General features: G+C 43.4%; 3 protein-coding genes across 4 annotated transcripts; 1 reads left to right on the forward strand and 2 right to left on the reverse strand.

The window, feature by feature from the left end:
• Positions 1-16,762: 16,762 nt before the first annotated feature.
• On the reverse strand, positions 16,763-25,015 carry LOC116316258 (nesprin-1-like). Of its 2 annotated transcripts, XR_005615039.1 has the most exons (5): positions 24,811-25,015; positions 24,679-24,737; positions 24,282-24,374; positions 17,467-17,649; positions 16,763-17,389 (listed from the first exon to the last, which is right to left on the reverse strand). XR_005615039.1 is itself a non-coding variant. In XM_039620464.1 (4 exons), the coding sequence occupies exons 2-4, from the start codon at positions 18,442-18,444 to the stop codon at positions 17,237-17,239; spliced, it is 423 nt and encodes a 140-aa protein (XP_039476398.1). In that variant the 5' UTR covers positions 18,445-18,504; positions 19,385-19,957; the 3' UTR covers positions 16,763-17,236. The 2 variants fall into 2 exon arrangements, 1 of the variants encoding a protein (XP_039476398.1); XM_039620464.1 differs by lacking the exons at positions 24,282-24,374; positions 24,679-24,737; positions 24,811-25,015 and adding exons at positions 18,358-18,504; positions 19,385-19,957.
• A 3,870-nt stretch (positions 25,016-28,885) lies between these two features.
• ntng2a (netrin g2a) lies at positions 28,886-46,909 on the reverse strand. Its single transcript, XM_039620805.1, has 13 exons — positions 46,697-46,909; positions 39,289-39,547; positions 38,866-39,011; positions 38,520-38,758; positions 37,588-37,760; positions 37,480-37,503; positions 34,179-35,468; positions 33,048-33,131; positions 32,785-32,859; positions 32,261-32,428; positions 30,682-30,825; positions 29,403-29,492; positions 28,886-29,318 (listed from the first exon to the last, which is right to left on the reverse strand). Exons 1-13 carry the CDS (start codon positions 46,907-46,909, stop codon positions 29,188-29,190), a joined length of 3,036 nt encoding a protein of 1,011 aa, XP_039476739.1. The 3' UTR covers positions 28,886-29,187.
• A 5,545-nt stretch (positions 46,910-52,454) lies between these two features.
• Positions 52,455-59,453, forward strand: med27 (mediator complex subunit 27). The gene is made up of 8 exons (XM_031734789.2): positions 52,455-52,707; positions 56,780-56,924; positions 58,350-58,480; positions 58,595-58,688; positions 58,778-58,885; positions 58,964-59,005; positions 59,081-59,158; positions 59,243-59,453. The coding sequence occupies exons 1-8, from the start codon at positions 52,505-52,507 to the stop codon at positions 59,375-59,377; spliced, it is 936 nt and encodes a 311-aa protein (XP_031590649.1). The 5' UTR covers positions 52,455-52,504; the 3' UTR covers positions 59,378-59,453.
• Positions 59,454-71,932: the final 12,479 nt, after the last annotated feature.

The raw sequence follows: 71,932 nt of genomic DNA on the forward strand, positions 1-71,932 counted from the left end.
GTTTTTGAAACTTAACTACTTCCTCATACTTTCACCTAGAACAACCATTTAAACTTTAAAATGTTCACAAATTATTGGGCTATTCCTGTCTGATTCAGCTTTTTCATATCTGTTACCATTTTCATCTTATCCCTCTTTAAGTTCTGAGATTCATTTTTCTGATTTTTCAGAAAATACATGCGTTGTTATGGTTGCTATGCAGTTGGTTCTAAGTGAGCCACTCTTCCTTTTTCAATCTTCTCTTCATGTCCGAACAACTTCTTGCTACTCGCTCAATTTTCACTCAACCCACACAAATTATACATCAAAACGTAGGTATTTTTGCTGGCTTTCAGAAAATGTCACTATCATTGTTGTGGGATTTATAGAACTTTGGCAAATCTCCTCAGAGCAACACAAAGTCCCAAAATCCCCATAGAAAGTCAATGGAGAGTTCGTTTAAAATCACCGCTTGATTTCTGTAATGATAGGCATTTTCGAATCGTCATATCTCCCGAACGAAGCGAAGTTAAGACATGAGGCTTGTGCCAATATATCTTCAGACACTCCTGACGCTCACAATTCAAGAATTTTTTTCATCTATTACCATTTGGCCATGAATTGGGTTTGTTTGAGGGTAGGAAATTTGTCCCTCGCTCAGATTTCTTCAGATTTCAAACTCTAGAAATGAGGCACTTTTTCTCTCGTCATATCTTTTTGATAGATTTCCACAGAGACCTGAAAATTTCCATGACTGTTCACCAAAGCCTGCTGTCACTTACGGTGAAAGAATGATATCTATACTCCAAATAGATTTAGAGTTAGAAAGCGTTGTTTGAGGGCAAGTCAAGGCAGTTTTCGCTTTGCCTCTACTCAGTTATGGTGCATTAGAAGTCAAATATCTTCAATAATTCATATTTTAATGATAAATTGTCCACACTGTAAGATTCCCCCATCTCTTCTGAACAAAACGGTGTAAGAATGACTGTTCTAGCCCCTACGGTTAGGAAATTATAGCCATTTGTTTGAGGGGAATCCTGACTATGAAAAATAGACAGCACAAATCCTTTCTCTGTGCTGCGTGTGTGTAAAAACAGGTGCACCTGTTTTGGCTGGAAAAAGTACACAGCCTCTCTGATTGGTGGATTCAAATTTAGCAGCTCCCAGGCTGCTTGACTGACCTAGAAACTTGATTTTCTCTCCCTGTTTGTGTGTGTGTGTGTGTGTGTGTGTGTGTGTGTGTGTGTGTGTGTGTGTGTGTGACAGAGAGAGAGAGAAAGAGAGGGCGAGAGAGAGTTTTTATGGGAGCATCTTATTGTGTGATTTAAATTCAATATATTTAGACTGGTTGACTGAATTTGATCCTGTGTGTCTCTCTGTGCTTGTGTGTTTCCATATGTGTCCATATTTGTGATTGTGGGACTTTTTTCAGCTGTTCATTTTGCTTTTCCAATTTATTACTATTGTGCTAAGTCATAGCATTTCTGCTGCTTTTCAGTATTTGTGCTAAATACAGCATTTCTGCTAAATCATACTATTTCTGCTATTTTATAAGATTTGTGCTAAATACAGCATTTGTGCTAAATCATACTATTTCTGCTATTTTATAGGATTTGTACTTAATATAATATTTCTGCTTAATTATAGTATTTCTGCCATTTTATAGTATTTGTGCTAAAACATAGTATTTCTACTAAATGCAGTATTTCTGGGTAATCATTGTATTTCTATATATTTCTGCCAGGTCCCCAGGGAGTCAGTCCTCTGTAAGGACTGTAATATTAAAATTTGCACATTGGGACCTTCGTGGCTTTAGAGCTGGGCGATAAAACGATAACGATATGTATTGCGAAATAACTTTTTCTCAATAGAAAAATTAAACTATTGCGATAGGCCTCATCTCTCTTGTCCTCTTAAAAAAAGAAAAAAAAGAACAGCCAATCCAAATTAAGTAGCGCAGAGCCGAACCAATCACCGCCTCAGCGTCACTTCAGGTGAGTTGTTATGTACAGCACAAGCCTCAAGGCGCACATGTGTATTTGTTTTTGCAGCCGTGCAGCCCAGGTAATGAAGGAAAGGAGTTTGCCGACTAGAGAAAAATCAACCGAGAGCCTGAGCGAAGGTTACCGAAGAAAAAACAGATGATGGTTCCAATCCCAGAGAGCTTGTCAAACGGAAGGGCCACAGAAGTTCCGTAGTGTGAAGGTATTTCGGCTATTTCAAGTCTGACAAAAAACAGAGTAGCGCGCACTGTAAATTGTGCCGAAAGCAAGTCTGGAAATACAATAAAGCGGTGCATGCTCAATCTCTGACTGAAAGCGCTAATTCGTCATGTGGCTTTTGTCAGACTAAAGTAACTGTTAAAACTGTTTGAAAAGCTAAGCTATACAACAAGGAGAGATTGAGAATTTCCTTTTAGTTCTCAGTTTATTTGATATTGACAAAAGTTAGTCAATTTTGTCTGTTCTTCTGTAGAACGACCTAAGATTTATTTTTAGAATTAATATTTTGTTTCTAAGTGGAATTGACAATTTAGTGGTATTGACAATTTAGTGGTCTGTTTTGTTTGTTCTATTTTGAAACTTAAACGCTTTAGGGCTGCCCTTTGTGTAGTTTGCAATATTTGCCTTTATTTATCTGAAACTGAAGTCTCATGTTCCTTAAGTACATCTGCCCTGTTGAACTTATTATGGGAAATAAATTTTAATTAAAACAAGCTGCTAATTATTTCACATTTTACTTGTGAGCAACGGCACATTTAAATCTTACAAATATAGTTATTTGGCTTATATCGTGATATATATCGTTATCGCCTGAAATGAAAAAAACATATCGTGATATGAAAAAATCTTATATCGCCCAGCTCTACGTGGCTTCTAAGCCAACCAATCATCTATGTCATATAGCTCTAATATTTCATATTTTTATTTTAAATGGTCAACATTTCAAGATTCCCCCATGTCTTCTGAACAAAACGGTGTAAGAATGACCGTTCTAGCCCCTACGGTTAGGAAATTATGGCTGTTTGTTTGAGGGGAGTCCTCACTATGGAAAATAGAAAGCACAATTCCTGTCTCTCTCTGTGCTGTGTGTGTGTAAGCAGGTGCACCAGTTTTGGCGGAAAAAGTACACAGCCCTCTGATTGGTGGATTTAAATTTAGCAGCTCCCAGGCTGCTTGACTGAGCTAGAAACTTGATTTTCTCTCCCTCTGTGTGTGTGTGTGTGTGTGTGTGTGTGTGTGTGAGAGAGAGAGAGAGAGAGAGAGAGAGACACATACATACACACACAAAGACCTTTTTTAGGGCAGTATCTCATTGGTGGATAAAAATATAATATATTCAGACTGGTTGACTGGCATAGACCCTGTGTGTTTGTCTCTCTCTGTACATTTGTGTATCCATATTTGATTTTCTGTGTATTTGGTGATTTGTGTATCCATATTTGATTTTGTGTATCTGTTGGCTGTTCTTATTTTTTTTTCTAAATGTATTTTTATTTTATTTTTTCACAGATGAACAAAAATTAGTTTTGAGCGAACTTAACCATGTTCCTTTTTATTCAGCTTATCATTTTACCGTTCCAATATTTTCACTTAAGTTATTACTATTCTACTCAATCATATTATCTGTTCTAAATCATTGTTATTAAGCTATATTGTAGGATTTCTGCTAAATCATAGTATTTCTACTATATTATATTTTTCTTTCTAAATATAGCATTTTGCTATAGAATAGTGTTTCTGCTATATTATAATATTTGTGCTAAACTGGAGTATTTTTGCTAAAACATAGTATTTATATAAAATTACAATATTCATAGTATATTACAGTGTCTCTGGTAAATCACAGCATTTCTGCTATGTTGTACTGTTTTTCTAAATCATAGTATTTCTGTAATGTTTAAGAATGTTTGGCTAAATATATTCTTTCTGTTATCTTATACTATTTCTCCTAAATTCCTGTATTTTTGAGAAGTTATCATGTTTCTGGTAAGTTACAATGTTTCTGCTAAGTTCTGCTATGCTATTTTATTTCTGCCAAGTATTATGTTTCCTCTAAGATATTACAGTTCTGCTAAGTTACTACATTTTAGCAAAGTTCCTTTGCTTCTGCAAAGTTTTTACAATTTCTGCAACTTTTCAGCTTTTTCAGCTAGTTTCAGCAGACAGCTTCAGCGTTCCAGCATCCACACTGCATTTTCGCAGGAAATGCAAATTTTTCTAGTTATTATTATTATTCTCCAGTTTCCGCCTGAAATTTTGCAGCGAATCTCGCCCCACAGTTTTGAGACAAGCTTCATATATGTTACCTCATTTTGTTGCGGCCGGATCTGGAATGGTGTGCTATGACTTTTGGTGTTTATGAATTGTATAGTTTTTTAAATATTAATATTTTAGTGAAAATTTTCCCGCGCTCCTCTGCCAAACAGTTTTGACATTAGGGTTACATATGTTAGATCATTTTGTGCGGCTGGAGCTGGACTATTATGTTATGACTTTTGGTGTTTATAACTTTTATAGTTTTTTAAATATTAATATTTTAGTGCAAATTTAGGCCAATTCATCTTTTGGCGCCAAATAAACAGACTTCATTTGTGGTGTCTTGGCTCTCTCTAGTGGTATACGGGAGTAGTACAGCCGAAAAGATTTATCCTTGTGTTGAAAACTCCATATCCCACAATTCATAGCACGCCTCTACAGAGTGAACAATGGCGGCCACCACTTCATTTTATATGTCTTTTATTCGTGTTTCTAGGTCACAAAATAAGCTTTTAAGATATTTTCAGGCGAGAATGTAGGTGTGTAAACTTCAAATATCTGCTTGTTTTATCAAGACATCCCATATTTAGCGACAGTGCTCTGACTACGTCGGTCCTGCCTGACAGCTAGTCGGCTACCTAGCTAGCTGCCGCGACTTGGCTGCAAATGGACAGCGAGGGACTCTCTCTGTCGTTTCAGCTCCCGGTCTCGCAAATGCTCGCATAGAATCGGAGTTACAGCTGGATGTGGAAAAAATAACTGAGTTGTTTGGTGGTGCTATAACGCGGAGCTACAACAGTGGGCAGCTATCCACCGGTGTATGACAGAAAGGACATGCCGCGAATGAGACATACGAGGCAGGCGATCGTGTTTGCTAACGCGGAGGTCAATCGTGGATCAGGGAAAGCGAAGGCAGGAGCGTGAGGTGAACTGAATTTCAGGTAAGAAGTTATGAACTGCACTCTATTTCGGTCAGATATAAACCGAGTTTAGGTGGAGTTTATTTTCGCCAGTTGACTTTTTCAATCACTTACAATAACTCGTACTGCGTTCTAGCTAGCACGACGGAGTTTCTATACAGCTGTGTGCGCATGTTGAACTTTATGACAGCCTCCCTGTCATTCTCTCGCCTGTTGAAACTTCAGTCATGAAACTGATCAATGATCGGCGTTTTCTCTTGTTTGTTTATCGCGCAAAACAACAGCAGCACGTTTAAGCTTGATCAGCTGTTGTTAGAATTCATTTGCTTTTAATTTCTGGTATCAGCTGATGTTTGCTGGAGCCACAGCTGTAAAAACGGCAGATGTCCTTACTGAATCATCAGAGCTGAACTGGTGATGGAGAAACAGGTTTACTCTTTAGGTGACATGAATAAGTTGAAGGAAGTTATGAACTATTTTTGAGAGACAAATACAGGGAGTGCAGAATTATTAGGCAAGTTGTATTTTTGAGGAATAATTTTATTATTGAACAACAACCATGTTCTCAATGAACCCAAAAACTCATTAATATCAAAGCTGAAAGTTTTGGAAGTAGTTTTTAGTTTTAGCTATTTTAGGGGGATATCTGTGTGTGCAGGTGACTATTACTGTGCATAATTATTAGGCAACTTAACAAAAACAAATATATACCCATTTCAATTATTTATTTTACCAGTGAAACCAATATAACATCTCCACATTCACAAATATACATTTCTGACATTCAAAAAAAAAAAAAAACAATCAGCGACCAATATAGCCACCTTTCTTTGCAAGGACACTCAAAAGCCTGCCATCCATGGATTCTGTCAGTGTTTTGATCTGTTCACCATCAACATTGCGTGCAGCAGCAACCACAGCCTCCCAGACACTCTTCAGAGAGGTGTACTGTTTTCCTCCTTGTAAATCTCACATTTGATGATGGACCACAGGTTCTCAATGGGGTTCAGATCAGGTGAACAAGGAGGCCATGTCATTAGTTTTTCTTCTTTTATACCCTTTCTTGCCAGCCACGCTGTGGAGTACTTGGACGCATGTGATGGAGCATTGTCCTGCATGAAAATCATGTTTTTCTTGAAGGATGCAGACTTCTTCCTGTACCACTGCTTGAAGGTGTCTTCCAGAAACTGGCAGTAGGACTGGGAGTTGAGCTTGACTCCATCCTCAACCCGAAAAGGCCCCACAAGCTCATCTTTGATGATACCAGCCCAAACCAGTACTCCACCTCCAACTTGCTGGCGCCTGAGTCGGACTGGAGCTCTCTGCCCTTTACCAATCCAGCCACGGGCCCATCCATCTGGCCCATCAAGACTCACTCTCATTTCATCAGTCCATAAAACCTTAGAAAAATCAGTCTTGAGATATTTCTTGGCCCAGTCTTGACGTTTCAGCTTGTGTGTCTTGTTCAGTGGTGGTCGTCTTTCAGCCTTTCTTACCTTGGCCATGTCTCTGAGTATTGCACACCTTGTGCTTTTGGGCACTCCAGTGATGTTGCAGCTCTGAAATATGGCCAAACTGGTGGCAAGTGGCATCTTGGCAGCTGCACGCTTGACTTTTCTCAGTTCATGGGCAGTTATTTTGCGCCTTGGTTTTTCCACACGCTTCTTGCGACCCTGTTGACTATTTTGAATGAAACGCTTGATTGTTCGGTGATCACGCTTCAGAAGCTTTGCAATTTTAAGACTGCTGCATCCCTCTGCAAGATATCTCACTATTTTTGACTTTTCTGAGCCTGTCAAGTCCTTCTTTTGACCCATTTTGCCAAAGGAAAGGAAGTTGCCTAATAGTTATGCACACCTGATATAGGGTGTTGATGTCATTAGACCACACCCCTTCTCATTACAGAGATGCACATCACCTAATATGCTTAATTGGTAGTAGGCTTTCGAGCCTATACAGCTTGGAGTAAGACAACATGCATGAAGAGGATGATGTGGACAAAATACTCATTTGCCTAATAATTCTGCACCCCTGTAAACACCAAGCTCCTTTTTTGTGTAGCTGACAGCTGGTAACTGTGCAGGGGCGGATCTAGCAAAGCTTTTGCCAGGGGCCAGGTAGGGCATTAACAGAGAAAGGTGGACATAAAGATATACTTTTCTTTCTTACTCTCATATAAAATATTTAGCTTTTATTAAATGCTTATCCGAATCTTACAACCAAAGTTTGTATAATAATACACAAGATTGGCTGTAGACCATTGTTCATCATTCAGAACACTGTGTAAAAATAACAAAAAACAAAAAGTGAATGCAAAAGTGCATATATATTTATTTTATGTGTTTGATGTGTGTGTCGGGGTGTGGTCTGCAGTGCCGCTGCAGGGGAGGTGGACCCACGGGTGTAAAGTCTGTGCTCTCTTGGCTGTTTTTTGGGTGTGTGTTGGGCTATGAGTTGAAAAGCTACAGCTGCCTGTGTGGGTACACCAACCATGTGTGAAAAGTGGTCCATAACATAATGCTTCAAAGCGTGTTCATGCAAACATTGTTGGGTCTGCCGTGGTACAATGGGACTTCTGCTCATGAACCTGTGTGCACAGCGTCTGCAAATCGGGGCTGTCATCTGTGAGGCGCGAGCGGTGTTTGTTTTTATCATAATTCATGGTGGAGAATGGCTGCTCTGCTGAGTTTTGCTCTCTGTAGCTGTATGAATGGCAAACTACACTGATTACCAGCGGCATAGACACACATAAAATTTCTTCTGAAATTTTCCCTTTCTAGTTAGTTGTTGCCGTTTCTTTCTCTCTTTTCTTTTTTTAAAAATAACCGAAGTCTCTGAGGCGCGAATTCCGACAGTGAGAGGAACGGCCGGATACAGGAGACGGGAAGAAACAAGCCGATTATGTTCGCGTTAATTAAGTGGTTGGAAGATGTAAAATTCTCAATTCTGCCAACTGAACATATACGAGATTTTAATGAGGAATAATAAGCCGGCATGGAGGAAACGGACCTTTATTTGGTGGAGTGGCGACAAGAAGCCACAAGGCGGGTGGCCGGTCTACGAAGCCTCCATCATCAAGCTAGCAGGTGCCTTTTCTCATATATATTATTACATTATTCTCGTTTATTTGGCACGAAAACGTAGAGCTGCCACCCAGGCAAAAGAGAAATATAAGTACATCACGTTATAACGTGAAAAGTTTGTTCTAACAATATACTATCATGTTTATACAATATACTTTTCACGTTTGAACAATATAATATCACGTTATTACAATATACATAATTATCACATTCGTACAAGCATAATGTTAGAACAGTAAACTTTTGACGTTATAACGTGATATAGCTCTATTTTTTTCAATTCAATTTTATTTATATAGCACCAAATCACAACAACAGTCACCTCAAGGCGCTTTATATTGTACAGTAGATCGCACAATAATAAATACAGAGAAAAACCCAACAATCATATGACCCCCTATGAGCAAGCACTTTGGCGACAGTGGGAAGGAAAAACTCCCTTTTAACAGGAAGAAACCTCCAGCAGAACCAGGCTCAGGGAGGGGCGGGGCCATCTGCCATGACTGGTTGGGGTGAGAGAAGGAAAACAGGATAAAGACATGCTGTGGAAGAGAGACAGAGATTAATAACAGATATGATTCGATGCAGAGAGGTCTGTTAACACATAGTGAGTGAGAAAGGTGACTGGAAAGGAAAAACTCAATGCATCATGGCAATCTCCGGCAGCCTACACCTATTGCAGCATAACTAAGGGAGGATTCAGGGTCACCTGGTCCAGCCCTAACTATATGCTTTAGCAAAAAGGAAAGTTTGAAGCCTAATCTTGAAAGTAGAGATAGTGTCTGTCTCCTGAATCCAAACTGGAAGCTGGTTCCACAGAAGAGGGGCCTGAAAACTGAAGGCTCTGCCTCCCATTCTACTTTTAAATACTCTAGGAACAACAAGTAGGCCTGCAGTGTGAGAGCAAAGTGCTCTAATAGGGTGATATGGTACTACAAGGTCATTAAGATAAGATGGGGCCTGATTATTTAAGACCTTGTATGTGAGGAGCAGGATTTTGAATTCAATTCTGGATTTAACAGGAAGCCAATGAAGGAAGCCAAAACAGGAGAAATCTGCTCTCTCTTTCTAGTCCCTGTCAGGACTCTTGCTGCAGCATTTTGGATCAGCTGAAGGCTTTTCAGGGAGTTTTAGGACATCCTGATAATAAAGAATTACAGTAGTCCAGCCTGGAAGTAATAAATGCATGAACTAGTTTTTCAGCATCACTCTGAGACAGGATATTTCTAATTTTAGAGATGTTGCGCAAATGGAAGAAAGCAGTCTTACATATTTGTTTAATATGTGCATTGAAGGACATGTCCTGGTCAAAAATGACTCCAAGGTTCCTCACAGTGTTACTGGAGGCCAAGGTAATGCCATCCAGAGTAAGAATCTGGTTAGATACCATATTTCTAAGATTTTCAGGGCCGAGTACAATAACCTCAGTTTGATCTGAATTAAGAAGCAGAAAGTTAGCGGCCATCCAGGTCTTTATGTCTTTAAGACATTCCTGCAGTTTAACTAATTGGTGTGTGTTACCTGGCTTCATGGATAGATAGAGCTGCGTGTCATCTGCATAGCAGTGAAAATTTATGCTATGTCTTCTAATGATGCTGCCTAAGGGAAGCATGTATAATGTAAACAGAATTTTTCTCTTTTGCCTGGGTGGCAGCTTCACGCTTCCATAATTTGGTAATCGAAATATGTAACTTAATTATATTGTGACGTACTTTAGCCTTTTCTTATTATTCTGCCTTCTCAGAAAGGGAAAAAAAAAAAAAATTACAAATAAAACGGTTTACACTTGTTATATACAATAACTATCAAAACCTATTCACATTTAATTTGACTTTCACAGAAATCCCACCTCTCCTGGCTACAGACCACTTACCAAGGTTAGAAACAAAGCACAGTTATGCTTTATTAATATTCACTAATTACAATGTTCCAGATTTCCTTGCCTTTTTAGTAATTTTTAGGCTTTTTAGAGTTTTTTTGGTTGTTTAGCAGTAATGTTTCTATTTATTTCAGCCCATGAAATCAAATGCAGATCTTCCTGACATGAGATTTACATAAATCTAAGTACTTTTGTTTGTCATTATCATTAATGTTGTTGCTGTTGTTGTTTTTGTTCAGTTTACAATCATATAAACAGCTAGATTGATCACTACGGCCGTCTTCTTCTGTTTGTCTACCACCGCCGGTTGGTTAGCCACCACCATTTTGTCCGTCTGTATCTGGAAGTCCCACAGGATCTTACCTGGGTCATTCTCCACCAGCCTAGGGGGCGTCTCCCATTTTGACCTCGGGACTTCCAGGTTATACTCGGCACAGATGTTCCTGTATACTACACCGGCCACTTGGTTATGGCATTCCATGTATGCCTTGCCTGCTAGCATCTTGCACCCTGCTGTTATGTGCTGGATTGTCTCAGGGGCATCTTTACACAGCCTGCACCTGGGGTCTTGCCTGGTGTGATAGACCCCAGCCACAGACGCTGTGTTAAATCTGCCGGGCTTCCAACTTCACTGGGCGGACCGCGAAACGGAGCTTTCAGGGAAAACAAAGGGTGGTGGAGTCTGCTTCTACATTAACGAAGGTTGGTGTACTGATGTCACAGTGTTACAGAAGTACTGCAGCCCAAACCTGGTTACTTTTTTCATCAACTGCAAACCATTTTATTCACCGCGGGAGTTTTCTTCCTTCATGCTGGTCGGTCTTTACATCCCTCCTCAGGCCAACGCGAACAACGCAGTGTGCGAGCTGGCTGACCAGATTACCACCCTGGAAAGGAAATTCCCAGATTCCTTTACAATTATCCTTGGGGATTTTAACAGAGCAAACCTAAACCACGAACTTCCTAAATACAGACAGCATATAGACTGCCCCACCAGGGACAACATTACACTGGATCACTGTTACACCACTTTAAAAGATGCCTGTCTGCATCTGCCTATCTGCATAACTGCACTGATTGGACTGTTTTTGAAGCTGCATCTGAGAACCTGGATGAGCTGACAGACAGTGTGACATCATACATCAGTTTTTGTGAAGACGTGTGTGCCAACAAAGACCTTTTGCACATACAACAACAATAAACCATGGTTCACTCCTAAACTCCAACATCTTCGTAAGGCCAAGGAGGACGGCTACAGAAGTGGTGACAGGGCCCTGTACAAGCAGGCCAGGAACACACTGACCAAGGAGATCACAGCAGCTAAAAGGATCTACTCCCAGAAGCTGGAAGAACGGCTCTCAGCCAACGACCCTGCGTCAGTGTGGAGGGGCCTGCAGGAAATCACCAGCTACAGACGCCCCCCACCCACTGTTGAAGCAAACAAAGACCTGGCCAACGAGTTAAACACTTTCTACTGCAGGTTTGAGATGGACAGGCTCCCACGCCTCACCCTCCCCTCCCCAGAGACATTGTTTCAGACATTGACTCCCAACACACCGCTCCCCCCTCCCCCATCCAGACTCGATGACCTCCATCACACCTCTCACCCCCCTTTCCTCCTCCCTAAAACTCAGAATACACACTGAGGATGTGAGCCGACTATTTCAGAAACAGAAGCCCAGGAAAGCCCCCGGACCAGACAGTGTTTCACCCTCCTGCCTCAAAACCTGTGCTGAACAGCTGGCTCCCATCTTTACCCGCATCTTCAACAGATGCCTGGAGCTGTGTGAAGTCCCCTCCTGCTTCAAATGCTCCACCATCATCCCGGTCCCCAAGAAACCCACCATTACAGAACTGAATGATTACAGACCTGTCACCTTGACATCTGTGGTCATGAAATCCTTCGAACGACTGGTGTTAGCCCATCTGAAGGACATTACAGGCCACCAGTTGGACCCCCTGCAGTTTGCCTACCAGGCAAACAGGTCGGTGGATGATGCAGTGAACATGGGGCTGCACTACATCCTGCAACACCTCGACCGCCCGGGAACTTATGCCAGGGTCCTGTTTGTGGACTTTAGTCCGGCTTTTAACACCATCGTGCCTGAACGTCTCTCCTCCAAACTCTCCCAGCTCTGCATGTCACCAGCTACCTGTGAGTGGATCACCAGCTTCCTGAGAGACAGGAAGCAACAAGTGAGGCTGGGGGAGATCACCTCTGAAACTCGGTCCCTCAGTACTGGTGCCCCTCAAGGATGTGTCCTCTCACCACTACTGTTCTCCCTCTACACCAGGGGTCGGCAACCCGCGGCTCTTTAGTTCTTATTTTGCGGCTCCGGGTGGTTTGAGAAAATAGAAGTAGTATTTAGCTGAAGTGCATTTTATTTGTGTTTAGTTTTTTTTTTTTTAACTTGTAGTTCTAAATTGGAAGATTATAATTTTATTTTTATATTTCAAAATCACATCTTATTTTTTTTTTCCATCGCTCAAAACAAGCATCAGACTGGCAAAAGCCGGTGTACCCGCCAAAACGCCGTGCATTTATCGAGACTTTCAACCCCAGATAGGCCAATTATGGATCTTCGGATCCACATTATGTCAGCAGCTGTTCTCCACCGTGAACTATGTTAAAGACAAACACCGCTCCCGCCTCACAGATGACAGCTTACAGTCCTGCGTAAAGATGAAAGCCCCGATTTGCAGACGCTGTGCGCAGAGGTTCGGGACCAGAAGTCTCATTGTAAACACATCACGGCAGACCCGACGATGTTTGCATGAACGCGCTTTTCAGCATCTCTTTATTGACCACTTTTCTCACACGGTTGCTGTACGCATACAGCCGGCTGTAGCTTTGCAGCTCACAGCCTGACAACACAACAGCAGAGAGAGCACAGACTTTAAGGCGGCGAGGCGCGATTGCGAGTGCCGCTCAGGTGCGTCCGACTCCCCTGCAGCGACACTGCAGACCACGCCCCGCCACACACATTAACAATTTTGCAAATATCTTTTTTTTTTTTTTTTTTTTTAGCAGCATAGAGCTTTTTTTCCAATTACTTTTTAAAAGTCAGGTCAAGGCTCCAACAGCCCAAAGGCGATATAAGGGTGGCGGCTCACAGTTTTTGTTTGCTACATGGGTCATTTTAGTTCAGCTGGGTGTCTTTCCTTTTGTTATATTTCTTTAAGAGTTCAAAATGTGTTAATTACATAAATAAAATGTAATTTTCTCTGTAGCACTTCATGGATTTCATAAGCAACACACCTTAGTTTCTCTGTGGATTCTTTTAAAAAGCAGTTAAAAACTTTTCTGTTCAAACAAGCCTTTTGTTGATCTACGTATTTTATATTCTTTACATTATTTACATTTGATCTTTTACATTGTGTATAATGTCTATTGATTGTATTGTTTATTTTAATATTTGTGTACAGCGCTTTGTGACTGCCTGTCTGTGAAAAGCGCTTAATAAATAAACTTTACTTACGTTGTTCACACAAAGCATAAAGGTAAAAACAATATATACAGTGTTATCTTCATTTTAGATTTCAAAAAGTATTTGCAGCTCCCAGTGTTTTCTTTTGCGTGGAAACCGGGTCCAAGTGGCTCTTTGGGTGTTAAAGGTTGCAGACCCCTGCTCTACACTAATGACTGCACCTCCAAGCATTCGGCTGTTAAACTCCTAAAGTTTGCAGATGACACCACCGTCATTGGCCTCATTCAGGATGGTGATGAGTCTGCATAGTGGTAGGAAGTTGAGCGGCTGGTACTCTGGTGCAGTCAGCACAATCTGGAGCTGAACATGCTTAAGACTGTAGAAATGACAGTGGACTTCAGGAGACATCCCTCAACTCTGCCACCCCTCATCATATCAGACAGCCCTGTGTCGACTGTGGAGATCTTCAAGTTGCTGGGTACCACCATCTCCCAGGACCTGAAGTGGGAGACCAACATCAACTCCATCAAAAAGACCCAGCAGAGGATGTACTTCCTGAGACAACTGGGGAAGTACAGTCTTCCACAGGAGCTGCTGATCCAGTTCTACACTGCAGTCATTGAGTCTGTCCTGCGCTCCTCCATCACAGTCTGGTATGGTGCAGCCACTAAACAGGACAGGAGCAGACTGCAGCGGACTGTACGGGCAGCAGAAAGGATCATCGGCGCCCCCCTGCCCTCCATCCAGGATCTGTACCTCTCAAGAACCAGGAAACGGGCACGAATCATCACAGACCCCTCACACCCTGGACACAGACTCTTTGACCTGCTGCCCTCTGGCAGACGGTACAGAAGCCTGCAGACCAGGACCACCCGACACAGGAACAGTTTCTTTCCCCTCGCCATCTCCCTTCTAAACAGTTGAACTGTCACACTGCTCCCACTGCCAGACTGCAACTGCACCTTATGTACATTCTGTGGTATTCATTTCACTTCATTTCATTTCTGTCATCCTGTATTTTATGTATATAAGATTTAGATTGGTTATTTATGGTTGGTTTACACAGCTTTGTGTAGGTTTGTGTATGTATGTGTATGCATGTGTAGCTGTATATATCCACACGTGTGTGTGGGTTAATTGTGCTGCTTACATTGTTGAGATATACATTACTGTGCTTGAGAGTCACCAACTACCAGAACCAAATTCCTTGTATGTCTGTGCATATACATGGCCAATAAACACGATTCTGATCTGTTCTGATCTCTATGGATCTTGTACTCAGAGCTTGTTCCTGTGCTGCCATGATTAGTGCCTCTGTACTGTCTTTCAGTCCAGCTTTGTCCAGCCACTGGTAGGATTTCTGGATATCAGCCACCTCCTCTATCTGCCGGTGGTACATACCGTGCAGGGGCCTGTCCTTCCATGATGGTTCCTCGTCTCCCTCCTCTTTCTTGGGTTTCTGCTGCCTGAGGTATTCACTGAGCACTCGGTCAGTTGGGGCCATCTTACTGATGTATTCGTGGATGTTTGTTGTCTCATCCTGGACTGTGGTGCTGACACCCACCAGTCCCCGGCCTCCTTCCTTCCTCTTAGCGTACAGCCTCAGGGTGCTGGACTTGGGGTGAAACCCTCCATGCATGGTCGGGGGCTTCCTGGTCTTGATGTCAGTGGCTTCTCTCCCGTCCTTTGGCTAGCTTATTATCCCAGCAGGATACCTGATCACGGGCAGGATGTAGGTGTTGATAGCCCAGATCTTCCTCTTACCGTTCAGCTGACTCAGGACTTGCCTGACCCTCTGCAGGTACTTGGTGGTTGCAGCTTTCCCAGCAGCCTCTTCATGGTTCCCATTTACCTGTGTGATTCCCAGGTACTTGTAGCTGTCCTCTATGTCTGCAATGTTGCCTTCTGGTAGTTCAATCCCCTCAGTTCTGACTACCTTCCCTCTCTTTGTTACCATCCGACTACACTTCTCCAGTCCGAACGACATTCCAATGTCATTGCTGTAGATCCTGGTAGTGTGCATCAGTAACTCGACGTCTTGTTCACTCTTGGCATACAGCTTGATGTCATCCATGTACAGGAGGTGGCTGACAACTGCTCCATTCCGTAGTCGGTATCCGTAGCCAGTCTTGTTAATGATCTCACTGAGGGGGTTCAGGCAGCAGTGGGGACAGAGCATCTCCTTGGTAGATCCCGCACTTGATGGTGTGTGTACACACACACACACACACACACACACACACACACACACACACACACACACACACACACACACACACACACACACACACACACACACACACACACACACACACACACACACACACACACACACACACACACACACACACACACACACACACACACACACACACACACACACACACACACACGAGGAGTGGGCTACTAGAACAAGAAGGCGTTGGTGGGCAAGAGATGAAAAATAGGCCGTTGTTGGTATGCTACTACGCAAGTAACCCTGGCAGAAGGGGTTACATGAATAGGATGAGGGACCTATGGATGCTTTGATACCCAACATCCACAGTGACGGTGAAACAACTAGTAGCTCAGTGTTCCAACATTCGAAAGAAGGGGCTGCTCTCACAGCTAGAGAATGACAAGGTACAACATAAATGCTACGGCAAGGGGGAGCCAGGGCGCCAGGTCATAAACCCAAGAAAGAGGAGGAAGGTGAGGAACCATCATGGAAGAACAGAACACGGTACACTCAGAAAAATAAAGGTGCCAACTGGAACCAAAAGTGGTTCTTTAGACTGATGCCATAGAACAGGGGTGCCCAATCCTAGTCCTCAAGAGCTACTGTCCTGCAGCTTTTAGATGCATCCCTACTCCAACACAGCTGAATCAAATGGTTTGATGACCTCTTCAGCATGTCATCAAGTTTGGCAAAGGCCTGATAACAAGACATTCATTTGATTCAGGTGTGTTGGAACAAGGATAATCTAAAAGCTGCAGGACAGTAGCTCTCGAGGACTAGGATTGGGCACCCCTGCCATAGAAGAACCTTTTTTGGTGCCACAAAGAACCTTTCAAACTATGGTTCTTTAAAGAACCATTTTTAAAAAGGTCCTTCAAATGGTTCTTTACAAAAAAACAAAACACCCCATTTTAAAGAACTTTTTTTGGTTGGTTCTTTAAACCATTTTAAATCTTTTAAAATAAAATGTATCATAAATTGAATAGGAGTAGGGTAAAAATAAACACGAGCACAGCATAGACATTAATGGTTTGTCATTTCATAATATACCAAAAGACAAAAAGGCATTTTAACCCTCAGCACAACATCACAACTAATACATGTCACATATTAGTCATTTAAACACTAATAATTAAATATATTTGCTATACTATAAATAAATATATATAAATACTATATCTATAGATAACACAATTAATACATGTATTGTTCAATAAAACATCAGAAAGTGATAAAAACACATTAGAAATAGCAGTAGCTTCATAACAGACCAATAAATCAACACATTTTCATCAGCAGATGTTTGCATGTTCAGTAAAAATATTTCAGCAACAAGTTTTTGATTAAAATTATCAATGAACTTCAGCCTTACGTTATGTAAAGTAAGTTTCATGTTGGACTCATGGTCCTTTGTTAGTCCAGTTTAGGATAATGTCTCTGACGTGTGTATCATATCAAATATATGTCATATCAAAACAACCCCACACCTGCAGTTGTTTCAGTTTTTCCACAGGTGTTTCCTGTCAGCTGGTCAACCTCACTCAGGTGGACATCCATAACAGCCAACCAAATGACAAGCTCCTCCCTTTGTGCTTCAAACCCCTCCCACTCTGAGACAAGGAGCTGAGAGAGAGAGAAAAAAGTCAATTATAAAGAACAGAGAAAAGTGAAACCCTCCTCAGAAGGTCTGACTCGCATACCTGCAGTCGACCTGTGATGGACTCCTGTTTGGCGTTCACGTCATCCCAGCCGCGGCCGCACTCTCTCGCCAATGCCAGCAGCCGAGTCTGCAGGGTGCCCTGGAAGACCCGAGTTAATGTTCGGCTCCTCCTGGTCAGGCTGTCCAGCTGGATGAGCCGAGGTCTCCCCTCTCGCCGCCGCCTCTGAACACACAAACACAAATTGCATGTGAAGCAGGAGGTGCAGATTATTTTGCTATTCTTTTCTAAATCCAGACTTGATCACGTGGAGTATTTGGAAAACTTTTTTGGCCAGCGGACGACTGTTGTCTTGCAGAAAGTCAAATCAAATGTATGCGATACACAATCAATTCACAAGAACACATAAAAATCAAGTCCAGTTCTTGCCTGATTTCAAGTGAATTCTGCATCAAAACAGGGAAAACAGAATTAAAACGAATGTTAGCAGCAAATGTGAGCACAAAGCCTCACTTTGTACAAGCCTGCTATTAAAGTTCTCCTCTATGCAGACAACTTTCCCGTTTTCAAGGCACAACTTGGATCTGCTGTACAAATCTTATGGATACACACTAAATGAAACAGTAGTGTGCACGACTCCAGATTCTGATCCCTCGTCCTAATATGGTCCCAAAGGCTCACAAAAACCGACATAGAAATAGCAATAAAGCAAATGTTGAGTCCATAAACCAATGGCTGACATGGGTTTTATCATAAGGGCGATAAATATACAGATTTGAGTCTGAGAGATTTGAGGTTCATTTACCTGCAGGTGCACTATACGTGCCTGCTCTGTGGTTTTCCGCAATGTTTTGCACATCACTATTTAATACAGGAAGTAGGTGAACTAAAACAAGTCATCTTTCTTTGTGAGAGGACAAATTAATGAAAAACCTCAATGACATCATAGAGATCCCTAAAGATGCTCCTGCTGCTTTTCTTCCTCCTCATCCTAAGCTTCCTCCTCCTTGTCCTCGACATCCATCCAATCGTAATTCAGTCTAATTGTGTTTCTCCCTCCTCGTCCTCATTTTGTTGGAGCTGTGAACAGAATTAGTGTGAATCTGGATTAATTTGTGCAAACAAGAAAAATCTACAGCTTTTCGGTCAGAGGTGGTCTTGTGATTTAAGCCGGGTAGAGTAGATTTATGTTTTGATGCTACCTGCTTCAGCTCTACGACTGGCTGCTGAGTGATATTTACACCCTGGCTGGATTACAAACTTTAACCACGTGCTGAACTTTGGCCCAGCATTGATACCTCTTGTTAGTATAATGACCTCTTGGCTTAATGTACGATGGTGGATAAATGAAATGTACAAAGAAAATTTAACTATATTACAAAAAGGACATCCATCCTGGTAACATCAAATGACCGGAGCATAATTTGCCAACTAGTCCGAAAATAAGTTATACAGTAACAGTCACAGACACACCTTCTAATATGTCACATTTCTATTCATTCAAAACACTTATGCATTGCTGTGTTTTATACAGCTCTTACAGAATTCAAAGTACAGGCTGATGTGAGTATTTAATGTACGGCTCAGATCTACTGAATTTCTGAGTTTCTAGAGCAGACACAGCTCATGTCAAAACAGGCTTCAGGCGCCATTTTAGTGACTTTAATATTATAAATTTTAATATCGGTCTAGCTGACATTACGTTATGTACGCCACACACAATAGGACCACATATTTTAGAAGCCAAAGGTTCAAATTAGTTGGGAGCACCTTCACTTAATTATAACAGTGGTTTTGTTAGGAAAACAGTTTCTGTATACCGGATACTAAATTACGTTAACATCAACGGCTAACGTATCTAACATAGCTAACTGTTATTGTTAGCACAGCATTAACAGCAAGCTACAATGACGAGTAACAAAAACAAAACAGTAAAAAAGTTTTAATGAAAATGTTTTACCTTTTCCAACAGTCCCAGAATCCAGAGCTTCAAAGACCAGCAGGTACTCGAGACTGTTATCCGCTTCGCTGTCACCGTCTGTGAGAAAGTGTTTTTCCCTTAAAAAGTTCAAGGCCCGCCGGTCGCGCAGTCTGTCTGCACATGCGCATCCCAACGGTCGTGTCCAAATTCATGGGCTGCATCCTCCTGAGGCCGCATTTGTGGACCGATTACGTCACAGCGACGCGCCGAAGGCTGTCCAAATTCGTAGACTCCTCCGAATCCAGCCGACAAATGCGTCCTCCTTTTCCCCAAATTTGAAGGATGGGTTCTGGGATCCCAGAATTCATGGCGCGGCCCAGCCAAACTCCAGTTTCCAACAATGGCGGCCGCTACTAAGTTTTAAAATTAGTCTTATTAATCTTTCTGAGTCACAAAATAAACTTAACATGTTTTCAAGAAGTAGCTGTGCAAACTTCAAATATCTGCTCGGTTTATCAAGACATCGCATATTTGCAAAAGTGCTTCGACGTTTTCGGAGACGTCTGTTACCCACCAGCTCGATAGCTGACCGGGAGGTTGAGGGTCACTGAAGCCGCCGAGAACGGCACAACTCCCGGCACATCATTTTCAGATCACCGCGGACTTTCGCTACTCAGGTTAAACGTAATATATAAGTCACTTAGACAACCTAAAAAGGATATTGTTTGGCTTTTTTCAGTGTTTTGTTTGTTCGTGAGTAAATCGGTTTGGCTGAGATTAAAGATATTAGATTAGATTAGATAAAATAAAACTTTATTAATCCCCCGGGTGGTTTTCACACAGCTGAATAAACGTCAAACAGAAAACTGATTAACAGAAGTGTGAGATGGTCGAGAGTTTACGCCAGTGTCCTGTTATATTTTAGATAGCAAGGAGCAGGCGGCCGAGTTTATTAAACTCCACCGAGACAGCGGTGACGTTAATCAGAAGGCTAGACCGTCCAATTTCACAGCCGTTTACTTCCGGCCTACCCGACCTCCTGAGGACCCGGCCCACGTAGACCGGGTCCTCAGGAGGATGCAGCCCATGAATTTGGACACGACCAACGACTGACCCCCTCCGTCCGCTTCCGAGAGGTTGCCATAGTACGACGTGTTCTAATGTCTCTCTCTCTGGCTGTTTATCAATGCCCAAGTACGCGAGTACGTACTCGCGTTCTCAGTGAGTACGTACCCGCCGAGAACACGAGCACGGACTCGTGATTTGTACAGTCGGAACACCAGCGCACGTGATGATGATGTCACAGGTCCGGAGTTTTTTTACCGCCGCCCCTCCTAATTTAACTGTGAGTAACATGTTATGAAGCTTAACTGTAATCACAGCCAAACCGGTTTACTCAGGAACAAATAAAACACTGAAATAAACCAAACATTAACATTTAGAAGTGATCTACGTGACTTATATATCATTTTTAACCTCAGTAGTGTAACCTCTATTAATAAAAATAGTGTACATACGTGTACATACCTTAATAAAAACAAACAGGTGAGATGTTAGAACGCTTTTATTTCTATTCTAGTGGACACTCAATACTATAGACAGCTGCTGGGGTTTCTTTAACCTGAGTAGTGAGAAGACCGCGAGGGGGGGTTGAAAACGATGTGCCGGGAGTCCGCTGTTGAGTTTCGGACGAAATGCATTCTGGGATATATAGCTGTCCCAAGTCCACACCGATGCATGCTCGATAAAACGGGCGGATCGAGAACACATCCGGGACTTTTTCGCGTTCTCGGCTTGATGCGTACTTCGAATTGGAACAGTACTTGGTCTCCGACTGATGACGTATCACGAGTACACGAGAACGCAAGTACGCATATTGATAAACTCCCTCTCTCTCTCTCTCTGTCATTTATTTGGCTCGAAACACATTAACAAATTGCTCAGTGATGAACAAGTACTGAGATCCTTTACCTAAGCAGTGTGCTTTGTCAAAACTAAGTGTGTCGGTAATGAACACATTACACTGACATTCTGTTGTGCAATTGTTATTTACTTGTATTTTATAATTTGACTTTACATACTGCTGGGTGGTTTGTAAAGTTTACAATAACTAGTATTATCATTAAGCTATATTTTCATACACACACACACACACACACACACATACATATATAATATAATCTCAAAAGTAATACCTTGAAGCAGAAAATAGTAATACTTTATTAAAATTTAAAACTAAAGTACAGTATTTGAATGTGTGCATTGTGTCTGTTTGTTAACTCACCATAATCATAAATGTCTCAATAATAAATTCCATAGGGGTGGGGGGGTTGGGTCTTTAGGCTTTGGCCCCCACCCCTGCCACCAGTATATTTTTAAGCAAGTATTTCTAACTTTTATTTGAATATTCAGTTTCCTACCATCTGCTCTTAAAGGGTAATTGCCAGGTAACCCGCCCTCCCCCTTTGCACACACATGCACACAAACAAAACACACAGTATAATTCACACCCTCATTATAGTGAATAAATATTTATGCCATTTTACACCATCAAACTCAGATAGCTAAGGATGAAGAACCTTTTGTTCTTTAAAGAACCATCTACAACAGGGGTCACCAACACGGTGCCCGCAGGCACCAGGTCGCCCGCAAGGACCACATGAGTCGCCCGCGGGCCTGTTCTAACAATAGCTCACCATAACAACTTACCAGTAAGCTGCATCTATTTTTATTTTTTGCCATTTTTTTTTTAAATCACAATTGCATTGGTGTCAATTTGTTAGAGATAATATATAAAAAAAAAAGTTTATTATTAAATATTAGATCAGCGCTAACTGGTCTCCATGGAAACAGTTGCCGTGATGACCAGCAAAGGTGAGGAGATGAGGAAAACATGGTGGAAAAAAGAAAGAAAACATCATTTTCACAGTGAATGAGAGGAAGAGTTCTTTTTTACCACTGTGGCACAACGTGGAGAGACATTTCCGAACGTGTCACACAAGCTACCATGCTAACTACCCAAAGGGCAGCACACTGCGAGCGGAAAAGGCCCGCGAGTTAAAGGCAGGTTTGAGCAAACAGCAGTCTTTTCTCACGAGACCGGTGAAAAACTCCCAAAAAGCAACCGCAGCCTCATTTAGAGCTACACATTTCATGATTAAGAAAAAGGCATTTTTAGACGGGGAGGTTTTCAAAGAAGCAATGATGATAATTGCAAAAACTGGATCAGGATCTGGCAAAGTGCAGGTGGTTTAGCATCCAGTGTGACGAGTCCATGGACAGCAGCAGTACAGCACAGCTGATGGTCTTTATCCGGATGATATTTGATGGTTTCTCCACAAAAGAACAACTTCTGACACTACTGCCGCTAAAGACAACTACAAATGGAGTTGACATCTATAACGCGGTGAAGGAGTTTTTCGCGAAGAAAAAGGTACCGCTGGAAAAGCTGGTATCAGTAACTACTGACAGGGCTCCTGCTATGATCGGCCGACATACAGGATTCATCGCTCACTGTAAAGGTGACACAGAGTTCCCAAACTTCATGCATTACCACTGCATCATTCACCAGCAGGCGCTATGCGCAAAGGTGATCGGCTTCGAGCACGTCATGACTCCCGTCGTGAAGATCATAAACAGCATCCGCTCCAGAGCTAAACAGCACAGAACATTCAAGGTGCTATTGGAGGAGCTGTCAGCTGAATATGGTGACCTGCTACTACATACGGAAATCCGATGGCTCAGCAGGGGACGGATTTTGCTTTTTTTGTCGTCACTTTTGGGTGAAATCAAAGAGTTGATGCAATCCAAAGGGGAAGACACATCTCTGCTGGAGGACACTGAGTGGACACTTGACCTTGTGTTTTTAACGGACATTACTGGGAAACTGAACCATTTGAACTGTGAGCTGCAAAGCAAAGGTAAGACTGTTGCTGACATGATAAGTGCTTTAAATGGATTTAAAGCCCAGATGAGCATCTTCTCTGTGCATTTACAGAGAAAAAAGGTGCTGCACTTTCCCTCTGTGCAAATGGTGCTGAAAGACAATGCTTCTGCATCTGAGACTTTTGACAAAGTTGCAGAAAAATACACTCAAGTCATAAACCGACTTGGTCAAGAGTTTGAGAACAGGTTTTGTGACCTTGATCAGCTTGAGCCATGTGTGTCATTTGTTTCCAATCCTTTCATGAATGTGGACACAACATGCATTGCTGAGCAACTAAGTTCAATGTTCAGCTTGGATGCTGGACAGGTGGAAATCGAAATTGTAACATTGCAAAATGACGTCCACCTCAAAGCCTATCAGGGTGCACCAAACTTTTGGTGCCTTGTTGACACAGAAAAGTACAGTGGTGTATGCACAGCAGCTATGAAGGTTGCCAGTCTGTTTGGTTCAACCTATCTTTGTGAATCAGCCTTTTCTGACTTGAACTTCATCAAGAACAAACAGAACACGCCTCTCTGATGCACATGTAACACTGATGAAGCGCTAATGAATTAATACAGGCTAGGTATTGAGTGAAATATTATGGTTATTATTAATCAGAAGATTTAGGAATGCTACTGGAGCTGATGGGCAGTAATTAATAAATACACACAACACAAAATGCTTTTGCAGGTACCATGTATTTAACCAAAACCCAAAGAAAAATAACAAAAAAAGAAAAGGAAAACTTAAATAATCACTCCTGCTGCAGCTATTCAATTAATCAAAAACCCAGTGGGGGTGCACAAAGACAACTAAGCAAATTCTTCTGGCTTATACCAAGCAATATAGATTCTCAAAAACAGTTCCCCATAAATAACATGTTAACATCAAAACCACTGATCCACACTGAAGTCCATGAGTTTTATCTGAATGTCAGTGGTGTGTATGATTGTGGAATCAGTGTACTTGGAAAATAGGGACAGAGCGTCGTCTTTGAAAGCTTCCTACCCAACCAGTGGAAGCTTCAATGCAGAATGAGTCCTGCTCCTAGCCGTTCATTGGCCCGCCATCCTTTTTCATACCCAAAAAGGTTCACCTGGCCTGCATTAAATAAACAAGGCCAATAAGAAATCACAAGAATACAAAAATGTCAGCCAGTTAAGCTAAATACATTAAGTTATTCTTGTTCCTGTGTACACAATTTATGAATAAATAAACAACAGTATATTCAACCAATAAGGATTTAACTGAAACATTTCAACTGCTATATACATGATATATAGCTTCACAACATTTTTTTATTCAACAAATATCGGTCAAATCAAAATCAAATTGTTTGGACGGCAGCAGCCAATTAGCGTCAGCTGGTAACAATACAAACAGTCAATTAAAAGTTCAAACTCACCAATTCCGTTCTGTTCAGCGTACAACAACACTATGGCTCTGGCTCACAGTAATCAGCGTCTAAGTTTCATAAGTTAGTTGGTGTTAAAAAAATACATTAAAACGGGAAAAGCAAATGTTTGCCAATACAAACCTGCAACAGCTCTGTCACCTGGCTTGCCTCCACGCATCTGACGGGAGGAAGCCGGGACAGGCTTACTATGACCTACATGCCATCCGATTGGCTGAGCAAAGTCATGTGGTTGGAGTCATGTATTTGTGATGCGTTCAATGGCAGGAAATAAGTGCAGGAAATTACTAAATGCTAGTAAAACAGATTTTACTCTGGGTTACACACATCTGCAAGACTCACTCAGAGTTGCAGTGTCAAGTTATACCCCAGATTACAACACACTGGTGAACAGCATGCAATGCCAGGTTTCCCACTAACAGACAAAGAAAGCCATATTAGATGTTCTCAGTGGCAACATTACAGTGTCATGTCAAAGTTGAATTTAATTATTGAAAAACAAATGTGTTTGTTAAGTGTAACATGTAATAATTTGTTTTAAAATGCTGCCAATTTGGTGAAAAGTTCTGTAAAATTTGAGAGTTGATTTTTGTATGTTACATACATACAAAAATAATGTATGTAACAGTGCATGATTTGTTAAAATTTGTTAGTGGTAAGTGAAAATGTCATAGAAGTGATCACTTCAAAATGTAAATACTTGCAGAGATTTATAGAAATAAAGCATTGCATATTGATATTTATCTGTTTTCTACCTTGTTTCCTACTTGCATTCTTTATAATTATGGTGAAAAATAATTAACATAATCAGTGTCTTTACATAGATGAATATCATTAATTATTAATGATAACACATAATTAAAGTTAAATTGAGGAAATTTGTTATTTGAGAAGTGTGTGTCAAACTGGTAGCCCTTCACATTAATCAGTACCCAAGAAGTAGCTCTCACTTTCAAAAAGGTTGGTGACCCCTGATCTACAAAATAAAAAGGTTCTTTGACCTATGATGGTTCTTTAAAGAACCATGAAGACATCTGAAGAACCATTTAAGAACATAATTTTTCTGAGAGTATGTACCACTGGCAGATAGAGGAGGTGGCTGATATCCAGAAATCCTACCAGTGGCTGGACAAAGCTGGACTGAAAGACAGCACAGAGGCACTAATCATGGCAGCACAAGAACAAGCTCTGAGTACAAGATCCATAGAGGCTGGGGTCTATCACACCAGGCAAGACCCCAGGTGCAGGCTGTGTAAAGATGCCCCTGAGACAATCCAGCACATAACAGCAGGGTGCAAGATGCTAGCAGGCAGGGCATACATGGAACACCATAACCAAGTGGCCGGCAGGAACATCTGTGCCGAGTATGACCTGGAAGTCCCGAGGTCAAAATGGGACAGGCCCCCTAGTGTGGTCTAGAGCTAAGATCCTGTGGGACTTCCAGATACAGACGGACAAAATGGTGGTGGCTAACCAACTGGCGGTGGTAGACAAACAGAAGAAGACGGCTGTAGTGATCAATCTAGCGGTCCCGAATGACAGCAACATCAAAAAGAAGGAACACGAGAAGCTGGAGAAATACCAAGGGCTCAGAGAAGAGCTCGAGAAAATGTGGAGGGGGAAGGTAACGGTGGTCCCCGTGGTAATCGGAGCACTAGGTGTGGTGACTCCCAAGCTAGGCGAGTGGCTCCAGCAGATCCCGGAACAACATCGGAGATCTCTGTCCAGAAGAGCGCAGTCCTGGGAACAGCTAAGATACTGCAAGGGACCCTCAAGCTCCCAGGCCTCTGGTAGAGGACCCGAGCTTGAAGGATAAACCGCCCGCAGGGGCGAAGGGGATTTATTATGTATATATATATATATATATATATATATATATATATATATATATATATATATATATATATATATATATATATATATATATATATATATATATATATATATATATATATATATATATATATATATACACACACATTTGATGACTATAGTAAACTTTATTTTATTATGCAATTGAATCTGGTAAAATTTATTTACTTCTTTCTTCATACTGTACTTGTCCCAGTAGTAATTTTACACCCTGTTAGAATCTGCTTTATTGCCTTAAAAAAATACTACAGCCCCTGTGAGAGAACACAGGAAGTGACATCATTTGTTTTTGGAGGGAATTCAACTGTGGAAAATGAGGTAAGATTCAACTGTCTCTCTTACTTTACTTTTTTTCTCATGATATTTTTGGTTCACTTTTGCAAACAACTTGCTAACTGCGCCAAGCTAATGGCATAGACCAATTCCTAAGTGGTTTGTTCCACTTGTTCAACTTGTGCTTTCATAAAAAGGTGGTGTATTCCTTGAATTATGTTATTGGTCCTTGTTCATGTTTGATGTTGTGTGTTACCTTCTGGTATTTTACAGCAACTTGCATGTTTTACTTTTTTGGTTAATGATTTTTTGTTTCTTGTTTCTGACGTACTTTTTAATGAACAAATATATAAGAAGCAAAGATGAACCGTAGATGTTTACTCAGATGTTAAAATTGAAAACACTGATGTTCCATCCTGTTTGGAAAAATGTTTTTTAAAGATTATTGAACAGTACCAATAAGTGTTGTGAAAATTTTTGTGCCAAGTTGAGACGTCAGGAACATTAAATGCACAAATATGTATATGTTTTTAAAACTGCAAGTATTTTCCATGCTGTTGGAAAACATGGGTTAAAATAAATTTGTTCTTGTATAATACAGACCTGTAGTATTTGTTATTAAATAACTTGTTACAGTTTCAAGAATAAAACATTATATTACCAAAAGGGACATACTTTGTCTAAAGTCACTATTGATCAATATTTACATGTTTAACTATTTCTGGTCTATATGTAAACGTCCCTAACAGGGTGGAACACAATCAGAGGCCATGTTTAAGAAAACTACCTGTAATTACTATCTTATCTATCCCTGAGCTCCACCATAATGGATTTCATATAGTTAAACATGTCTGTATTAAAACAAATAATAAAATATAACACAATATAAAACATATTAATGCACTTTCAATCATCCAGGTAGTAAATCCCAAAGGTTGATTCTGTTCATCTGGACGTTTTCAGTGGGAGAAAGGTTTCGTCATCATCAGGTGGCTTCTTCAGTCTCAGCTGACTGCAGGTTTCCAGTCTTATAAACAGTACATTTGCATAATGACTGAAACTAGCAGCACTGACAACAACGGGCTGTGAGGTCATTTTCTTCATCATAATAATGCAAATTCTCATTACCATTGATCAACACCTACTGATCAATGGTAATGAGTCCCATTCACAGAGAGTTGGGGAATGGCTGCAATCACAGCATTGTAAGATGGTGACAGATGTACCCTTAGGCCCCCTCCTCGATTCAGAGATGGTCTTTCCCTTTTCACGTAAATGGCCTCCTTGACTCCGCGCTCAAACCAGCGTTGCTCCCCGTCCAGGATGTGTACATCCTCATCATTGAAAGAGTGTCCACTGGCCTGTAGGTGTAAATAAACTGCAGAGTCCTGGCCTGATGAGGTTGCTCTTCTGTGTTGTGCCATCCGCTTCGCTAGAGGTTGTTTGGTTTCCCCGATGTATAAATCCTGGCAATCCTCCTGGCACTTACCAGCGTACACTATGTTACTTTGTCTGTGTTTGTGTCCTTGGGGTGGACCAGTTTTTAGTTTTAGTTTAGTTTTTTAGTTTCAGTCATTATGCATAGTCCTGTTTATAAGGTTTGGGGAAACCTGCAGTCAGCTGAGACTGAAGAAGTCACCTGGATGAGTGACGAAACGTTTCTCCCACTGATGAACAGATGAACAGAATCAACCTTTGGAAATATAAAACATAAACATATATATTTTTTAAAAAGTTATGAAGCTAAAATGTTGCCGCAAAAAGAGAATCACCATTTATCAATGCTGCAGCTGGGCAAGCGATCAGCAGCTTTATCAATAATCTTCATCACATTTCTGCATGAAATAGAGAGGACACGTGACTTTACTGATCAGCTGATTTCACCTGGTTTGATCTTCAGACGTATGCACCAGTCAGAGCTCCAAGTGCAATATGGGTGACGATGTTTTTGAAGAGCTTCATCCGTACAAATTAAAGAGTCCTTGAACCCCACAGGAGGAGGGGGAAAAGGAGATAAGATAAACCTTTATTATTCAGAGGACAGGATGGAGAGGACAGGGTGGAGAGGACGGGGTGGAGAGGACGGGGTGGAGGGAGAGGAGGGTTGAGGCAGTTTTGTTCCTGCAGACTTCGGCTGTCTCTGATTCGTCAGGTTAAAGTCACCTGTTGTTGGTCTCCTAAAATTATAATGTGATGATCGTCTTAGTGGGCGGGGCCTTATGTGATGTCATAAGATTGTGATGTAATATCCTGTACGACAACGTCAAGAAAACATGAAGTTCAGTGAAAAACATTTGGTTGCAATCACATCGCCCCAGGTGATGCCATTATGGGACATTGTGCCTGGGGGCGGGGTCAGCAGAAAGTGGCGGTGATCAGACCGAAGGTCAGCAGGTAAAGGTGTGATGCCAGAGAGGAGGCGGAGTCCTCAGTGTTCTCCAGGCAGCCGTTCTTCTTCAGACACACCCTCTGCTCGCAGAATAAACCTGAAGGTGCACGTGACATCATCAAGTTGTTCTGTGACATCATGGCATCTCCCACCCCACCTACACCACCTGAGCTGTGTTTACCTGTGAAGTTTTCAGGACAGACGCAGCGCAGGAAGTCGACGCAGGTTCCTCCATTCCGACAGACCAAACGCTCGCCGTCGCACACGTTTGCTGATGGCGAAAGATCATCAATCACCAATCAACAGTGTTGGGAAGGTTACTTTTAAAATGTATTCCTCTACAGATTACAGATTACATGCCCCAAATTGTATTTTGTAACGTATTCCGTTACATTACTCAATGACAGTAACGTATTCTGAATACTTTGGATTACCTATTATATTACCATGCTTTTTACAACTACATGAATGTACTATTGCTGGGTGATTTATTACTATTACTGAAGGCTACTCGCCATACCAATACCAACTAGATGTTTAAATCTTAATATAAATGAGTAACAGTAGGTGGACATTAGGTAAGGCTGCACTTTTTGCAGCGATCTCCTATAGAAAACTATTCCATGCGTATATAAAACAGGTCCGCGGCTCCGAACCGTAGTAAAGGGACCTCTGGCTAATACGTCGGGTTCATGTCGGGCTCGTAGCTGAAAACTCGCTTTGTTGTCTGGGTCAACTTTGCTTGCGAGAGACAGAGAGAGGCGTTGAAAGGCTCCAACGGAACTTATTGTTTCGGAGAAAAACACAAAAAAAGTGTACAGTCGAGTCTTAATAGCTTACTTACAGCTGGGCTCGCCAGGCACACTTTTTGCCTGCAGTGGTTATTATTATATTTACATGCTTCCAGCTCCCGTTTCTGCTCGGTGACAGCTCCTACTTTTCCTTTCTCTCCCTCCCTCGCTCACAGACAAATAAAGGGTGTGGCAGTCCATTCTCCCTGCAGCACGGACTACACTGCCCATGAAGCTACAGTCTTTAGGGCCATGCCTGTAACACTCTGCCTGTTGCCTTCATATTAAATCATTTTTGTGAATAATTTTTTTAAATATTTCTTCACGTCATTAAGTAGGGCTGCAAGTAGGGGTGACATGGGCCGCGAGACTGAGACACAGACATGAGAGCCTCTTAATGCGCGTTTTGTTTGGGGCGTGGAAACCAAAAATAGAGAGGGCATAGCCGAACATATGAAACAGGAAAATACCGCCGTGTAATCCCTTTATTTCAGCAAAGTAACTGTATTCTGAATACCACCTTTTAAAACGGTAACTGTAACAGAATACAGTTACTCATATTTTGTATTTTAAATACGTAACGGCGGTACATGTATTCCGTTACTCCCCAACACTGCCAATCAACTCATCGATAACATGAGGCGCATCATATTCAGCCCCTCTGTGTACCTGTGCAGCCGACCCCGCCTCCTCTCCAGGTGTATCCAGGTAAACAGGAGTCACAGCGCCTCCCCGTGGCTCCATCTTTACACTGACAAAGACCCGAGTCCGAGCATCGAGGAGACACGCTGCCGTCTGCGTGGCACTCGCACTCTGAGGACACGACATCCCAAACACGTCTGTGTTACACCTTACATGTACAGTGTAAACAGGACTTATTCATGCAGTTTGCACAACGTCAGTCTGACTCTTACTGTTTCTAACTTCATTCTTACTTTTGTTTGTGTCGCTGTTGTAAATATAAAAATATATAAATTCAAAAATATATAAATTCCTGCGCTCTGTCACTGTATAAGGCCCTCACCTGTGGCACTCCAACTGTGTTATTTGTTGTTTATTGTAGAGTGGACCATTTTCACTCTTTGCCATGCTGCTGTAACACAACAATTTCCCCTGTGGGATCAATAGAGTATCTATCTATTCACTTGCTGGGACCACATCCTCAGGTTGGACAGTGTTACGGCCCCACCCATATTTTGGATCACGGTGTTTGGATTTTGTTCCGTGTGTCCAGCAGCAGACCATCCTTGCCCTCCAAACCATCTGTGATAAACCTTCGTGTGTCACTTTAGAGAATCATTAAGTTTTGTATGTAGGTTGTAGATACTGCACTGAAGCTGCCTTATTATTTTCTGTACTTTTTTCTCTCGTTTATTAAATCAGGGAGTTGGTTTTTGGTTTTTGTTTCTCCCAGGGTTTAGGTAGCACCTCCCTTTTTGGAATAGCTTGTTTTGTTTGTTATTTTGGCCTGTGTTCACCCCGGAGTTAAAGTTTTCAGTTTTTCGTAGCAATGAAAGCACCTTAACCTGTAAACTGGCTTCTGGATATGGCTCTGGGGAGCGGGGTCACTTTCCTTTTAACCCTCATGTTGCGCTCCTGTATTCCTAGACCGGGACGTAACAGATAGCATTTTTAGTAGATAACAGTGGATGGCGTGAGCATGAATTGAGCTGTGGTTTGGGGACTGGCAGCGGCTCCTGGGCAGATCCCCACATACTAACAAAAATGTGCATGAATAGCTTGTAGTGCTGCGGTGCGGCAGCGGGGTTGGTCATTTATAGACAGAGAACTGGATGGGGCGTGTATGGAGGTGTGGTCCTGCTCCTGAAATTGTGATAAATGATCTCCATTCTACCTTTTAGGTCTAGCTCAGATGGGTTACTCACTGTGAGATATCAACATAAACTAATGTGATAAGACAACTTCTGACCTGTGGAACATTGTGCTGCCGTTTGATGAGAATAAACTTTGGTATTTTATAAAGTCAGAGCTGTGTGAAGACATCTGAGGAGATTTTTCAGTTTTACCCTAACCACAAAACCCTGCAGATCCCCCCTGTTCCATAGGAGGCGCTCTCTGGCTCATCCAGGATGAATGAAGCACTTTGGAGAATAAAACCGGTGGACGTGTTCGTCCTGGTTTTCATAGAAGAGCTCAAGACCAGAGCTACGGTTCAACCTTTAGATGTTTTACAGATTTCTAACTTCACATTGAGTTCTGTGTGTGCGTTTGTGTGCGTGTTACAGACCAACACAGACGTTCTCGTCGGTCAGCGGCAGCGAGGCATTTTGGTAGTAACCAAGGCGACAGTACTGACAATTCTGCCCCCGCGTGTTGTGTTTACAGCTCACACATGTGACCACGTTGATGAAGTCGATGTAGCTGCAGCGGTTGGAGTGACCATTACACTCACAGTCTAAAGGGAACACACACACACACACACACACCTGTGTTCAAAGAAGGGCCACCCACAGCCCCACCCCCACCCCCCGGACATCAAACAAAGATTGATGACACAACATGAACTTTGATGGGGAGACATTGTTTTATTAGTGCTCATCATGGCACGTAGTGAAATAAAGGGGGAGGAGTTAGAGCAATGAGGGGCGGGGTCAGTGCTGATAGGAAGGAGTCAGTGTCTACTTAAGTTTGTGAAATAAAATTTCTGGACACCATCGGTGAATCTGGAGGTGGTTAGGGGAGGAGTCTATTTCAGTGTGAGGTCTGTTTGGTGGGTGGGGTCATGTATAGGGTGGCACACGGAGGTCTTACCCTGGAAGCTCACATAAGCAATTTTGGACAGCTGACTGAACTTTGGTCCTCCTGGAATCAGGATCTTCTGGGTCGCTTCAGACACAAAACCAGGTGCGTAACCAGTAAGCATGGCAATATGAAGTCAGGGTCACTGCATTATCTACCAATCAGGGATCAGCACAACGTTTACTGGATCTATTCATCCTGTTAGGATTTTTATCATGAGGGATACATTACTACTACCTGCCATTAGGTGGCAGTACAGTGACTACATTCTGTACCTTTCTTCTCATAGCCTTTGTCCTCTTTCTCCTTCTCTCCTTCGGCTTTAGATTTTTCTTTAGATTCCTCTTTGGCTTCAGGCACTGCTTGGTTCAAAAAGGAAATGAAATACTTAATTTGTATGAGAATGTTGATGTTTTCTGTTTACATTTATTCTAAAACACACTAAAAACCTGCCATTAATGCTTCATTAGAAAATGGTTTCAAAATTTGCATAAACCTACAATCCGCCCAGTGTCAGTAATCTGACCAATCATGCCATGATGGAGAAATCTCCAAAGGTTCTACTTAATCACTGAAACTTTCAGCCATGGAAACAGTACCTTCCCAACAACTGAGAAACTTCAGTGTCAAAGAAAATATTTTAAACAGCGGTGCACTTAAACTAAACTCTAATTTATACTGACAGCTGGGACAGTTGCCAGCCCTAACAACCCTGGACCTGTACCTCAGGAGGTAGACCTGGTCACCTACTGATCAGAAGATTGGTGGTTCGATCCCTGGCTCCTCCAGTCTGCATGCCAAGTATCCTTGGGCAAGATACTAACCCCAAGTTGCTCTCCGATGCATCCATCAGAGTATGAATGTGTGTGAATGTAGTTAGAAAGCACTAAGTTTAGAGAAAGTGTTTGTGAGAATGGGTGTGAATGTGGCATGTTGTATAGAGCACTTTGAGCACTCCGGGAGATTAGAAAAGTGCTATATAAGAATGAGTCCATTTACCATGGATGGATGGGTTGATGGATGGAGTAATCTATTAACAAGAAGGATACTTTCTACAGTAATATCTGTTGACTGTGAATCCTAATCTGTTGTTTTTGTACCTTTTTCCTTTGTTTCCTCTCTTGTCATTTCTTGTTTTGAGCCTTTCTTTTCCTCAAACTTCAACCCTCCTGATGGTTCAACAGATTCCTCTCCGGAAGACGTTCTTTCCTTTTTGTTTGCTGTAGAATCTACTGCAGGATTCTCAATGCCTGGATCCACATTAGGAATGTTTCTGTATGGCACAGAAGAATCTGGACCACTTGATTCAGATTTCTCATTTCCTGTCTCTCCTCTGCCTTGCTTAACTGGAAAAGATTCCTGTCCAGCATTGATAGAATTAGATCCAGGCGTTTTAATATTGTCACTTGAAACATTGCCAGGTTCAAATACAGGCATGGGCTGAGAATCAGATCCTTGTCCAGGGCCAACTGACTTCGGGTTTTCTGGAACTGGGATGGTAAAGTCAACAGGTGCTAAATTACCAGCAGGGTCAGACTGATCTATAGTAGCGGACTTTGTGTCTGATACAGGACCACCTCCATAGGGAGGCAACACGGACTCCTCAGGAATATCTGGAGCTGGAGGGGTAGCATCAGGAGGACGTATTTCTGGAGATGCCCCATCAGGAGAAGGTACATCAGGAGGAGGAAAATCTACTGAAGTATCTGGAGTCTTAGTGGATGGCCCATCTGGAAGTACATCTGGAGAAGGTGGATCAGGAAAAGGTAGGTCAGGAGGAGGTGTATCTGGAGGAAATACATTACGAGAAGGTGGGTCGGGAAGAGGTGCATCAGGAGCAGGTATGTCAGGAGGTGGTACTTCCAGAGGGAGATCAGGACGAGGAAGTTCTTGAGTAGGTACCTCAAGGAAAGATATATCAGTAGGAGCTCCATCAGGAGCTGGAACATTGAGGGAAGATAAAGCAGGAGGAGATGGTGCATCTGGAAACAGTACATCGGGGGTTGGAACAAAAGGAACTATTTCATCAGGAGCGAGTGTATCTGGAGATGATAGATCAAGAGGGGGCATTTCTGGTAGCTGTACATTATTAGTAGGTGTAACCGGAGATGATGCATCAGGAGAAAGTGTATCCGGAGATAGTACATCCAGTAAAACATCAGGAGAAATTACATCAGGAAGGGCTTCATTAAGAGCAGAAGGTATATCCACAGAGGGAGCTTCCAGTGGTAGATCTGGAGGAGGTACGGCCAGAGGAGGTATGTCAGGACGAAGAGAAATTCCATCACGTTTTGTTGTAAAGAGAGTATCTCCAGCCTGACTGATACGGACAGATCCAGTGGGGAAAAAGTCTTCCAATTGAGACCCGTCACCTGGGGAAAACGTTTCTGGGATGGTTGTTAGAGGCAGAATTCCAGCTGATGGTTCTGCGACAGTAGGTGACACAGAACTGGTCACCACTTTCGATATATCAGTCCCAGGCACACCAAAGTCTGAAGTGGAGTTATAGGGTGGACCCAGTGGGTCAGCGATAGACCCTCCAGTGTCAGTACTGCTGCCTTGGACAGTGGGGGTGGTACTGGTAGGACGGCTGGTGGTACTGTCTAGTACTCTGGGAGGTGGTTTTTCTCCAGTCTTCAGACGTGGAGTGTTGGGTGGAGCTGTGTCTGTGGTAGGTCCAGCTGTACTGAATGAGTCTGTAAAGGCAACAGAACCTGTAGTACTAATAGTACTACGGACAGCAGTAAAAACTACTGTACCAGTTGTTAGTGTTGAGGTAGAGTCAATACCAGTTACAGGAAGGTCAGCTGAATCATTACTACTAGTAAAGTAAGTCACAGTACTAGAGTCAGTCATGTATGTACTGGTACTTGAATGGCCTCTGGAATTAGTAGAAATATCAGCTGAAACCATAAGAGGACCCTCTGTGCTGTTATCAGACATTAATGTGTACATGAATGTAGTCAAAGGAATGTCTTTAGGAGAAGTTGGGTCATTCAAAGTCTTATCAGTCATGCGGTTAGTAGTACTCAAAGCTGTATTAGTATCAGTTTTAGTAGAACTGTCAGTTACAGTATAAGTGGCTGCAGTACTGTCACTGGTTGCTGAAGTAGTAGTAGTAGTAGTAGTACTCTCAGCTGGGGTACCAAAGTCAGTTTTAGTAGGAACAGTAGCTGTACTAGTTCTGTCAGTTGTGGCTGTAGTAATGCCAACAGCAGTATTTGTGTCAGTTGGCGTCCTGCTCTCAGGTACAATAGTAATAGTAGCAGTAGCAGTACTGTCAGTCAATCCATCTGATGTGGCAGGTCTATCAGATGCTTCAGAGTTAGAGTCACCACCTGCTGTCAGAGAAGAAGAGTTACGTCTCTTTAGTAATCTTTTCTCTACAGTCTGCAGAACAGGGTACTGGGGCTTTCCAGTCTAATTCTCTGGCTGTAAAAACAAACTGGTGAGCTACTGGGTGTGTCCCACCATGAAGCCAGACCAGAAAAAAGAATGAAAACAAGATCTTTTTACAGCTAAGAGACTCCAGGGAGGTTTTAATGAAAGGGAGTGCAATAAATGAACATTCTCATAACAGCCATGCAGATGGTCAGGCTGGCAGACTCCAGAGTAAACCACCTGCTCTCAAAGGCCTCCCTGGACACCAAAACCTGGTCTTAGTGGAACTGCAATCAACCCCCACCCCTCACGCAATCCCTAACCAACAACAGAAACCATTTGAGTCATTAATCTTCTAGTCTTGATGCTAGTCCTGTCTTTAAATCTGAGACTAAACCTCCTTCTCAGCACCCCAAATCTCAACATGTTTATACCTGTTCTCCAACAGCCTGAACAGCAGCATTGTTTTAGAAATTATACAGATGATGTTCACACCATCAACAGGTCAACATTGTGCAATGAGCCACAGCGCAGAGGCTCCTTTTTCAACTGAACCTGGATCTCAAGGTTCATACAGTTTGGGTTTCTTTTATGCATCTAGCTCATCCCCAGTCACCTGATCTCTGCCATGGCTCATCAGCCTCTGCTCTGCTTGGATGGGGTTATGATCTCTGGTCCTGCCTGCATAGGGTGCTGAGGCCATAACATTGGGTTTAGTTTGGAGTCTGTTGCAGCCCATCCAGCCACATCTCATCTCCTGTGATTGTAAGAAACACCCGGTCTGTGTCCTGCAGAGGCTTTATGGACACTAACAATTTCTAATGCAGCTAAATCCACAGACTGCTGGACAAATCCTCTCTTAGCCCAGACTGTTTCCACCCTGTCAGTGCTTTAGTCTCAGAAACTTTGAATCACGTTTGTCCAGAGGTTTGAGAATTCAGCTGCTGACTCCTCAGATCTAAAAAAGTCAGTCACTAGCTGATCTACTAATCTATATAGCTGATCTGTTGATCTGGTTCTTCTATTCAGTCAGGGTTGCATCTCCTAGGATGAGTGTGTGTGTGTGTGTGTGAGTTGACTGGTAGATTAAAACAACTAACACAGATTAAGAGGATGAGCTGTTCATCTGTTAAATTTTCCTTGCAGACTGCTATCGTGTGACTGATAGGGATGATGTAATGTGAAGTGAATTCAGCTGCTAAAAGCTCACCTCAGACAAGCTGCACAGAAATACACGGATGCTTACAAGTGTAAAGTGCCATGATGCAACACAGACAGGTGAGCAGACAGACAGTTAAGACAGCTGATCAGCTGAGCTGTACTTACTGGCTGCAGGTTCTGTTGCTTCACCTGAGAAGGACATGAATGGAAACAGGTGTAGAGTTTATATTGCTGTTTGCAGGTGCGTGTCTGTGTGCATGTGTAGCTACATACAGGCGTTGGCAGTGCCTTTGGGCAGGGGCAGGTATGATCCCGGTCTCCAGGTGCGAGATGTGAACTCTCGGCTGCAGCTCTGACAGTCCTGTCCAGCCGTATTGTGGTCACATTCACACTGCAGTGTTGCATCACGCAGCGCACACTGAGATGCATGCAGGTTGCACTTACACCTGAGAAACACATACAAAGAAGGGCTTGGCTTCACCTGAAGTTTCACCAACTCATACGAAACCTCTTCCTGAAACTAGACCACTAAGATGGACGCTGCTCCTTAAACCTGCATTCTTTCTAATGTCCAGCAGGGAGTGACTCCTCTTGGCTGTGAAGGAGTCTGACTGGACAGAAGTATACGAGCCTTTAGATCGCCTGATCTCTGAGCTCAATGAGTACTTTCAGGTCTGACTGAATACAACAGTTTATCCTGCTCGAAGCAGGCCAGGATTTAGGGCAGGGCTACAGTGGGACTGGTTGAGTTGCTTGTCATGTCAAGATGGTGACAGTGTTCAGCTTGACCAATGGATCATCTATCCTCTGTGTATGTCTCAAACTTGCTGAAAACTCCCTGATTTCAGGGAAGCTTTAAAAGAAAATTCTTCTGAATGTAATCCAATTTCTTTCCAAAATCTCAAATCCTAATCCTCTTAAACTGGCCCCCCTACATGACTTTGTGTGATTGGCTGGAATGTTGGAATTGCCTGATGATGATGGCTGGCTTTTGGCTCATCTTGGTTGTGATGTAGAGGTTGGTACATTGGTTGTTAACTGGTTTTAGCACTGAAATGGTACGTTAGTGTTTGTTTGTGGTTGTTTAGTTTGTTACCCAGTAGGGATGTTGGTCTTTGCAGGGCAAGGACGTGTTTGTCTCATTTGTGAATGTAGCCAGTTGTTGCTGAGTTAGAGTTAGATTATGGTATGTCTTTGTTAGTTACCTGGCAAAAACATCAATGTTGGAAATAGCATAGAAGTATTTCAGCAGGTTGTCTCTCTGGACGTAGGTTCCTCCCAGTGCCGGGCGGAGGAGCCTCAGTCGGAGGTTGGTGAAAGTGAAGAAATCTCTGAGTCCCTTTGTGGTCTCCATCCGAGTGTACAGAGCATCCATATTGATCAGCTTTGGACCAGCAAACACCCCGAACCGAGCTCGCACCTCAAACACCACAGATTTCTCTTCCTGTTGGTGAGGAGAAGTTTCAGATAACCACAAATAAATATAAGCTGTACAAATGTGTTCTGCATACTGTGCATGTCAGGGACCAGCATCAGGGTCCAGTTACAGACCTTAGCGCCGACCCAGCGGGAGTACTGCTCGGTGCAGATGACCCGGGTAATGTTACTTGGTGCTAAATCAGTGACTCGTTTGGGCGACATGCCGAAAGCCTCGAGACAGTCGTCGGCATAATACTGATACGGCTGCCAAGTGACACCTGAAACACAAACGTGGATTATTTGACAGTTCACGGTGTTTGTGACTTCCTGTTTCCTGGTTTCAGAATCATCTCCAGACAAAATCCATCTGTAAAAGCTTCATAAATGACTTTGTTTCACCCACATCCATGGATCAGAGGAGACAAGGGTTTCTGAATGATACCCCTCAGACTCTGCACTCAGCTAATTACTCTTCAGTGAAGTTGATCAGCAGAACGTTTCAGGGAAATCTCTCAAACATTAGTCAGAACAGGTGTTTAACAGGTTTCCAGTCACCTTTGTCGATGGATTTCTCCAGCACCATGCTGGTTGGACGGCCATATTCGAAGGTAACAACAATGTCATCGACCACCTCCAGACTCTTGTTCCAGGTAAGGGTGATGTTGGCCAATAGGGGCTCAGGAAACCTGGACCATGTGATTGTCTGCCAGTAAGTGATGAGCCCACCCCTCTCCCTGTCTCCCATGAGCTGAGGAGGGTGAGACAGGTCTGGGCTGGAGGCGTCGCACTCATCGCTGCACAGGTACGGGTTCTCCTGAGGAAAAACCACATTGAGCACCAATATTTGATAAAACACAAACACGGGCTGTAAGTTTTTAAACAATCAAGAATGTCATTGTCACATTAACATCTATAGCTCCCGTAACTCCTGAACAACTTGCTAAATTGAAAGAATTCCAACGCCTCTTCAAAGCAGCAACTCTGCACGTTTCAGTGATTTTACAGTTATTATAATCCCAGGCATGGTGTTGCAGAAGCCCCTCGAAGACAAAGGTTGATTGACAGAAAACAGAGTGAGTGAGTGTGATGGAAATCCGCAGAAAACAGACATTTTATCAGGAATTTGTGTTCTTTTTACTTTTACCTTACATACATTATACATGCTTCCCTTAGGCAGTATCATTAGAAGATATAGCATACATTTTCACTGCTATGCAGATGACACACAGCTCTATCTGTCCATGAAGCCAGGTAACACACACCAATTAGTTAAACTGCAGGAATGTCTTAAAGACATAAAGACCTGGATGGCCGCTAACTTTCTGCTTCTTAATTCAGATCAAACTGAGGTTATTGTACTCGGCCCTGAAAATCTTAGAAATATGGTATCTAAGCAGATTCTTACTCTGGATGGCATTACCTTGGCCTCCAGTAATGCTGTGAGGAACCTTGGAGTCATTTTTGACCAGGACATGTCCTTCAACGCACATATTAAACAAATATGTAAGACTGCTTTCTTCCATTTGTGCAACATCTCTAAAATTAGAAATATCCTGTCTCAGAGTGATGCTGAAAAACTAGTTCATGCATTTATTACTTCCAGGCTGGACTACTGTAATTCATTATTATTAGGATGTCCTAAAAACTCGCTGAAAAGCCTTCAGCTAATCCAAAATGCTGCAGCAAGAGTCCTGACAGGGACTAGAAAGAGAGAGCACACTGTTAGAAAAAGCGTCTTGAAAAAACGGCGATATTCCGGCAGCTGGGACGCCAAAATACAACCGTATAATTACAGAAAATAACTCCCGCATAAAAATACGGTTATTTCCAGTAATGAAAATACAATTAGTTGCGCTAATTTGACATGGGATCTCGCCTGTTTCAAGTGCCGCTAAACATTAAATTAGGAACATGTTAATGTCATTAAACAGTGAAATCATCTATAAATAGGAAAAGAAAACATCCCCAAAAAACAGTAATATTCCGGCAGCTGGGGCGCCAAAATTCGACCCTAAAATAACAGAAAATAACGTCCTCATAAAAATACGGTTATTTTCAGTAGTGAAAATAGAGTTTGTTGTGGTAATGTTACATGGGATTCTGCCTTTCCCAAGTGCTTTTAGACATCAAATCAGGAACATTGTAACGTGATCAAACAATGAAATTACCTATAAACAAGGTCAATGAATGTGGCAATATGAATCATAATACGTAAATGTCCAGAAATATACAGTTAATTTAACTAATAATAGATTGCATGCCCTCGGACAGACTGACAGAGGAGAGGCTGCCGTATCGCACCATCGGCCCCCCTGGCCATCACCAGTAGGCGGTACGTGAAGTGTCTTGACCACGGACACAACGACCGAGAGTGTTTGAGCCAGGGCTCAAACCGCCAACCTTCTGATCGCAAGGCGAACTGCTAACTCATGAGCCACGATCGCCCTAGCTAGCAATGATAATAATACTTATGTGATGTAACACAAGCTTATAGGGATCATGTTATATACTTTACCGTAGCATTACATTTGAATCCAACAGTTCAGTCTTTCAAATAACGGACAGATATTTGTGGAATCATGATACATTTGTGAATGTATTTTAACAATCTAAATATGCATATGTACAGACAGATACATTTAATGATCATGACAATTATGTTTCATTACATTACAGTGATTTGACGTTAATTTACATTTGAAATGTGAAGTCAAAGTCTATTTACGTAACTTTAATGATATTCTAGAAGAACAGAACAAAACTGTAAAATGCACGATTCTTTTCTACGGTCGCAGCCATACCCGCGACCTTGTTGTTGTTAGTTCACATTCATTGGCCGATGCTTAGCGTCATGTTATTATGTGTCCCAACATCCAATGGCATATCACATTGTTTTCATGGCCACACCCTCACCCCAGGTGCAGAGGCCTATTTCTGTTCAGGAATGTTGTGAATACTTTGAGATTTATATTAATTGCAATTCCTACTGTCAGGAAGAGAAAGATATTATTTGCTGCTATTGGTATAATCATCATTAATATTTCATGATTGAGAGTGATGTTGCATTCAGATGCATTCAGATGTTCAAATATATTGGTATTATATAAGTCTTTATTATAGGTCCAGTAAGAACCACTTTAAATTGTTGAGTTGAATCTATAATTTAAAGGTTTTGAATGTTTTGTATTTTTATACTGAAGTCTTCAGTGGGTGAGAAGCTGACTGCAGGCTGACAGGAAATGCGTCTGCAAGCCATGCTTTTGCAGAAGTGAAACTGTTCAGAGAGCAGATGCACACTCTGTGCACCCACAGACAGACGAGACATACACACTTAGTTAGAGGGATCACTGATAGGGGAAAGTTCAAATTGTTTTGCTTGGGGTTGCTGTTAGACTATATTAGGAGGAGCAAACATATTGGCAGATCTGAGAAGGAAAACCTGTGTTATGAAAATGATTTTAATCTTTTATACATGATTGCATTGGAGCTTATTAAAGAGCTGTGGCTCCTGGTCAAGTGAAGGTCAGAAACTCTTGGCGGGCGTTATGATCTGCCAATACACGGTGAGGAGGACAGGAGCTCTGAAAGGAATTGCAACACACCTGCTTACATGACATATGCCTGGAGTTATATCCTTATATCCTTATATTCTTTAGAGCTAAGAGTTAAGTTTGTATCATTTATCACTTATATCCTTTTGAGTAAGTCTTAAGTTCATTTATGTTCAGTTTGAGTAAGTTTCCTTCATGGTTTGAGTATCATCATTTGAGTGTGACATTTAGCCTAGAAGTCACACATAGTTCAGCTGTGCACGAGCACAGGCCTTATGTCTGGCTAGGACGAGGGGTGTGAGGTGAGCCGGAGTGCAGACGAGGTCATGACACATACTTAGCATACACGGCAGACACACACATGCACACCATAATAGATCTATTTTGGTAAGTAAGAAGTGAAGATGGGTTTTTGCTGCAATTGCAGAATTGTGCCGAAGTACTTAGAGGAAGTGCACCAGATCTCCCACAGGGAAGCGACAGCGAAGACGAGCTGAGGGGAAGCACCGACCCGAAGACAATGTTCTTTAAAACTATGTTAAAGGTTGTTGACAGAACATTTGTGGTTTTGAGTGACGTATGCTGTATAAATCTGCCTAACAACAGAAGAGGGGGTGGTACAATGCTCACCTCTATAAAACCTTTGTCTAATTATTGTAAGTTCAGTTCGACGCTGAATCTGTACAGCGTTCGGACTCCGCACGTGTGTATTCATTAAAATGCCGTCTAAATTGCACACGCCTGGATCTGTGGTTATTTATGGATTCCTCTCTCAACATTGAACCTTAACACTACCTCTACATTTATTAAAAAAAATATATAATTAGCACAGCGTGGCGGTGAACTGATTTAGATTGTGGCATGCAAAAGAATCTTAACTAATTAGGTCAAAGAGATTGAGCTTGTTATTCCACCCCAAGCTGGTAGGGTAGGGGAGCTCTTTATTTAAACACTTTCTGGTGTTTCCATGTGCCTCAATGTTCAACAACAGCAGAACAGCAGTCACTCATGGTACATGAGTGACATCCCGCTACAAAACAACAACTGTCAGTGACTCTGCACCACGGCGCAAACACAACATTCAAGATAACAGTTAAAAGTAACTAACCATAAACAATAAAACAAGAACATCTAAACAGCAGCACATGTCCCAAGGCATGATGGGAGAGAACTAGCTGTTTCTGGATGTATTTTTACGATCTAAATATGCATATGTACAAAAAAATATATTTAACAAACAAGTAAATTGTGTTTTACTATATTTACAGTGATGTTATGTTGTTTTACCTTTGACATGTAAGATCACAGTCTGCTTATGTAAATTGAATGATATCCTAGGAAGACAGTACAAAACTGTAAAGAATTACAGTAATATACTTTGACATTACTATTTTTTGGAACAGTGCAGATTTCTCCTGTTTTGGCTTCCCTTCATTGGCTTCCTGTTAAATCCAGAATTCAAAATCCTGCTCCTCACATACAAGGTCTTAAATAATCAGGCCCCATCTTATCTTAATGACCTCATCATGCCTTCCTACTGTACTTTTAGGATTAGGCTTCAAACTCTCTTTTTTGCTAAAGCATATAGTTAGGGCTGGATCAGCTGACCCTGAATCTTCCTTTAGTTATGCTGTAATAGGCCTAGGCTGTTAGGGCCTTCCCATGATGGATTGGTGTGTCTTCTTCATTTACCTTTTTCACTCTGTCTTTATACACCATCCATCCATTTTCATCCGCTTTTTTTTAAGTTGCAGCAGCAGCTTAAGCAGAGAAGCCCAGACCTTCCTCTTTCCTCCAGTTTGTCCAGGGGAACACCCAGACATTCCCAGGTGAGTTGGGAGATATAATCTCTCCAGTGTGTCCTGGGTCTCCCCCAGTGGGAGATACTCAGAAAACTGCACCCACCCAGGAGGCATGCTTGTCAGATGCCCGATCCAGCTCAACTGGCTCTTTTCGATGTGGAGCAGCAGCTCTGCTCTGAGTCCCTCCTGGATGGCTGAACTCCTCACCCTATCTGTAAGTGAGAGGCCAGCCCCCCTGAAAGCTCATTTCTGCTTCTTTATTTGAAATCTTGTTCTTTCAGTCTCTACCCATAGCTCATGAACATAGGTGAGGGTAGGGAAATCGAGAGCTCTGCTTTTACGCACAGCCGTAAATATGCCTGAAAGCCTGAAACACTCCAAACCATCAGCTCAGCTTAACAACAAACTTTGTTGCTTGTAATAAGACACATCTTTGTGTGAGGCTTGCAGTTTAAAACTCCAGCATTATTATTACTAAGGTGGAGAAATGTGGAAATCTCCCCCTCTTGTTCCAAATATTCGAACACTCCTATGACCGATTGTCACAAATGCATCATAAAATAAGACGTGTATTTTCCATTAAACCGGCTGCGGCAACCTTCATGTTTGTGCGATCATTATTCCCACAGGTTGCTCTGTCACCAGTCACACCATTTAGTCTAAGAGCTGACACTGTGCCTCTTTAGTAAATACAGACAGCAGCTGTTTAATAAAAGATATGTTGTTACAGACCATAGATAAACTGAGATTTAAAAATGTGCTGTTCGAGGTAGTCAGAGTGGACTGAGATGAAGAAAGATCTTAACCTCAGCGCAGAAGTGCTAGTATTAATGGTGAACATGGACCTGCACCAGTGTGGCTTTTCATGGGCAGTGTTTGTAGTTTTATTGTTGCGGGTGCTTCCTGATTCGGTTTGACATGCTGTTTGTAGGCGGTTAACACCAATGACGTTTGCAAACACAAACTGTGCGGTGATCCCACTGCTTCTGTTTGCCTGTGTTTAATTAATGTTGACCTTTAACCTAGGCCTCCGTTATACTTACACGTACTTTGTGTAGTCATTAAAGGTCAGTATGCTGTACCTTTACAGAGACTCTAACATGTGCAGAGAGGGATTAACACTGATGCTAATCTGATCAGGGTTTGAGGTTTATCCTTTAACTTCAGCTGCCGTGTGCAGGAGAAGTGGCTTTAACTAACCAGCACTAACTAATCACATGAAGAAAGCCGAAAACCTGAAATACATGCTGAAGAAGACATGTTAGACTCATTCCTGTCAGATGATCATGAAAGTGTTTAAATTTTCATGTAGTTTCCACCAAAATGTCCAAACTCAGAGTACTCCCATTTCCCATCAGATAACTGGGAAACATTCGGAAGGACCCTGGTCTTGTTAGGAGAGACTGCTTTGGACGGAGCAGCTCCAGCCAAATTTATTAAACCCCCCAAAACGTGACTATCCCGAGTTGGGACCAGGAAGCAGAGGTGCAGTCTTACAGGTTCCTGGAAAGTTTGGATAGCCAAGCTTATTAATTCCCATTAAAATACTGTTACAGTAGTCTGACTCAAAGCATGTGTGGTGGTCTGAATGTAAACTCATTATTGATCCTGTGTGATAAGAAATGTCATTGAATGTTGGGGGGGTGTAGATACCTGCACAGACAGCAGGTATCTACATCCCACTGTTCACTTTAAAAACTGTAAACAGCTCCGTCGACACTTTGAACCGTGAGCATGTCAACTAAACGCTAACGTAAGTTGTTCCCACACTTCATAGCTGATTTCAGTCACGCAAGTCTCAGGAGGAAGCTGACGAAAAGCCATGTAGGTACAGCCGGGATTCAAACCAGGAACCTTCTTGCTTGGAGGCATAACCACTGTTCCACCCAATGTGATTACAGCTGAGTCTATTTTTCAGTGGAGCCAGTGGCTCCAGCGTCCAGCTGCTGCACAGTCTGAACGTCCTTGTTCATGTTCTGATCACATTACTGCACCTGTGTAATTTACCCACTGAACTTTAGCGTGTTTCACGTATGTTGTGAGACGCTTCCTGTCCGACTCTCGGGGTCTTTTCACTGACACAAATGAAATCAATTAGCATTTAGTCTTTGCTTCATTACAGCTGTTACATTTATCAATAATTCAGGCAGGACTTCAGCTTCCCAAAGGAACAATTAGAGAGCCAGCGGGATCATCGTGTCCTCTGTGTGTTTGCAGAGGGGTCCAAACTGTGGCTCGGGGCGCCTGCAGGAGGTCATACAATGGTGATCGTCTGCTCTTCCTTGTTTTGGTGAAAGATAACAAGCTGCTCATGTTTAAAATGAGTGAAATACCAACGATTTAATTGCAGTCAGAGAACTTTAAAATAATTTCATCAGCAAACAATTCTGATGCTGCAGCACCAATCACAAGCTCTGTGTGAGGTGAAACCCTCACCTGTGGACAGAGTTCATCTGACAGACTGAAGTTTGTGGAGTGAAAATGATGAAGAGAGCAGAGTATTGAGCTACAATGTCTGTCTGTGACACAGGCAACAGGAAATCGGCTCAGAGGTCACCTGTGTGTTCAGGTTTGTGATCAGGTGTGTGTGTTCAGGTGCGTCAGACTGACCAGTGTACAGAATCTCTCAGGTGGGTTTCCACAGGTGATCCCAGGGGGGTCAACTCTGATCTGCATCACCTCCTTCATGTTGGTCGGGGGCGGCTGACAGGCGTAAAACTCAGGCCCCGCCTTCGAGCCGCGCAGAGATCGACACACATCAAACTGACACCGTCCCCACGGCAGCAGGAGGGCGAGGAGGGCGAGGACGTGTGAGATGGACATGATGAACTGTCAGGCAAACAGGAAGTTCAGCTGAAGGTCATGCCATAGTTACAGCTTTGCCAGGCCTATTTCAAACAGGTGGCTACCATGGCCACCATCTGCTTACTGTGTGGTTGTCATGGTGTGCTAAAGGTTTTGCTCGCCGCCCACAGGCCTGCAGTGGAAGAACAGAAACAGAGCGTCAAACGTTGAGTACGACGTGAACTTGAACCAAACATGTTCACAGACAGGAAATGATCTGCTCTAAATGACCTCACTTCCTGTTTGCAGCTGTCACTGCCACCTTTGGGCACAGACTTGGGTTGTCTCTGGAAGCTCACCTGTGCATTACAAACCAATTATTCATAAATATTTTCTATCCTGTAACAACATGTCTACGTTGTTGCCTTCAGCCGAGAGCTTTCACGTGTTTTACTCCTTTCATAAAGGAGGTGCTGCTTTTGTTCAGCCTGGAAACGTAAGGAGCAACACACAGTACAGGAAGCTACTAGTCTGCGCAAACCGGTCACTAAGCTGAGCTGGAACCAGGCGCCCCTTCATTATGGACAAACTGTGAAGAACTCAGAGACCGAGCAGGTCATTTCTCCCAGTCACGTCATTGTTACTGGTCATGTGACCGTTGAAGACTCCCAGCAGGACAACCGAACCCTATATGACCTGAGTACTCTGAGCTGTGATTGAACAAGTCCGCACAAACCTCAGTCGAGACCTGTTCTCCCACCCAAACACGCAGGGAAGCAAGGCTCACATTCACCAGAGAAACGCCGTGACCCGGGGGGATAGAAGAAGACCCGCTGCCCTTCGCCCACCACCTGTCACTGCGGACAGCTGCAAACTGGGGCAGGATCCGAGCATCGTGCCATCTCTCAGCCTCAGGCAGGGAAGTACCACAACCCACGGACAACGACACCCCCCCCCCCCCCACACACACACACACAAAACCACCACCAAACATAGTTTAGAGCAAAGTGTCGCTCTTTACCGCCAAGTTTTTCCTACCAGTATAAACACCATAACCAGTGGCGACCCTGAAGCGCTGACCAACTACTGAAAGCATCCAGATGTTTGGGACCTGCCGATTTACCTGAAGTCTTTTAATCAGCCGTCATCATGCAGGAGCAGGTGTGTAGATGTTGCTCAGCGTCCTGCAGCCTCTAGAGAAATAAAATGAGACGGTCCGAGCTCGGCTCAGAGTCTGTGTTTGTTTGTGCGATGGCAGAGATGATTAAACTGAGACGCTCGGTCCTCCGACTCTTCCTCTTTATTAAAATCTTCCTGCTGATGAAACCGGAGCGGGATCAGTACCATGGCTGACACACACTCAGCGTCCACTTCATTAGAAACACCTCCTCACTAATGTCTCGTTTACTTTCAGAAAATCATCATTTTATCACCTGAAGCTTTCAGATCAGTTTTCACCTGAGACACCTTCGTACAGACCTGCTCAGGTTATTTCGTCCATGTGTCTGTCTGTCTGCAAACACACCTGTCTGTGTGACAGTCACTCACCTGTCTGTCTTCAAGTTGATTCTTGATGAGCTGATCAAACATTCCTCCTCCTCAGCTCCTCTTCTTACTGTATTTCCTTTTGTTCTCTTCCTCTTTTCATTAATCCTCCTCTTCCTCAGCGAGCCTCCTTCTGTTTCTCCTCTAATCCCTCTCCTCATCTCCTCCTCTTTTCTCTCTCAGAGATCTGTCGCTCTGATGGCTCAGCCCTCCCTCTCTCTCTCTCTCTGGATCAGGTGGTAAAACGGTTCATCTGACGGTTCATAGCGAGGGGTGAGTAACCCCGCTAGTCACATGACCGGCATCTGATCCTGACAGGAAACAAACTTTTTTCCTCCGAGAGTTAAATGATATTCTGCACCTGCTCAGGTAAACAAAGGTGTCAGTCACAAATAAATGAAATGGCCAGGAATGGGTCGATGGGCGGAGACCACGCCCCCTGGCCTGACAGGAGGTGGCGTCTTTGAGCTATGAGCTGATGATGTGGTGGTTCTGGTTCAGCTCCACCTGCAGCTCTGTGAGAGCCTTTTAGCCAAACGTTACATCGCTGCTCAGTAAAAAGATCCCTGATGATTAAATTATAAAATATATACAACAAATTTATGAAATCATTGGAGCAATACAGCAAAAACGACCATCAGGGTCAGATCCTGATGGAAACTTAGAATAGAATAGAATAGAATTCAACTTTATTGTCATTGCACATGCACAGGTACAGGGCAACGAAATGCAGTTTGCATCCATCCAGAAGTGCTTTAGTGATATAGATATATTACAATATATATTAGCAATAATATAGATATGTAAGTATATTACAGAAATGGGTCTATTATGGTATGTTATAATGTACACGGTATGAAGTATGTTGTGAATATTCTATAACTATAGGTATGTACAGGCTGTAGTGAGTACAAGCTATGTACAGGATATGAACAGGATATAAATATGAAAACTATACAGAATATGAAATAAATAACTTTACAGAAATCTGAGTTATACAGCTATACAGAAATGGGAACTATGCAAGTTGTAAACAGTTGTAAGGTTAAAAATTATTGTATGTACAGAATGATTATTTACACAGAGCTATACAGTAGTGCAGTTAAGATAAGTGAGGGTGTGGGATAATTTCTACAGAGGCTGTATAAAGTGCTAGTGGTTGTGAGTGGTGGTTCAGTCCATGTTATTATTGTGTGTTTGAGGGTACGGTTGTCCATTGTGGTTGTGTGTATGTTCAGTCCATGTGTTAACATGGGTCAGATGTCAGGAGGCAGAGTTCAGGAGTCTGACAGCTGTGGGGAAGAAGCTGTTCCGGTACCTGGTGGTCTTAGTCCGGAGGCTCCTGTAGCGCCTCCCAGAGGGCAGGAGGGTGAAGAGTCCATGTGATGGGTGACTGGGGTCTCTGATGATTTTTCCAGCCCTTTTCAGACACCGCTTCCTGTAGATGTCCTTTATGGCAGGAAGTGGTGCTCCGGCGATGCGCTGGGCAGTTTTCACGACCCTCTGCAACGCCTTCCGGTCCGAGGCGGAGCAGTTCCCGTACCAGACTGTTATACAGTTGGTCAGGATGCTCTCGATGGTGCAGCGATAGAAGTTCACCAGGATGTCTGAGGACAGGTGGTTCTTCCTCAGAGTCCTCAAGAAGAAGAGGCGCTGGTGAGCCTTCTTGACCAGCTTGGAGCAGTTGGTCGTCCAGATGAGATCCTCAGAGATGTGGACTCCCAGGAACTTGAAGCTGCTCAAACTTCCTATAATCTCAGGAATCTTTCTGCTTTTATTGGCTAGTTTGAAGAGAATTTTTAGAGCTACGCTTCCTTTGCCTCACTGCTGTGCTGTCGGCTCCTTAGGACTGCCACATGTTTTAGTTTATGGCAAATATCCGAGACCTCTGAGGCTCCGCCCCAGCAGGAACGTATCCCAAGCCCATCCCATGCTTCCAGGACACCTGGATCAAGGCCACTGTCCTGCAGCGAGGCTCCACCTATGAGCACACGGCCTCCTGCACCACCTTGGCTCCATCCAGTCCGTCCTGACTCCACACCTGAACCCACAATGCTCCTCAAAAAGCTGTTGGAGGCTCCACAGAAGTTCCAGAGATCCCAGATTGTAGTCAACGTGGGAACACCTGGGAGTCCAGTTCCTGCTCTCAGCCACGGGTTGTTTCACTCACCTGCTGAGCTCGCACACGTGGCTGGCATCACTGTGCAGCAACTGATGGCACCTTTCTCGGCTGCTAACCCAAAGCACATTGTGTGCTGTCGGCCCTGCGTGCTGCACAATAACATTCAATATTTAGTATTTACTGTTATTTACACTTAGCTAGATTATTGCAATGGTGTTGTGTTTATTATGTTGTTCTCTTTTTTGCTTGTTTTCTCTTCTTTTTTCCTCTCAACAGGTGATCCAGGTGATTTTTTCTCTTCCCCTCTGTTTTTCTTTCCTTCTCTCCTTTCTTTCTCCCTTTCCTGTCCCCCAGTCATGTCTGTCCCGTCTCTAACTACTGAAAATAAAATAAAATAAATAACAAAGGTCAATCAAATGGACCAATATGGCAAAGCCGTGATGATGCACTTGGTAAAGTAAATCCATTGGGCATCTTGGCCTTCAGACAATAATTCTGATGGCTAAAGAACCAAATCAGACAGGCAAAAGAAAACAAACAAACAAACGAAAAACTGATGGCAGAAGATTGGTTAGGCCAGGGGTCGGCAACACCGCTCCCGCCTCACAGATGACAGCTTACAGTCCTGCGTAAAGATGAAAGCCCCGATTTGCAGACGCTGTGCGCAGAGGTTCGGGACCAGAAGTCTCATTGTAAACACATCACGGCAGACCCGACGATGTTTGCATGAACGCGCTTTTCAGCATCTCTTTATTGACCACTTTTCTCACACGGTTGCTGTACGCATACAGCCGGCTGTAGCTTTGCAGCTCACAGCCCGACAACACAACAGCAGAGAGAGCACAGACTTTAAGGCGGCGGGCGCGATTATGGTGCCGCTCAGGTGTGTCCGACTCCCCTGCAGCGGCACTGCAGACCACGCCCCGCCACACACATTAACAAGGTAAAATAGATATTTAGGCAGAATTTTGCAAATATCTATTTATTTATTTTTTTTTTAGCAGCATAGAGCTTTTTTTCCAATTACTTTTTAAAAAAAGGGTGGCGGCTCACAACAGTTTTTGTTTGCTACATGGATCATTTTAGTTCAGCTGGGTGTCTTTCCTTTTGTTATATTTCTTTAAGAGTTCAAAATGTGTTAATTACATAAATAAAATGTAATTTTCTCTGTAGCACTTCATGGATTTGATAAGCAACACACCTTAGTTTCTCTGTGGATTCTTTTAAAAAGCAGTTAAAAACTTTTCTGTTCAAACAAGCCTTTTGTTGATCTACGTATTTTATATTCTTTACATTATTTACATTTGATCTTTTACATTGTGTATAATGTCTGTTGATTGTATTGTTTATTTTAATATTTGTGTACAGCGCTTTGTGGCTGCCTGTCTGTGAAAAGCACTTAATAAATAAACTTTACTTACTTACTTTAGTTGTTCACACAAAGCACAAAATACAATATATACAGTGTTATCTTCATTTTAGATTTCAAAAAGTATTTGCGGCTCCCAGTGTTTTCTTTTGCGTGGAAACCGGGTCCAAGTGGCTCTTTGGGTGTTAAAGGTTGCTGACCCCTGGGTTAGGCCTACCCCTGACCAACTGCCACTCCCTCAGCCTGGGCCTGTTGGAGGTGTCTTCCTGTTAAAAGGGGGTTCCCCGGACCTTCAGTGCTCATTGAGAATCTCAGAGGTCAGGTAACACCTCCAGCTCAAAATGCTGGTTTATCCCAAACATGATTTTTGTCTCTGGGGAAGCAGAATGAACAAAGGTCACGGTTACATGTAAACACCTGTGACCTTTAACCTTCTATCTTTACATTTATTTACATCATCATCTAATGACTGTAAGATTGCCTTTCCAAACACAGTCACGTTAAAGTCACGTTTTTGTTTTGTTTTTTTTAGTTTTTTTTAAACGCCTTCCTAAACGTCATCAACGCGCGCCAGCAGCCGGGGGGGAAAGCAGAGAAGATGGCGGACGTGGTGAATGTCGGAGTGAACCTGGATGCGTTTTCTCACGCCATCAGCGGCATCCAGGCGCTGCGCTCCAGCGTGAGCCGCGTGTTCGAGTTCCTGAAGGACGGCATGAAGAACCGCGAGACGCTGGAGGGCCGCGAGAAGCAGTTTATATCCGAATTCCAGGAAAACCTGCAGGCAGTCAACAGAGACCTCAAGTGAGTCCAAACACTGTCCGTCACGATCCAGCCAACAGAAAAACACGCTAACCCCCAGACCAGGGTCCATTCACATTTCTGCTGATTTAAGAGTTAATACATAGAATAACACTGACGGACCAGGGTCCATTCATATTTAAGATAAGATAAGATAACTCTTTATTGTCATTGCACAGTCATACATAGTACAATAGTACAATGAAATTGGAAAACTGTCCTACGTCGGCACTACATATAACACAACACAACACGACACGATACGACACAAACAACACAATACAGTATAATAACTTAGTAATAAAAAAGAAGAATAAGTGTATTTGTATTGCACACTAATTATTATTGCACCTTGTTAGAAATATAAATATTATTATTGTTACTGTTTTTACCCCCCCCCCCCAAAAAAAGGTCCAGGTAGGTAGCCAGTCAGGTCAGCTATTTGCGTTGATCAGGGCTGTTGTTGTAAAAGCTGTCCTTGAGTCTATTTGTTCGGGACCTCAGCAGCCTGAACCTCCTGCCAGACGGCAGCAGCTTAAACACCCGGTGTCCTGGGTGTGTACAGTCCCGTAGGATGCTGCACGCCCTCAGGAGACAGCGAGTGCTGTACAGGTCCTTCAGGGAGGGAAGAGGATGTCCAATGATTTTTTGGGCCATATTGATGACTAGGGCTGCACAATTAGTCGTTAGAAAATCGCGATCTCAATTCATACTTATGTGCGATCTCATTTCCAAATGACAACGATTTAAAAAAAAAAGAAAAAAAGACGACGACGACGATTGTACCGCATTTTGATCCGGGACATAATCTGCATGAAAACAAGCGCTCACTCTTCCTGCTCAACAAATGACAAGGGCGGAGCCTTATACCACGTGATACAGAAGCCAGCTGGCAGGGAAACAACAACGGAGAGCACGTGAGAGATGACGAAGCTATAAAGGCCAAGAAAGTGACAGGAGAAAATCCGTCCTGGTCAACCACCCAAACATCAATAACGGGAACCTTATACAGCGCTTCCCCATAGCCGTCGAACTCCCGCAGGCACAAAGAAATTACGGAGGCTATCACTTATCACCTGACCAAAGATATGGCTCCCATCAACACTGTGCAAAACGAGGGATTTAGGAAAATGATCAACACCCTAGACAAACGCTACACAGTGACGTCACGCAACTATTTTTCAAACGTTGCACTACCTGCTCTATACATGCAGTGTCGAGCAACGGTGGAGACGGAATTACAAGCAGTACAACATTTTGCCGCAACCACAAAATGTGAGACATTTATTGTTTTTATGTTTATTTATTGTTTTTATCTTCAGTTTCAACTGTTACAAAGTTGATGTGCAGTTAATAAGTGCAATAAATATTTATATTGGAAAAGAAAATCGTGAGAGAATCGTGATCTCAATTCTAAGCAAAAAAATCGTGATTCTCATTTTATGCAAAATCGTGCAGCCCTATTGATGACCCTCTGGAGTGCCTTTCTGTGTGCTGTGGTGCAGCCGGAGAACCACACACCGATGCACCGATTCTGCTGATTTAGGAGTTAATACATAGAATAACACTGACGGACCAGGGTCCATTCAGATACATAATATTCTTAGGAACTGATAAAACATTCTGATTCCTGATTCTAACAGCTGCCAAGCACCTACTGTCTGTGTGTCATTTGTGTGGAAACTTGAAATACTGTCCAAAGTGAATTTTGGATCTTCAGAGCAGAAATGCACCTTCCTTACAGGAATTATTAAAATATAAAGTTCATTTTCTGAATACATCCTAAACTGAAGACGACTTCCCGTCCCACAGAGCAACACTCGGAGTGTATTTTGAGACAAGACAGCAGCTGATGGTCAGGATCACCCTGTCCCTGAGTACAGGGACAGGGTGGAGCAACAGTTTGACAACCCTCGGAGTATGTGGCAGGGACTAAACACAATCACAGACTTTAGAGGGAAAACCAGCACACCGCAGACCACGGCCTCTCTGTGTGAGGATCTAAACGTATTCTACGCTAGATTCGACACAGCGAACACCATGAGACCGGACAGTGTGCGCACCGCGGATGACGTCAGCGCGCACACTGTGTCTGAGGAGGATGTGCGGAAGTGCCTCAGGAGGGTGAACGCACGCAAAGCTACTGGTCCGGACGGGATTCCCGGCCGCGTCCTCAAGTCATGCGCGGCTCAGCTGGCTGGAGTGTTTACACACATCTTCAGCCTTTCCCTCTCTCTGTCTGTAGTCCCAGCCTGCTTCAAAATGGCCGCCATCGTCCCTGTACCCAAATCCTCCACCATCTCCTCATTGAACGACTGGCGACCTGTAGCCCTGACCCCCATCGTGAGCAAATGCTTCGAGAAGCTGGTCAGGGACTTCATCTGCTCTGCACTACCCGACTCACTGGACCCTCTACAGTTCGCATACCGCCACAACAGGTCCACTGATGATGCCATAGCCCTGACACTCCATGCTGCCCTGTCACACCTGGAGAAGAGAGACACGTATGTGAGAATGCCGTTTGTAGATTACAGCTCAGCATTCAACACTATTGTTCCCTCGAAGCTGGACAGGAAACTGCAGGATCTAGGACTGAGCAGCTCCCTCTGCAGCTGGATCCTTAACTTCCTGTCTGACAGACGCCAAGTGGTCAGACTGGGCAGCATCACCTCATCCCCCACCTCATCCCCCATCACACTGAACACTGGTGCTCCACAGGGGTGTGTACTGAGCCCTCTCCTGTACTCACTCTACACCTATGACTTCACGGCCACTAACAGCTCCAACATCATTGTGAAGTTTGCGGACAACACTACAGTGGTGGGTCTTATCACCAACGGTGATGAGACGGCCTACAGGGAGGAGGTCAGCGCCCTGACCCACTGGTGTCAAGACAACCATCTCACCCTCAACGTCGCAAAGACAAAGGAGTTGATAGTGGACTTCCGGAGGTGCAGAGGAGTACACACCCCCATCACCATCAACGGCGCCGCTGTGGAGAGAGTGAGCAGCTTCCGCTTCCTTGGTGTACATCTGGCTGAGGATCTTACGTGGTCAGTACACATAAACAAGACAGTGAAGAAGGCACAGCAGCGCCTCTTCTTTCTCAGGAGACTGAAAAGATTCGGCATGAGCCCCCGCATCCTCAGGACCTTCTATCGCTGTGCCATTGAGAGCATCCTCACTGGATGCATCAGCACCTGGTACGGCAACAGCACCGCTTACAACCGCAAAGCTCTCCAGAGAGTAGTGCGGTGTGCTGAACGGATAATTGAGGTGAGCTTCCCTCCTCCAAGACATCTACAGGAAGCAGTGCCTGAGGAAAGCGGGAGGATCATCAGGACTCCAGTCACCCCAGCCATAAACTGTTCAGACTACTTCCATCAGGAAGGAGGTTCTGCAGCATCCGGTCCCGTACCAGCAGACTGAGAGACAGCTTTTTCCACCAGGCCATCAGACTGCTGAACACGTCATAGACACCTCACCCTCACTACTGGAACTTCAACATTATGCACTCCATACTGTACATTAATGCCACTGTTTTGCACATGTCTGACTACCAACCTCTGTATATTTTATATATCTTATTTTATTGTTTACTTTATTTCATTTGTAAAATATGTATATACACACTCTCACACACACACACACACACACACACACACACGTAGAAAAACATATTTAGTATACACATCCAATAATGCATATACTCTTATATATTGTACATATATTTATTACTTTCAGATTTAGCCATTCTTATATTTTTGCTTGTTTTACGTTATTGTATTTTGCACAACTCTGTTGCTTGAGAAGCTCGCACACAAGAATTTCACTCGCATGTACTGTACCAGTGTACCTGCACATGTGACGTGACAATAAAGTGATTTGATTTGATTTGGATGATTTTAGGTCCATGTTTACTAAGAGTCTAAGTGTAATCAGCCACGCTCGAGCAGGCTGAAGTGAGCCTGACCTCTGACTGTTATTTTATGACTTTTTAATCCTAAACACTAAACGTTTGTACAGTTTGACTTTCTCTGGTGACTAAAAACCCGTCTCTCTGTCTATCTGTCAGTGAGCTGGAGCGTCTCAGCGGATTGGTTGGTCGCCCCTCAGAGTCCCACCCCCTCCATAACAGCGGTCTGCTGAGTCTGGACCCGGTGCAGGATAAAACTCCTCTGTACTCTCAGCTGCTGCAGGCATACAAGTGGTCCAACAAGGTAACCGCTAACGTGCACTTCCTGTTCACTGATGATGACCTCAGAGCAGCCGCCCTGCTCACAGCGAGATCAAAGTGGACGTGAACCTGGACATGTATTTCCACACAGAGCCCTGCTGTAACACGCCGTCACAGATTTAACAATTCAAGAAAGGCATGTTTAGCACCATCATAGCTAACTGAGCGGAGGAGACGACAGCTGAGCGACAGTGTAGCGGGGTCACTGTTCCCTGCAGTTCATGAACGGTCCGTGTCTTTAGCAGAGAGTAGCTCTGTTGTTGGCTGGCTGCTCTGAAACAGGACGTTTCTCTTGTTTGCCGTAATGTGCGGGTTTGCAGACACGTCATGATGAGGACTGTTTGAGTCAGGTGACCCAGTGCCATCAGCACTGTGCATCTCATATTTCACGACTTTGGGCGTATTCATCAAATACTGGCTTTTGGGGCTTGACGAGTTTGTCCACATACGATGGTTAAAATGGCGTTATTGTAACCATCGAGTATGGGTTGCCATGGAAATATTATGGTGTCTGCGTGCATGTTTCTATCATACCAGACATGGAAATGTGGCGATGGCGGGAGTTTGAGACTCGCTGTCGATTTCAAATGAAGACGGCAGCACCACGAACCAGCTGAAAAATCACCCACTGCAAAATGACAAGTGTTTTAAACTCAGCGTGTGATCGTCTCCACTCACCACAGGACACAAACCTGCTGTGTCGGTTTTATCGTCGCTGTTTGGACTTTAGCTTCTGTCGTGTGAGGTCTTTTATTTGACTGTTTCACATGTTATAAGCACAAAGGACGACCTTTGTAACCGCAGTTGTTTGTTTTGTTTCAGTTTGTTTGTTAAAGTCGAGTGTTGACCGCAGACAGATATGCTGGTGTTAAGCCTCTGTGTGCAGCTGATGGTTCATAGCGTTTTCAGACGAACAGAATCAGCCCCCCGCCTCTGATACCCCTTCAGCTGTGTCTCATTAATCAGCGAGTTCTTGATCGCGACTCTTCAGTTGCTCTGAGCATGTCGGGCACACCTGAGCTCGGGTGCTTTGATGTTGGTCCACAGCTGGAGCTCATGGAGGTGACTCCACAGAACAAGCCAGCGGCGGCCCTCATTTATGAAGGCTGAAGATGAGTCCTTCCACCGTCGCTGTCGTGTTTGCAAAAACATGGACGTGATAAAACCACTCCCTGTAAACTGGTCAGAGGTCAGAAAGCTGCAGGGACCACCCACCCGGATGCTGCCTCCATGTTTTTTACTGTCTGACAGTCAGACAGACAGAGGACGCTGGGATCGTCCTTGTGTGGACACTTGTGGGGTCGGACGTAGGCTGAGCGTCTGACCCCACAAGTGTGAGGAAAACGTTTAATCCATGTTTAGAGGCCCCGCCTACCGTCAAATCCTCACTGTGTGTTTGTGTGTGTAGTTGCAGTATCACGCTAGCTTGGCCTCCAGTTTGTTGAACCAGCAGTCGCTGAAGCGATCAGCCAATCAGATGGGAGCCTCAGCCAAGAGACGGCCCAAAGTCCAACCCAGTACTCTGGTACTGCCTCCACAGTGAGTACTATTGCACAAAATACTACAACAGTGCTACTGTACACTATTTCACACCTTTATGCTGCGGTTCCCCTGGTTTATCCTTTCACACTAACACACGGGCACCTGTCACAGGTATGTGGATGATGTCATCTCTCGCATCGGCAGGCTGTTTCCTGATATGACCATTGAGCTGTTCAGACCCAACGGGACGTCGGCTGTGCTCCTGGTAGTAGAATACACACTTAAACACACTTTGTGCCCACAGGTGTTTTCAGACCAGGTAACAGGTGTCTGTCTCACCTGTCTCTGTCCCAGGTGACTCTGGGGAAGGTGCTGAAGGCCATCGTTGTGATGCGGTCGCTGTTTATCGACAGAACCATTGTTCGAGGATTCAACGAAAACATTTACAACGAGGATGGAAAGGTGAGTGTTCGCCTGACAGGTAACAGCTCATTATGTGTCCCAGGTAACCATGGTAACCTGTTCTTTTGTCCTCGTCAGCTGGATATCTGGACCAAGTCCCAGTACCAGGTGTTTCAGAAGGTAAGAGTTCTCAGATGCATAGAAGTTGATATGTGGGCCTAGCATGCAGAGCCCTGATCAGCCAGGTGCTTGCAGGTAACAGACCACGCCACCACTGCCCTGCTGCACTACCAGCTGCCTCAGATGCCAGACGTCGTTGTGCGGTCTTTCATGGTGAGAGTAATCGGACACCAGAGTAATCTAATTGCCCTCTGTCGTTGCCTGTCTATCTCTGACCCCTTTGTGTCCCCCTCTCAGACCTGGCTGCGGAGCTACATAAAGCTCTTCCAGTCGTCCTGTCAGCGTTGTGGCCGTTTCCTGCAGGACGGACTTCCTCCAACGTGGAGGGACTTTAGGACCCTTGAGGCATTTCATGACACCTGTCGCATGTAACAGGACACTTCCTGTTTATCTGTAAAGTTTTTCTTTGTTATGTAAAGGTGTTTCAATAAAGTTTGTTTTGTACAGATGTGTGATTGAAGCTGTTATTGATGTCTGCTGAGCCGTGAGCCTGTTCATGGCTTAAATTTATTTATTTATATATTTTTACAAAGTTTGCTTTCTGCATGCAAAAAACCCAAAGTTGAGTCAAATTCCTTATTTCTGTGCACAAACTTGGCCAAATAAAGGTGATTCTGATAAATATTGCCCAGGGAAACCTGACTGCCAATATAGGCAAGACCCCAGGTGCAGGCTGTGTAAAGATGCCCCAGAGACAATCCGGCACATAACAGCAGGGTGCAAGATGCTAGCAGGCAGGACATACATGGAACACCATAACCAAGTGGCCGGCATAGTGTACAGGAACATCTGTGCCGAGTATAACCTGGAAGTCCTGAGGTCAAAATGGGAGACGCCCCCAAGGGTGGTGGAGAATGACCGAGCTAAGATCCTGTGGGACTTCCAGATACAGACGGACAAAATGGTGGTGGCTAACCAACCGGACATAGTGGTGGTAGACAAACAGAAGAAGACGGCCGTAGTGATCGATCTAGCGGTCCCGAATGACAGCAATATCAGGAAGAAGGAACACGAGAAGCTGGAGAAATACCAAGCACAGTCCTGGGAACAGCTAAGATACTGCAGGACCCTCAAGCTCCCAGGCTTCTGGTAGAGGACCTGAGCTTGGAGGATAGACCGCCCGCAGGGGCGAGAGGAGAATAATTATCTATATACATAAATACAAATGGTAGACTGCGTGTGACGACATACAGGGACTGTTAAAAACTGGCTTTATTTTCTAAAAGACAAACAGCAGCAGCTAAATCAGCACACACACAGCAGCAGGCCTCGCTTCATCCTGTTTAGCACAAGTGAAAAACATGAATTGGTGGTATAATGGATAAAAGACAGTGTCTTTTTCTCATTAAAAGTAATCAAAAGTACTTTGGGGACCTTCAGCCCTCAGAACTAATACTTAGTAAAGCAACATCCACCAAATTTAAACGTATAATTGAGCACAGGGAGAGGAGCTACAGTCCATGCAACTCTGGCTGGGAACCCCCACACATGCAACATGTTTACTAGCAGTGTCGTACTGATTAACGTCCCACTATAACAGTGACACTTGGAACCTTCGTATTACGAAGATTCTCTTTAAACAATAAAAACTAAAATCTATACAACGCTCTGTACATTATATCTGAACAGCCGTCACTAAAGCTGCCCCACTGTGTTTGTGTCTGTGACAGTTCCACAGAGCTCTGACTGGAATATCAGATTAGAGTTACATCATTAATCACCAACATCAGTACTGTAGCATCATGCTGTAATGATCGTAGACATGTTGGTTTGTTTGCTAGGTAAGGGACGTGAGTCAGTTTGAATCATATCTGACAGACACACAGATTCTGAAGTGTCAACAAAACCTGAGATTTGCAGGTACCATACCAGGACGCTCTCAGCAGGGCCGGGGGGATTGTCACTGGGCCAGCCTCCTGAGGAAGTGTGTCCTCAGCAGAGCCTTCTTCACCAGGTGTGTGACGTTGGCAGTCCAGGACAGATCCTAGACTTCAGTTCAATTCATCCGTTTTCTTCTGGTTATCGACTTCAGTGACCCAGGGGGCTAGGCTGGTGACCTGGACATGTCGCCAGTCTGTCACAGGGAGACCGACAACTACTCCAGCTCACATCCACACCTACAGAATCCACAGTTAAGCTAACCCCACGCATGGCATGTTTCTGGCCTTTAAGAGGAAGCTGGAGAGACCCCACACTGTGGATTTGAGCCCAGGACCTTCTTGCAGTGGGGCGTGACACCGTGCTGCCCTTAATTCTCTTCAGTAATGTCGAGCCCCATAAATGTCATCCGGCTGACTCTGACACTGATGTAAGTATTTAATACATTCTGACCTTTGCCCTTTAACAGGTGACCTGCTGATATGTGATTGAACAGCCGAGCATTTCAATACAGCTTTCATATTTTTCCATGTTTAATTCCTACAGACTGGAAATCAGCAGATCAATACTCCATATTCGATGGATTCTCCTCATTGATCTGAGGCTTGTTTCCATTTACTTCATATTAATAGCAGCTGTATTACCGATCACTCACTCAATTGATCAATAATCAGATCCAGTTTATTTATACAGCATATTTAAAAACAAAGGACAAAAACAAAGGACAAAACCACTCACGTTAAAACAAAGCACATCAACTCACACCGATCAAGCGCTACCAGAAAAAAAAATGTTCTCAAAAGAGATTTGAAAACAGCGAAGATGCCTGTCTATTACTGAAAGGCAACGTGTTCCAAAGTTTGGGAGCCACAGTTGAAATAGCTCGTCCTCCTCTAAGTTTCAGACAGTTTTTGGGATAATCAAAAGGAGCTGGTCAGCTGATCTAAGGGCCCGTGAGGGAACATGAGGCTGAAGTACATCAGAAAGGGACGAAGGAGAAGGACTGTTCATGAGCCAACGTTAGGACTTCTGTGATAAACAGGAAGCCGAGGAAGAGAGGTCAGGATCGGTGAGATATGTTCATGCCTGTGTGTGAGAGACGGGCAGCAGCATTTTGAACAAGCTGAAAACGTGAGAGGGACGCTTGGCTGACTCCAGCATGCAGTGTGTTACAAGCCGAGGTGAGATAAAGGCATGTTTTATTTATATCAGTCACGCCTTGACAAACCTGACTTCAGCTGTGCTGTTTGCCTTAACAGGAAAAAGCTTTTCTTGGAACACAGAACTGATTGTTTATTAAATCTAAAATCCGAGTCCATGACTCCCAGAGCTGTTTGATAAATGACCCAAGCCAACCATAATTAACAAGTGGGTTGTGTGAGGTATTATTAGGCCTGAATATAATTACCTGTGTTTTGCTTTCATTGAAGCTCAAGACGGTCAGAGCCATCCAAGCCTCGGCATCTTTGAGGCAGTTTGAGGTGGATGGAGCCTTTAATCAATCAATGAATTATCCGCTCAATCAGTCAGGAGCTTTGATAAAGGTGAATATTTCTGTAGGTCTTTAATGGCCTCTAAAGCTCACACCTTTTATTTTGAAGGACTTGGTGTGGCTGTCAGCTGATATAAGGTGACTGCAGCACACCTGGACTCTGCTGATATTAGAGTCACACGTTCTTAAACTTTGATTTTAATGTAAGTTTAAAATAAAATAATGCTGGTTTCAGTCTGAAGGTTTTTATTTTGAACTATCATCACTGCGGGCAGGAAAGGGTTAAAGTGGTTCACCTGGAGGACAGGTGAGGCTCGTTACCAGACTCGCGTCTGTCATTGATTCATTCTCTTCTGTAACTCACCTTAATCATACGCCCAAACAGGTGAGTCACCCCGAGGGTGTTTTTTGTTATCCAACTTCACTGAACCAGCCAGCATGCTGAGGTCATAGGACAGCGGTCATCGGCTCTGTAAGTCAGTAAGTCCAGGTAAGCAGCAGTCCAGAACTTACCTGCTGCTTACCTGGATATTAAACATGAAGGACACAGGCTGATGACGTCATCTGGGTGGTGTTTATGTGAGTCTAAAACTAAAAGGTCCTGAAGAAGGACTCCAAACAGATCACCTGATGTAAGTCATCAGGCTGTGATTTGAACAAAGAGGAACAAAAACCTGTGAAGGTGATGTGTTTGTTTCTGCTGCACAGGTGTTCCACAGTAACTCCTCCCTCATTCAGGTGGACTAATTCGTGGTTATCCTAAACACAGCAGCAGACTTGATGTAATTTGATCACTCTGACCACCGTCCCAGACGAAATCCTCAACACTTTCATGCTTTTTGTCTCACATCAACAATCCACATTGTTTTATGGCTCTCTTCTCCCCTCTGGTGGATTATCTGTGCACTGCAGACAGCTCAAAAAATGAGTGACATCTTTCGGTTAAAAACTTTAAATATAACAACAAATCCAAAGAAGATTTTCTGCTGAAACTGTGAAAATCAGTTTTATTCCATGAATCTCTCTCGTGGTCAGTAATACGCTTTAAAAAGATTTAAATCCTAGGAATTAAAATAACAATAAAGAAACATGAAATCTGCTCTTGTGGTAATAATCGTTGTGCTACAGGTTTAAATAAAGTTTCTAAAATGTTTGAAACTCAGCAACATTTTAAAAATCTATGATTTCAGTTTTATGCTTCAGAAAAAGTTTGATAGTTACCACCAGACAGTGTTGGTCAAATTACTTGAAAAACGTAATCAGTAACTAATTACTGATTACTTCCCCCAAGAAAGTAATCCCGTTACTTTACTGATTACTTATTTTCAAAAGTAATTAGTTACTTAGTTACCTTTTAAAAACATGATTTACAACCTGAATAGGTAGTAAAGTGATAGATCTTTCAGGCCAATTCTACCTTTTCTGCATAATCCATCATATCAAATGAGAAAGTCTCTGTGTAAAACTAGTTTATAAAAATTAAATTATACACAACATTCTCTGACTGGAAGAAATTTGTTTAACATTTAAACCTATTTTCTGCACATTCCAGCACATAAAATAAAATCTGTTTTTGTGTTTACACTCAGTCTTTCAAATAGATGCAAGTGAAACACAGCAGAAAATAAATAAAATCAAAGACTCAGCGGTCCTGTTGCTCTATTTTCACCTGTTTAGCAGGAGTGGGGTAGGCGCAGGTTTGTCCTGTTGCAGGTGTGTCGTAGCAGTCAGTGGAAGGATCTGGGAATTTCACATTCCCGTGGCAGCCTACTCGGTGCTTGCTCGGACGTTTAGAGGAAGTTTTCTTCCAACGCACAGCGGACACTAATGTTTTTGTCACTTTTTATGGAATCAAACTCAAAGTAAGGTCAGTGCTTCCACGCTTTAAACGCTGCACGCTCATACTCTTTCCCGCACTCGATATATTATCCATTGTTGATCTGCACACAGCTGTTGCCACGAACGTCGCACTCGCTTACGTCACTGTCATGAGACACTCTTGCAAATAAAATCACGGTTTAGTAACGCAGTGTGCTTACGGGAAAGTAACAGTAATCTAATTACCTTTTTTGCAATAGTAATTCCTTACTTTACTCGTTGCTTGAAAAAAGTAGTCGAATTACAGTAACACGTTACTGCCCATCTCTGCTACCGAAGCAGGCCAGGTGTGCAGCAGGTGATGTGTTTGGTGGAGTTTGTTTTATGATTACATTTTTAAAAATGTAATTAGAATTTTTGTTTGTTTTTTAAAAAGAGAAAGTCCAAATGAAGTTTGTTAAACCTAGTTTGGACATTCTGACCAACATCTGCTTCACAGGTGATGGAGGCTGAGAATGGGGCGGGGCCAAGCCCATCCCCTCCTAGTTCTAAACCTGATCTTGATCCCTGTCCTGGTCCTTAATCAGAGCCACGTGATGGACTCTGTGCTCCTGTGCCCGGACAGTCTGATGAGGTTCTGGTCACCATCGACTCAGATGCTCTGATGGTGGCCTCACCTGAAGGAGAGGCTGCAGGTCGGAAAGGTCCGGACCCACAGCTGTGGAACAGCAGCTATCTGGAGAGACACCGCAGGTACTGACAATTATTGTGAAGGCCACTTCCTGTATTGTGATGTCACTTCTACTTCCTTTGAAAGGTAATACGAAAGGTAATGGTTAGAGGACAAAGGTTAAGGGGTGGAGCTTCTGTCCTCAGGTGACAAACATGGATGATGTCATGTCCCTGACAGGAAGCGCATCACACAGAGCTGGAGCATGCTGTGTCGCCTGCTACTCACAATCCAAGGCAGCCATGTTGACATGGTAACAGTGCTGGAGATGACGGTGGCGCTCTTAAAGACAGTTCAGGAAGTAGTCCCAGCTGAGGACCCAAACATACAGGTAAACACCAGGAAATAGACCCAGCCAAAGACGCACAGAACGAAAACGATCTGTTATTGTTGGGATGTCATCAGATGATTCAGGCTGAAGGATGATGACTATAATGATGAGGGTGCTTTGATGTGATCGTCAGCTGTGTCCTCCTGCCGCCCTTCATGCTCATTAGCTGTCAGAGAGTCAGAAGATCCGGGAGGCCGGACACAAGATGGCGGCTGACCAGAACCAGAGGAAGGTGAACAGGTGAGACGGAGGGCAGGTGATGTCCTTATGCTACTGATCACTGTTATCAGTACAAAATGAATACATAACTGCAGGGTATCGAACTCATCTGGCAGGCAAGGAGGCGCCTCACTGATGGAGGCGAAGAAGAGGAGCAGGAGACGGACAGATGGAGACTGAAAGTAGAGTGATGACATCATCCTACTGTCGCCATGGCAGCTGTCCAGTTGGTTTAGTTCAAGACTATTACTTTGACAGGAGTCATTTCCTGTATCCTTGCTTAGAGGATGATGATGATGAAGAAGAAGAAGATTGGTTTTTGGTTTTAAAATTAGGTTGTGCTTCCTGTCTGTGAGCTGCATGAATTCAAAATAAAAGTTTTGTGAGGTTTTTGCACAAATGATTTAAAGCTTGTGATTGGTGCAGATCCTTGGGTCTGAGGCAACACCTAATGCTGGGCTTACACTGTGCAATTTTTGGCTCATTTTGAGCCAATTTTTCAGTTGTGCGACCGTTTTGGTGATCGGCCCGAGTTTTGCCTTCATCGTGTGTCGTGCATCGTGTAGTACACATGGGGTAACGAGAAGCGATTAACACCTCACGACCAGCTCCCGATCATCAATCGTTTGGTCGTAAGAAAATCAAACCTGTTTGAAATCCTGTCGGCCGTCATGAGGGTGTCACCGCAGCCTCTCACACTGCGCACGTGCAAACACAGAAATGAAGGTGAAAAGACAGAGCAGCACGGCGTGTGATCTGGACACAAGCAATGAAAGCACAACTTGTAGAACTTTGGCAAGTTCATCTGGGCCTTTTCGATGTGGCCTCACAAAATTATCACGACCGCAACAACCGTGAAAATAGTTGGATTTACACTGCTGCTCAATCACAGCTGCCTGATCAATGTTTTTCATTAGCAATTTAGCAAAGTTGATGGTGGTGGTGTGCGTGTCTGTGTGAGTGAAAGGGAGAGCGAGCGCGACAGGTTTTGTGTTATAATCTTCATGTTATGGACGCACAGTGTGAGCACTCAGGTCGCATCAGAGCATTGGGCCGTATAGTTTTAGACCCTGCATCGTGACCTGCGAACTTCTAACCCCTGCGAGTCAATCGTGCAGTTTGAGCAGGAGCTGAATATCGCAACTGAAAAAATTGCACAGTGTATGCCCAGCTTAAGCTGTGGTCTAAACACCTGAAAGATGTCCTCAGACTCGCTTTAAGTTCATGAAATGATCACCAGGTCAACTTTCTGCAGCCAATCGGAGCTGAGAATCCTCTAAATAAGCAGCATTACCTCTGGAGCAGGGGCAAATTCCATCCCATAATTCACACACTGTCCATAGAAACATCAGCGTGACTGAGGAAGAGCTTCAGATCATATGTTCATGAGGAGTGTGACGGGTTTAAACTTGAGATGAGAACTCTGAATCACACCCTGATCTTTATGAACCGAGTTCAGGTTCTATGTCAGGTTTTATGCTGCTGCTTCATGATGGTTGGGGAGGAGGAGAATGTGTGCTCCTTTTGAAAACTTTATAGTGAAAGGACCCATCAGTTCCTTTATAATGAACTGATGGGTTTTTTTGGTGCTTTACTCTCAGGTCCATCAGCTGGATGCTACAGTTTAAATACTGTAACCTTTGGGATTCACTGAGGAAGGACAAAGTGGAAGGATTATTCAACTACAGACACAAACAGTCATGGTCACTCTGACCCCGTCCCCTCTGTCTGTGGTCAACTGCAGTGGTTTATCTGGGTGTTACTTTGTGTTTGTGTGTGTGCTAATTGAGCTTTCTACAGGAACTGGTACATGCTAACCGTGTTCACATCTTGAGTTTCTTTAGATCTGTCAGATGATCTCAGCTCACTAACCTCCTTGTCTTCCATCCATCCACCTACATGTCTGTACGGCCCAGCCACCACATCCAGCTTATCCACCACACCGAAAGCGTTCCGAGGCCAGCCAGTGTAATCTCTCCAGCCTTTCCTGGGTCTACCCCAGGGGCCTCATTTTGGTGGGACATGCCTGAAACACCTCAGCCAGGAGGCACCCAGAAAACATCCTTGCCAGCAGAGATGGGTAATCTGATTACTTTTTCAAGTAATAAGTAATTGATTACTATTGCAAAAAAGTAATTACTTTACTGTTGCTTTCCCATAAGCAAACTGCGTTACTAAACAGTGATTTTGTTTGTGTGTCTCATGACAATGACGTCCAAGTGTGCATCGTCCGTGGTAACAGATGTGTGCAGATCAACAATGGATAACAGGAAGTGATGGAGAGAGTACGACAATGCAGCGTTTAAAGCTTGGAAGTACTCACATTACTTTGAGTTTGTGTCACTTTTTACAGAATCAAACATTAGCGTCCGCTGTATGCTCTGCGTGGGAAGAAAACTTCTTTCTACAGCAAAAAATTAAACTTCAAATCTGAGCGAACAGCGAGGACGCTGCCACGGGAATGTGACATTCTGTCAGGTTTTGTGTGGAGGCGAGGAAGAAGGAACCCAAACGCGTGACTCGCAGGTAGGTGAAGCCTGGTGATTTATTATGATGAACGGATGAAACGGAGGGCTGACTGAACTGAGATAGCTGGCTGAACTGAAATGACTGAACTGGCTGGCTGGATAGGAAACATGGACAGCGTACACAACATCAACATTAATGACACGACAGTGAACGAGTGGAAACAGAGGACTTAAAGACACAGACTGATGAGGATGATAATGAGAGACCGGTGAGTACACAGCTGAACATAATCTGGCTAATAACACAAGAGACGAGCTGACACAGGAAAAGCAGGAAATGAGAACTTTGATGTGGCAACATAACCTAAATGTGACAAAACTGAAAACACTGGGTCACCGACCCAGGAACCCTAACACATTCACAGAGAAACCCCCGGATCCTCCCACTGACATGACCGCTGTGGGCAAACCTCCACCCGCCCCACTCCTGCTAAACAGCTGACAATAGATTTAAGAGCTGCTGAGTCTTTGATTTTATTCATTTCTACTGTTTTACTTGCATCTATTTGACAGAGCGAGTGCAAACACAAAACATGATTTTATTTTATGCTGGAATATGCAGAACATAGGTTTAAGTGTTAAACATATTTCTTCAGAGACTGTCAGTGTTGGGCAGTAACAGAATACATGTACCAGCGTTACATATTTAAAATACAAAATATGAGTAGCTGTATTCTGTTACAGTTACCATTTAAATAGGTGGTAATCCTAATACAGTTACTTTGTAGAAATAAATGGAATACACGGTGGTCATTTCCTGTTTCATATGTTAGGCTGTCCCCTCTTTATGCCTTCTCCAATTTTGGTGATTAAACACAGTCGGACACAGGTTTAGCTCAGTTGGATGAGCATGTAGTAGGGCTGGTTAACGTCACCGACTTCAGAATCGATTGGATTCAATAAGCGTAGTTTGGATCTTTTGCTGCTGGTTCAGTTTTGGTTGGAGAGAGACAAAACTGCAGCTTGAGAATCAGCGCAAAAACAGACGTAAACCAAAGCGCGGACTCGACGCATCAGAATCAGTGAGATGTCGGCTTTCAGCCCCGACGGCGTGTACGTGCCGTGGGGTGAGAAAGCCGCCATCTCACTGATTCTGATGCGTCGGCGGGTCCACGCTGTGTCTTTGTGCAGAATCCGTGTTCCTGCTCTCATTTACTGTTTTAGCTGTTTGGTGTTTGTGAGCTTTAACCTGAGATTCTGGTAAAATACATTTATATTTAAAAATTGATTCAGGATTTAATGAATCGATATCACTTTATTCAAGCTAGAATTGATTTTAATCGGAAACTCGATCATCAAAACCCACCTCTAATATGTAGTCATATGTCACATGGCTGAGAGCGGCCGGCCCGGGTTCGAGTACGACCCGCGGCTTTTTTTTTTTTTTTTTTTTTTTGTAACACTCAATTTCCATCGGGGATTAATACAGGTTCTCTCATAATGATTGCTGGAAACCCAAGCAAAACACACGAGGCTCTAGTGTAAGTGCCCTGCTAATGTTGTTGGCATCAGTTACACAATGGGCACGGGCAGGAATGCATTTCCGACACCACATTTCCAGAAGAATGGGATGGGCGAAACTTCAGTATCTTCGATGGACTATTGCTGTGTGATTTTTATTACTATTACTTAGAGAGACTTAGAGGTTTTTATTGTCATTGTGCAGTTTCTTGCACAGCGAAATTGGGTAGCTGGACCACAAAGGTGCAAAAGTAAGAAAAGGAAACCATATACAACGATGTGAGTGAAACTATATACATGGTGTATGTGTAAGAAACATGGAAACAGAAACATTGTGGGGCTGTATACAAGAACAATTATATAATATAATAAATAAATAAAAATGGGTGGAGGGGCTATGGTCATCTAGGGTGGGGATGGTAATTCCACTGAGACCAAAATATTGCACATGAGCTAAAAAAAATATTGCACAGAACATGGAAAGACTGATATTGCAGATAGGTGATCAATGGCAGCGTCAGAGTGGATATGTTGGAGAAGTCTGTTCACACTCTTAGTTTGTATTTAGAGTTCTGACCACGGGAAGAAGCTGTTCTTTAGTCTGTTGGTTTTGCACCTGATGGATCTGAACCTTTTTCCAGAGGGCAGGATGTTGAAGAGCTGGTGGTTAGGATGGAGGTGGTCCTTTATAATCGCCCTGGCTCTGGAGAGCAATCTTGAGCTAGCAATTAAGTCCAGGGAGGAGAGTGGACAGCCGATCACCTTCTCTGCAGTTCTGATGACCGTCTGTAGTCTCTTCTTGTCAGCTGTTGTGCAACCAGCGTACCACACAGGGATGGCGTGCACCAGCACACTCTCAATAGCGGCATGGTAGGCAGACACTGGGAGGTCAGTCTGCAGCCTGTTCCATCTCAGAACCCTCAGGAAATGGAGGCGCTATTAATGAAGGCTACTCGCCACCGAGTTAACATTGTTAACTGCCGTTATCTGAGGTTAGTTCATAGACTGCAGATGGTTAGGCCGTTTCTAAATACCCAAGTATACGAGTCTGTACTCGTGTTCTCGCTAGTCCGGACTTCGTAAGTTCACACAGGAGTCCAGACTGCCCAAGAAGGCAGCGCGATCGTTCTGCAACTGGAACGGCAGTGTACTTGATGACATCACAGCTCCATCCCCTCTCAATTTAACTGTGATTAATATTTGCACTGTTCAAGCCATCATTCAGAAATGGAAGGAGTATGGCACAACTGTAAACCTACCAAGACAAGGCCATCCACCTAAACTCACAGGCCGAACAAGGAGAGCGCTGATCAGAAAGATCAAGAGGCCCGTGGTGACTCTGGACGAGCTGCAGAGATCTACAGCTCAGGTGGGGGAATCTGTCCATAGGACAACTATTAGTCGTGCACTGCACAAAGTTGGCCTTTATGGAAGAGTGGCAAGAAGAAAGCCATTATTAACAGAAAACCATAAGAAGTCCCGTTTGCAGTTTGCCACAAGCCATGTGGGGGACACAGCAAACATGTGGAAGAAGGTGCTCTGGTCAGATGAGACTAAAATGCAAAAAACTAACACTGCACATCACTCTGAACACACCATCCCCACTGTCAAATATGGTGGTGGCAGCATCATGCTCTGGGGGTGCTTCTCTTCAGCAGGGACAGGGAAGCTGGTCAGAGTTGATGGGAAGATGGATGGAGCCAAATACAGGGCAATCTTGGAAGAAAACCTCTTGGAGTCTGCAAAAGACTTGAGACTGGGGCGGAGGTTCACCTTCCAGCAGGACAACGACCCTAAACATAAAGCCAGGGCAACAATGGAATGGTTTAAAACAAAACATATCCATGTGTTAGAATGGCCCAGTCAAAGTCCAGATCTAAATCCAATCGAGAAACTGTGGCAAGATCTGAAAACTGCTGTTCACAAACGCTGTCCATCTAATCTGACTGAGCTGGAGCTGTTTTGCAAAGAAGAATGGGCAAGGATTTCAGTCTGTAGATGTGCAAAGCTGGTAGAGACATACCCTAAAAGACTGGCAGCTGTAACTGCAGCAAAAGGTGGTTCTACAAAGTATTGACTCAGGGAGCTGAATAATTACGCACACCCCACTTTGCAGTTATTTATTTGTAAAAAATGTTTGGAATCATGTATGATTTTCGTTCCACTTCTCACGTGTACACCACTTTGTATTGGTCTTTCACCTGGAATTCCAATAACATTGATTCATGTTTGTGGCTGTAATGTGACAAAATGTGGGAAAGTTCAAGGGGGCCGAATACTTTTGCAAGCCACTGTAAAAAATAGTACACATGTACGCTTGAATAAAGACAAACAAGTGAGATGTTAGAAGACTTTTATTTTTATTTTAGTAAACACTCAATACAACAGACAGCTTCTGGGGTTTGGGAGAGAATTGAACAAATATTTAAAATATAATGTGATCATTTTTGCAGCAGCCTTGAGGATCTCC

This window comes from Oreochromis aureus, linkage group 12 (assembly GCF_013358895.1).
Source record: "Oreochromis aureus strain Israel breed Guangdong linkage group 12, ZZ_aureus, whole genome shotgun sequence".
NCBI lineage: Eukaryota > Metazoa > Chordata > Actinopteri > Cichliformes > Cichlidae > Oreochromis > Oreochromis aureus.

Excerpts from the sequence above, each read along its gene's own strand:
- LOC116316258 (XM_039620464.1), bottom strand. The coding sequence starts at position 18,444 with ATGTCGAGGACAAGGAGGAGGAAGCTTAGGATGAGGAGGAAGAAAAGC. Across the intron at positions 17,650-18,357 it reads ATCTCTATGATGTCATTGAG|AGGCGGCGGCGAGAGGGGAG; the intron begins GTTTTTCATTAA and ends TTGTGTGTTCAG. Across the intron at positions 17,390-17,466 it reads CCATCACAGGTCGACTGCAG|CTCCTTGTCTCAGAGTGGGA; the intron begins GTATGCGAGTCA and ends TCTCTCTCTCAG.
- ntng2a (XM_039620805.1), bottom strand. The coding sequence starts at position 46,909 with ATGTCCATCTCACACGTCCTCGCCCTCCTCGCCCTCCTGCTGCCGTGG. Across the intron at positions 35,469-37,479 it reads AGCAACAGAACCTGCAGCCA|ACTCATTCAGTACAGCTGGA; the intron begins GTAAGTACAGCT and ends TTGCCTTTACAG. Across the intron at positions 32,860-33,047 it reads CAAAGGCTATGAGAAGAAAG|CGACCCAGAAGATCCTGATT; the intron begins GTACAGAATGTA and ends TTGTGTCTGAAG.
- med27 (XM_031734789.2), top strand. The coding sequence starts at position 52,505 with ATGGCGGACGTGGTGAATGTCGGAGTGAACCTGGATGCGTTTTCTCAC. Across the intron at positions 52,708-56,779 it reads GCAGTCAACAGAGACCTCAA|TGAGCTGGAGCGTCTCAGCG; the intron begins GTGAGTCCAAAC and ends TCTATCTGTCAG. Across the intron at positions 59,006-59,080 it reads AGTACCAGGTGTTTCAGAAG|GTAACAGACCACGCCACCAC; the intron begins GTAAGAGTTCTC and ends AGGTGCTTGCAG.